The sequence below is a fragment of the Malus sylvestris genome, chromosome 10 (genome assembly GCF_916048215.2).
Source record: "Malus sylvestris chromosome 10, drMalSylv7.2, whole genome shotgun sequence".
NCBI classification, from domain to species: Eukaryota; Viridiplantae; Streptophyta; class Magnoliopsida; order Rosales; family Rosaceae; genus Malus; species Malus sylvestris.
Genome location: NC_062269.1, coordinates 12,722,129 through 12,780,588, shown reverse-complemented (window position 1 = coordinate 12,780,588; position 58,460 = coordinate 12,722,129). Strand labels below are relative to the sequence as shown.

The window sequence follows — 58,460 nt, the reverse complement described above, 5'->3', positions numbered from 1 at the left end:
CCGCCAATGATTCAACTTGGTGGGTACGAGCAAATAGGCGTTGGGCCGTATTAGACACAGAACCTGCACACTAAACACTGAGAGCCAGAAAATCCTTAACAGCCAACTCATCAGACCGTTTGGAAAGTAGGCTGTTATCTTTGGGAGTGAGAAGGTTCCTGGCCACCACCGCAGCGGTCATATCATTCTTCATCACAGAGTCCCCAACGGTAAGAGGACTAGTAGGGGATAAGAAGGATGTGCGCCATATGTTGTCTTGAGAACGCATGACTGCCTTTTCACCAAAGTTCAAGTCAAAACGACGGTCGGATGGGCCAAACATTCTCAGAAATGATGAAGGAGAAATGAGGTGCAATAAATCTCTGAAGTAAGGGGAAAATTCCTACAAGCAATAACTTTCTGAATGTACTTCTTGCACACAATTGGTGCCCTTATAAAAGAAAGGGCAACAGAGCTGTTGGTTCAAAAATCGAAGAGGCACCACTTTCCGGATTTCGAAGAGGCACCACTTTCCACACGCAACATCAGGTCCTCAGGTACCACAGATAACTTTGCCAAAGATCTCTGACAAAGTTTAGACACATAAATTTTGAAGGTCCAGCTATCCTACTATTACCCACAAGGGTAAAGGAACAGCACCACTGCGTGATAATTAGAAAGTCCCAATGTGTGTTAACATCCATGCTCCGTGGCAAGGCATACTGGCAAAAATGCCCAACCTTTACTCACATTAGAGAAAACACTCCCAACAAGATTGCTTGCTAAAAAATCGATGAGGCACCACTTTCTGAATCTCGAGAGCCAAACTCCCAACAGGATTACTTTCTCAAAAATCGAAGAAGCACTGCTCTCCGAATCTCAAAAGCCAGACTTCCAACAGGATTTCTTTCTCAAAAATCGAAGAGGCACCGTTCTCCGAATCTCGAGAGCCAGATCCCCGATAAGATTGCTTGTTCGAAAACCGAAGAGGCATCGCTTTTCGAACTTCGAGATCCAGATTTTCTTAGATAAAGCTTGTTTGCAATCTTCACATGCAACATCAGCTTTCCAGATACCACATACCACTTTTTCAAAGTGCTCTGACAAAGTTAAAACACGTGAAGCTTGCAACTCCCACTACATTGCTACGACCAAGAAGGGTAAAGCAATAGCATTACTACTTGTTGTTAGGGAGACTCCTATATATCTCGACCTCCATCCTCCACGGACAGGCATACCTGCAAAATTGCTTAACCCTTCCTCATATCTGAGAGGGCACTCCCAACGAAGCCTGTTGAAATACTCAGCTTTCTTCCCCCCTAATAATACCTATGCAAACTAGCCACACCACAGCAAGAGTATCTCATATCATCAGGGTCAAAAGCAAGAGTATCCTATATCCTGCTTTTTCCCTGTCTTTTCCTTTGCCCTTGTTCTTACCAACAAGACAAGGAGAAAAAGAGCAATCAGTCAGCACTTGAAATCGAGCTTCCAGTTAGGAACTGACTGCCTGGAACCCCTTGCCTGATTACTTACCTGGCATTGCCCTCGAGTACTCATCTTCAACATCTTAAGCTTCCAGAAGAGATACCACATATGCCTGAGGAACAGATAGGGTAAGTGAGAAGGATACAAGGAAGCATATGAAGACAAGCGCAACAGAACACGTGCCGATTCATCTATTACTTCGTTAACAGCAAAAGTATCCCATATCATCAAGGTCAAACACACTCTTGATTTGATGGACTTGTTTTGACCTTCAAATTGTTGAGTCGGCCTTATACTTTGGAGGAAACCAGAAAACCCTCCAGCCCAGTTCAAGAATAAGCCTGTGGAAAGTTACTTCTTCAAAAGCAAAAGTATCTCATATCATCTATTCTCCATTATCCTTGTCGCTGTTTACGACACAAGGAGAAGGAGAACAATCAACCGGAAGCCGAAGTCGAACCTCCGATCTAGGTTGCTTGCTTGGAAGTTTGAAAACTTACCTTGTCTATTACCTCTTCCGGGAAATCTCCTAGCTCGGCGACTTGGGGGACTCCTACTATAGGGTTTTGTATCGCACTTAACCAAGCCCGAAACTACAAGTAAGCTTCAAGTGAAATTGATACATTACCTTGTGCATCTTCATCGGTTAAGGATACCACCCCTGGATGGAGGAAAAGTACTTCCAGAGAAGATGCCACATCTATGTATGAGACAGATAAGGCAAGTGAAAATGATACCACACTTCGGTACTTAGAAGTTTCATGATTACTCAATGGCTTGGATCTTGCAAGTCCCCAACCGAAGAGCTTCCCTCACTCGGAACTTAGTGGAGCACTGTTTGTACTATACTTGACCAATCCCAAAACTACTGAGCACCGGTCAACGTTATACCGTCAAGGACCCAGAAGAGTTTCCCTCCAACCAGGAGGTCAATCACAGCGCGTGTGTCGACATCAGAAGCCAATCATAGCACAACACATGTCAACATTAGAAGCCAATCACAACACGACACGTGTCAATGTCAGAATGAAACTAGAAACTCTCTTCTATAAATAGAGATCATTTTCTCACAATATTTCCTAATGTCATTTGTACTAAATCATTCACTAGTACTCATTAAAGGAGATCTTGAACCTATGTACTTGTGTAAACCCTTCACAATTAATAAGAACTCCTCTACTCCATGGACATAGCCAATCTGGGTGAACCACGTACATCTTATGTTTGCTTCCCTGTCCCTATCCGTTTATTTACTTATCCACACTAGTGACCAGAGCAATCTAGCGAAGGTCACAAACTTAACACTTTCTGTTGTACCAAAGTCCTCACTAATTTTGTGCATCAACAAATTTTAATACACATAAATGGTGAATTCGATACATAATCATTGTATATTAATAAAAATTACACTTTGTACCTCTCTAATTCGGTTTGTATCTTTTAAAACTAGGCAAAAACAATCATAAACCTGCAAGTTGTTTCACCATTAGGTTATCGGTCAGCCTTACCATCATCGAATATCGATAACAAATCTTTGATTAATAGATACCAGATAAATGGTACACCTTATGTGTGTTTAAATATAGGGAGTTTTAACAAAACACTCCGGTACTATTCACTTTTAACGAAAAATCATATTTTTACCTTTAACTGTCACTATTCACTATACCTTATTAAAAGGGAAGTATTTTTGAACTTTTCGTTAGTTTCCCTTTAAATATATGGTAGTTTCTACTTCAAAAAGTATATGGCAATTTTAAAAAGAAATTGGCCTTAAAATGAGTTTGAATTGAATGAAAAATAAAATAAAAGGGAAAAGTAGGGAGTGGGAGAGAGAAAGTGGAAGGGTAAAACTATGGTTACATGTGGGTGAGAGGATGAAAAAAAACAACAAATCTTTTGTGTGAAATTACTTTAATGCTCATAAAATTACTTTTGATTTTTTTTCAATCATGCGCGGAAGGGTAAAATAGTATTTTCCTTTATTTTTTTAAGCAGGAAAATATATTAAAGGAAAAACCCCCGAGAACAACCATTCCTTACCGAATCAAACTGAAAAGCATGAAGAGCAAATGAAGGAATACAATGATCCCAAATATGACAATTAGTAATAAGAAGGCTTTGGCGAGCGAAGGCATTCGCCACAAAGTTAGCATCTCTAAAAATATGTTTCCCATCAATGCAAGCAAATTTGGTCGTCGTCCACTTGATATCTTCAATAATAGGAACCATATTTCACTCTCCAAAATTGCTTGACAAATTCACCAATGCTCCTTATTCGCACAAGCCTAAACTGCACGAACCAATGCTCCTTGTTCGCACGAGCCTAAACTGCACGAACCAATGCTCCTTGTTCGCATGAGCCTAAACTGCATGAACCAAAGCTCCTTGTCCACACGAGCCTAAACTGTAGGACACGAGGCTCCTCGCCTGCACGAGCCTAAATTGCATGGCACAACGCTCCTGGTCTGCACGAGCATAAAAGGCGACACCAACGCTCCTGATCCGCACGAGCATAAAAGGCGACACCAAAGCTCCTGGCCCGCAAGAGCATAAACTGTGTACGGTAAAATCATCATCAAAATCACTATTAAATTCATCACTCATTTAAACTACGTTACAACTTGATCTCTTCTTTGGAGGGATACGTAGGCAGCTTGAATATTCAAAATTTCGAGTTTAGTCACATCAAAATATAAATAAATGTTTCAAAAAAAATGCAGTGGCTGTGTGCAATAACGGCGGTGCAAGGCAACAAGAATGCAGTGGTGGTGCAATGGTTGTGTAGTGGCAATGGAAAACAACAACGACGAAGAACTTCAATAACCGCCGTCAAATGACTAGTCGGTCATGAAGCCTTGACTGTAGCTCTCCGTCCATGGCAAACAACAATGGCGAAGAACTTCAATAACTGCCGTCAAACGACTAGCCGGTCATGAAGCTCAACGCATTACATTTTGCCTCAAGCTCCAAACAGCAAGGGCAAGCAACAAGGTTGTCAGCATCAGCTTCGTCACTTTAGCCACCATGCTTCAAACGATGAAGAAACTTCAATGACCGCCGTCAAACGACTAGCCGGTCATGCAACTCGACGCTTTACATTTTACCTTAAGCTTCAAGCAGCAACGGCAAGCAGCAAGGCTGTCAGCATCAGCTTCATCACTCTGGCCACCATGCTTCAAACGATGAAGAAAACTTCAATTACCGCCGTCAAACGACTAGCCGGTCATGCAACTCAACGCTTTACATTTTGCCTCAAGCTCTAAGCGGCAAGGGCAAGCAACAAGGCTGTCAGCACCAGCTTCGTCACTCTGGCCACCATGCTCCAATCGACGAAGAGACTTCAATGACCGCCGTCAAACGACTAGCCAGTCATGAAGCTTGCCACCTTACATTCTGCCTCAAGCGCCACATAGCAAATCCCCGTTGCAGTCTCTTGCATAAGCACTACCCCATCTCTGGAAGCTTCGTGAGGTCCTGGCATCATGCTCTGTCTTTTCAAAATTAAAGATTCCTTTCATCACATCAAAAAATATATATGTATATAATAAGGGTTTTATTAAAGGCTTTCAATTTTATTACAAAGGAAGATATTACTTTGTACAAAAAAAATAAAAAAAATAAAAATATATATATATTATTACAGCATCCTTATTGTACAAAAAAAATCAGGCTCGTTTCTATTTCTCCTCGGCCCACAACGCGGCCCAGCAGCTCATGCTCTCTGTCTTCCTGACCCGAGCTTATTATGCGCGAATTCAAGGCCAAATATGAGCCCTTCATCTCCCTCGCCCACCATGCCTTAATCTCGTAGCAGCACCATCAAAGCAACCCACAACCACCATGGAAACGTGCACCGCTTGCGTTCTCTTCGCCATGGTTCCTGGGAGGTCAACAACCTTCATAGCTACTCCTTCTGCCCCTGCTACCTCATCGGCATCCCTCACATCGCCACCAGTGATCTCGTCCGTGACAAGCTGGTTGCCTCAACCATCAACACGCCCTCTCCCGCCGCTCTGACACAATCGCTTGCTCTGCCGCCGATCGCGCCAAAAAAAAAATCGACAGAAAACTCGAGATTGGGACGCGCAGGCGCGCCTTCAGCCTGAGCTTCAGCAGAAATTGGCCTTGGTACATGAAGCAGCTTTTTGAATTCATGGAAACCCAGAACGTGAAGATATCGACGAAGTCCAACCCTCTGCAACTCTCTGAAATCCTCTCTGGAATTTCTTCTTCCATGTCGTTCTCTTCAATGTCAGCAAACAGAGTGCTCGCATCCTTCTACCCCGCATTTTCATTCGAAAAGTTCTTCTGGACTGTGAAATTGTTCAAGCAGATGCTTTAACAGTTGATGCTTCCTTGGCGAAGTATCTGGAGACGGCTGTGGCGCCTCATGCTTCAATCTTGAAAATGGAAGTAGAGTGGCTGACCTCCATCAAATCTGATTTAATGGTCCCTGATTTTGTTCCAGTTGCACCACAAGAAAATCTACAACCTCATCTTCTGCGCTCTCACTGGGCAGAAAGGAATGAGGAGTCTCTGTGCATTAAATCCAGCACATCTTTGACCTGGAAGCACAGACTCTCAAACACTGCTCGGCAAATGTGAGCCTTGTTTGTATACCTTGTAATACCAATACAAACCCCACCAGTGGACTCAACCTGTAAAGCCAAATCTTCAATCTCACTCGCGCTCTTAATAATCCCAAGACTGTCTCTAAGCCATTGAATTGCAGCTCCAGCAATAGCAATTGATCCCTCTAGGGCATAATTTGTTGAAGCTTTAGGGCCAAGTTTGAATGCTATAGTGCTTAGAAGCCCATGCGTTGATTGGATTATCTTTTCACCAGTGTTGAGAAGTATGAAAGCGCCCGTCACCACTTGGCTCTCCCTCTCCTTCTGCCCAGCAAGGATGCTCCGCTTCTCAGCCCAAGTCACCATACCTCACCATGGCCCCAACCACCAAATCCGAATCAGAACCCAAATCAGACCCCGAACTTCGCCGATTCGATTTGTTTTTAGGTGACGGTTTTATTCATTGAGGGCTGAGAAATTTCTGAATTTCAGATATGGAGATGGAAAATCCAGCGAATTTCAGTTACATGGGGAGGAACTTCAGTGATCTGAGCAACGGCGATAACTCCTCTGCTTTCAGCGAGTATAACAGCAATAGATCCGAAGAGTTCCCGACGACATCGTCCCAGAGCCGACGGCTTCTGATTGCCTACGCTTCCGACAACTCCGACTATATAATTCAACAGCTCGTCGCCGTGCTCGAGGCCGGTTCGACTGAGGCGCAGAAGCAGGCAGCGATGGAAATCATGCTCCTCGCCAAGAACAAGTCTGAAAATCGGCTCAAAATCGCCTAAAACGGTGCGATTAAGCCATTGATTTCGCTCCTATCGTCGTCTGATCTCCAGCTCTAGGAATACGGCGTCACCGCGATTCTCAACCTCTCGCTGTGTGACAAGAATAAGGAGCTCATCGCTTCGTCGGAAGTAATCAAGCCGCTGGTTCAGTCGCTCAAGACGGAGACCGCCACAGCAAAAGAGAACGCCGCCTGCGCTCTACTCCGCTCCCTGCAAATCCCTCAGCCAAGCATCCTAATTTATACAGAAAGAAATACAATAAAAAAAAAAGGAATGGTGGAGTCTTTGGTGCTCTGGCACCATGAAAAAAAAAATGGAATCTTGATTCATCATGGCACCATGTGTAAGTACCACCGAAAGCAAAGAAGAAAATATAAAAAAAAAAATTTTGTGGTGTGTGTGAGTACCACCGAAGGAAAAATAAAAATAAAAAAATAATAAAAAATAATAAAAATAATAAAAATAAAAATTTTGGTGCTTCACGCACCATGTTAAAGAAAATATAAAATATATGTATATATTATTAAAAAATAAATAAATAAATAAATAAAAGAAAAAAAATTAGGTGCTTCCAGCACCATGCAAAGAAAACAATTAAAAAAAAAAAAGGTGGCCTGCCATCATTTAAAAAATTGTAAGGGCTTTAGGTGCTTCACGCACCAAGTTTTCGAATTCTGGAGGTGGCTAGCACCATGCAAAAAAAGGGGAAAGGTTTTTTTTTTTGGAATGGTGAATCAGCCCACGTGAAAAAAAAAAAATATATATATATATATATGTACACATAATATTTGTATGTATACAGCAAAAAAAAAAAACAAACAAAACAAATGCATTGAGAGAAATAAAGTCCATTTTATTTATTTTTCTGGAAATTTTACATAAATTTGCATTATACATACCTAAAAAAATAATAATAATAAAAAAATGGGTCAAATCAAATTTACAGGAGGGGATTTTTCAAGGACGATCAAGTGAAGCCTCACCACTCGGCGAAGCTCTAGGAAGAAGAGGCGCCGAAGGTTGGCTGTTTAGCACCTCATCACTCGACGGAACCCCAGGAGGAGGAGGCACCAAAGGTTGATCATTTGGAGCTTCATTACGCGGTACAGCCCCAGAAGACGAAGGCAAATGCTGCTGGAACAAACCCACAAACCTCTGATGATCAAGTAAAATCTGACCATCAGATTCCTGCATCTGGTCAATTTTCCTCTTCATGTTTGTCGTATAGCTATGTGCGAGCTTATGCAACTGTTTATTCTCCTGCTTGAGCCCTCTAATCTCATGTTTGAGACTCATCACTTCAGCCGTCAATGATTCAACTTGACGAATTCGAGCAAATAGACATTGGGCCATATTAGACACAGAACCTGCACACTGCACACTGAGGGCCAGAGAATCCTTAACAGCCAACTCATCAGACCGTTTGGAAAGCAGTCTGTTATCTTTGGGAGTGACAAGGTTCCGGGCTACCACCGCAGCGGTCATATCATTCTTCATTACCGAATCCCCAACGGTAAGAGGACCAGTAAGGGATATGAAGGATGGGCGCCATATGTTGTCTGGAGAAGGCGGGACTGCCTCTTCACCAAGGTTCAAATCAAAACGACGGTCGGAGGGTCCAGACATTTTCAAAGGTGTTGAAGAAAGAAGAGATCGGACAAATCAAGATCTTAGAAGTGCAAGAAGGGAGTTTCTACAAGCGAAAATTCAAGTATGCTTTGAAACAAACTGCGTGCTTCTATAAAAAATCAGCACTTGACGGGATTTCAAAGATCGAAGAGGCGAGCTCAGAATTCGAAGAGGCTAATTCAAAAATCGAAGAGGCAAGCTCAGAAATCGGAGAGGCATCTTGCTTTTCCAGATGCGTCAGCACCCGTCACACGCAAACTCAGCTTTGCGGAAATCACAGGCAATTTGTCGAAGAGCCAATCCCAGATATCGAAGATGCGCCAGTCTTTTTCAGCCTCGTCAACACCTGTCACATGCACACTCAGCTTGGCAGAAATTACGGACAATTTGTCGAAGATTTCTGTTGAAGAAGAAAACACGTGAAGCCATACTAATCAATCACTCAATGGTTGCCGACACGAGTGAAAGAATAATACCTCTACAGGTATTAAAAAAACTTCCTATAACTGTCCACCTTCACCCTCCATAGCAAGGCAGACATACAGAGCCTTTCTTCATCTCTAAAAATGCTTTCCCAACAAAGCCTCTCAAGTCATTCAGTGTTCCTTATTCGTTGGGGTACCTCTGCAAGTCAATGACTCCAAAGCAAAAGTATCTCATATCACCAGGGTAGAAAGCAAGAGTATCTCATATCATGCGTTCTCCCTGTCCTTTCCTTTATCCTTGTTCTTACCTACAAAGACAAAGATAAAGAAAACAATATGCCGGAACCTCCACTCAAACTCGGGTAAGGAACCGACTGCTTGGAACCCTTCCCTGATTGCCTACCTAGCACTGTTCTCGAGTACTCGTCTCCCACTGCTGCTGTACTTCCAAAGAAGCTGCCACATCTGCCTGAAGAACAGATAAGGCAAGTGAAAATGATACCTTGCAGCACGTGGAGACAACGTGCAGAAGAAACAAGCAGAGAAGAATGCAGCCTGCACAGTCAACTCAGCAGAATGAGTCTGAGATAAGGAACTCGAGAAGATGCCACATCTGCTTGAGGAACAAATAAAGGAAATGAAAATGATACCTTGAAGCATGTGGAGACAAGTGCAATCAAGCACGTGCTGATTCATCCGCTACTTCTTCAAAATCAAAAGTATCTCATATCATCAGGGTTGCAATCACTCTGGATGGTGAGTTCGTTTTGACCCTCAAATTCTTGGGTCGACTTACTAGGCGTTGTGGGCTGCACGTGCCGATTCACCACCCTTGAATCAAATCCTTAAAGATCAAGTCACCAACTGGAAGAAGAGCCCATCAATCTTGAAGATCATACCGTTGACCAAACTGCTCAGATGTGAATTAGAAAGATTGAACAAAGCAACAAGTCGTCATCTTCACCTCGTGCCTGCTTGCCATGTGTTCGAGTCAACCTTCAAGAATCAAGCCTTAACGGCCCTTGAAGAAGCTTCCAGCCAAATTCAAGATCAAGCCTTGACGGCCTTTGAGGAAATCACAAGTCCGATTCAAGATCAAGTGTCCACCATATTTGAATCAAATCCAGTTCAAGAATAAGCTGTGGAAAATCAACAATTGGAGAAATCCAGAAAATCCTCCAACCCAATTTAAGATCAAAGCTGTGGAAAGTCAACAAGCGCAACAAAATACATGTTGATTCATCCACTACCAAAGCCAAAGATCATCTACCACATGAAGCTCTTTGTGGTCCAATTTCAACCTTCAAGATCAAGCCTCGACGGCCCTTGAAGAAATCTCCAACCCAATTCAAGATCAAGCCTCAACGGCCCTTGAAGAAATCTCCAACCCAATTCAAGATCAAGCCTCGACGGCCCTTGGATCGACATCATGTATACGACGCGCATTAAAGTGGGGGCATTTGTAGACATCGAAATTTCGGTAAATAAATGTTGACCGATAAATCAAAGTTTTGACGCTCATGTATTACATAAATTCTACACGTACCGTATGTCTAAACAAAAAAATCGAAATAAGTTGGAAAAGTCATCATATAGGACACGTGTCAACACCTGGCAGAAATGACTTATTTCATCTGGAATATTATATTCAAAATTAGGCCTTGGAAAATTCTATAAATAGAAGCCAAAATCATTCATGAAAAACCAAAATCATTAGGAAAAATTCTTGAAGTTCTGAAGCTCTGAAACTCCGAAGCTCTCAAGCATCCAGGTTCCCAAAGAATCAAGAAAGCTCTCTTCGTTCTTTGTTCTTCGTTCATCGTTCATCCTAAGATCAAGCCCCAACGGCCATTTGGATCAATAATCATCCACTGATCAGTCATATATTTCATGCATTTATACCATTCATTTCTAAAGTCTTTGGATGTTTTTGTGTTAAAATTGTGGCATTTTACTTTACCTTGTGTTAATGTACAGTTAATTTTGTTGTAGGATTAATTTCAAACAAAATGGGCTGAAAAGAAAATAAAAGACAAGGGAGCAGAAATAATGGATTGATGCATGAATAATCAAAGGAAAAGAAGAAGGGAGTGCGGCACAACAAAGAAAAAAAATAAAGAAATAAATGGGACGGGAGTGGGAGAGCATCTACTGCTAAGAAAAAGAAAAAAATATAAAAGAAATTCATGGCATGGCAGACATGGAATGATGGAGAAGAATAAACAAAAAGGAAAGGCAAAGAAAGACAGCAGAAAAGAAAAGAAGAATAATAAAAGAAAGAAAAGAAAATAAACTGATAGAAAGAGAGAGATAGACAGAGTCAGGATGCGGAGAGATATGTGAGAGAACAGGAAAGCACATAGAAAAGCTGCGGGGAGAAGGCGCAGGAAGAAGAAAAGAATAAAAAGAAAAAAAAGGAATAAAAGTTGCGGGGGTAGCGAGAAAGAAGGCGCCAGGGAGGACAGACCGACAGAAACAAGGGGAGAAGCAGCACGGAGCAGGAGGTGAAGACGGAAGGCAGAGACACGGGGAGCACAGAGAGACAGAGAAGGAGCTTCACTCCATTTTTCTTGGTTAAATCTTTCCAAACTTATATTTTATTTCTGTTTTAATAATGTGTAACTAAATTTATTTTGGCTAGAGGTTAATTCAAAGCCATGAATATATTTGTAATATGAATTGATTACCTTCAGTTGTGATTTCTGAGTTGTGATTTAATTTGCTTAACTGTTTGATTGATAGCTTATTTTTGTATGTCGATTAAGAATGCATACTTAATTTACATGCATGAATTTGACGCTAGAATATAAAGGAGTTTCACCTAATCGTTATGAACTTATATTCACAAGTAGTGAAGGTTGCTAATCACAATCACGTTAAGTAAATTCTTGGCATAAGTTTCATGCTTTTCATAGTTACGAATGCCTCGTCAATGCTTATAGTTTTCACAAAGTTTAATGATCTTTGATTGTATCTCTATTGTGCTTTTCACGTAGGGGATTTTTGAAGAATGTTTTGAATTGTTGTATGCGTTTTTCCATCCAATTCAATAACTTAAGGAAAACTTGAAGATTAAAAAAAAGTGATAGTTCACGGTTAATCTGAAGTATTGAGATTTACAATTTATTGAAAGAACAACTGAAAATCAATTTAGGTTGCATATGTGTCATGTGTGGAGAAGAACCCTCTAGCTAGTTCATCACCTATCATTCCACCTTAATTTCATGTTTTTGTCAATTCTATAATTTATTTAAGTTTAATTTACTTCTCGTCAAAACCAAACCCCCCCCCCCATTATTAAATTATATTATTTAGTTAGTTTTCATTGTTGTTAGTCTTTTAATTCAATTTCCGTCCATTTCAGTTCCTAGTGTCTAATTTGATTGTTTTCATTATTTTGAGTCATTCTAAGTGTGTTTCGAGTTATTAGAGTTTTTAGCCTAGTTTTGTGTCCTTGAGTCTTGTTTAATATTTTTAAATTAATTTAGAATAGATTAGCAATCCCTCCTAATCCCCGGCCTAGAACGATACCCTACTTACATCTATACTACAATTGTCAAAAAGAGGGTTAAATTTGTGTGTTTAGTTATTTTACGCATCAAATTTTGGCGCCGTTGCCGGGGATTAGCAACTTTGCTAATCCCTTTATTTTTGTTTTTGTTTATGTTTATATTGGTGTTTGTGTATTTTACTTTTGATATTTGATTTATTTTTCTTTCTTTGATTTTAGGTACAAATGGAGCAAGACATGGCACTTGCGACCATTCAAGCTCAATTGGCACAGCTCACTGCTCAATTGACTCATAATGCCGAACGGACCACAATGCCAAGTGTCCCTACACTTGATGTGCCCTATGGGCAAGGATATCAATGTCCTCAATTTTCTGCAAATGAAGATGTTTGAGGATATCAAGGCCATAACCAATCAAGGGGCAACATGTTTTCCAACGCTTGCAATTCAGATTGGAGAGGTAATTCAGATTATTTGTGGGATGAACCTCAACAATTTCAACAAGGTGGATATTGGCAGCAAGACGAGTTTTATTCAAGACCTATGCAGCCACCACAGCATCCCCCACAACAATTCCAATCAAATCAAAGTATGCCCGTGAATTATAATGAAATTCTTGAAGGACTAATTTCTTTGACGCATGGTTCACAAAAAGAAGAACAATTGCCGCCATCGGAAGAGTTCTATCAGTGGCCATATGAACCGTCACATCCACCACAACAATCAACCCAATTCAATTCAGGTACGTCCTTGGATAATGATACACTTAATAAGTTACTCACCTCTTTGAATCAGGGAGTAGAAAATCAAAACCAGGAGATGCAAGACCGAGTCAAAAGAGTGGACGAATTGGATATGCAAGTTGGGCAAATTGTGGAATTCATGGCACAGATTCGAGATCAAAGTGAACTTTCCAACTCAAACATTGCAAATTCAAAGGCAGAAAGTGAAATCGATGAAGCCATCACTTTGGAAAGTGACATGAAGGATGAAGCTGTCCCAGAACCATCCAAACACAGCCCGAACATGGATGAATTGCTGCTGCAAGCAGAAGAGGAGGAGGACGACCTGGGCAGTTTAGAAGAATTCTTGCTGCAAGCTCCTCAAATCCCTATGTCATCCAACTCAGGTGAGGAAGTTCTAAATTCACTTCATTCTAACATTATTCCACCGAATGTCCTTTGTCCTTGCAGGTTTTTGATTCCAAATATCAAAAAGAGTGAAAAAGACATTGTGGAAGCTCTTCCAAAGGTGCAAAGTGATATCCCAATTCTTGGTGCACCAAAACAAGTTCCCGATGGTATTGAAACGTTCAAAGAACCTTGCACACCAAGAAAAGGGATTCAAGAAAATGAAGTGGTTGAAGCATATCAAGAATACATCCAAGAGGCTGTGCATGAGACAATCAAGCCCAAAGCAGTTGAGTTTGATGACACGGGACAAGCCACAACCATCATAGTAAACCTGGCCAAGTTCAAAGTCCCGGAAATGTTCAAAGATGTGGTGTTTGTCATTGAGTTTGTGTCGGAAAAAGAAAGTAAGCCATCTTCTCCAATTTTAATTTTAATTTATACTAACATGTTTCTGATTTTGATGATTCAGGCACCCACTCTTGAATTTAAACCATTGCCGAATCATTTCAAGTATCACCTCCCATTAAAAGATAAATTCCATGCTTTGGAGCCGAGGGGAGTTTAAGGGAAAGATTCGTCCGACTGCAGACGTTAAAGCAAGCGCTTCTTGGGAGGCAACCCAAGCATTCAACTTACACCCTTATCTTTACTGCTTTCATTTTGTTTTGTTTAGTTAGTTGTGTTATTTGGTTGATTTTTGTGAGTTTGTGTTATTTAGTTTAAGTGTGGGGGAAGGTTAAACAAAGTCTTTTTACATTAATTTACATATTTTTTAAAAATAAAAAAATAAAAAAACCAAAAACATAAAAGTAAAAATATTTTACAATGATGTGTAAACTAATAGCATTCATTGGTCAGGTGGTACTTCAGTAGTCGGCGGAGCTTCAGCAGTCGGCGGGGCCACGGAAGGAGGAGGTATCGGAGGTTGATCAGTTGGAGCTTCACTACGCGGTGCCGCCCCAGAAGACGAAGGCAGATGCGGTTGGAACAAACCCACAAACCTCCGGTGATCAAGTAAAATCTGACCATCAGTTTCCTGCAGCTGGTCAATTTTCCTCTTCATGTTTGTGGCATAATTGTGTGCAAGCTTGTGCAATTGTTTATTTTCATGCTTGAGTCCTCTAATCTCCTCTTTGAGACTCTGTATTTCAGCCACCAACGATTCAACGTGACGGGTTCGAGCAAATAGGCGTTGGGCCATGTTGGACACAGAACCCGCACACTGCACGCTAAGAGCCAGAGACTCCTTAACCGCCAATTCATCAGACCGTCTAGCGAGTAGTCTGTTATCTCTGGGGGTGACAAGGTTCCGGGCCACCACCGTAGCGGTCATGTCATTTTTCATCACCGAATCCCCAACGGTAAGATGACCAGTAGGGGATATGAAAGATGGGCGCCATATGTTGTCTGGTGAAGGCGGAGCTGCCTCTTCACCAATGTTCAAGTCAAAACGACGATCGGAAGGGCCAGACATTTTTCAGAATGGTAAAGAAAAAAAGAGATCGGACAAATTAAGATTTTGGAAGTGCAAGAAGGGAGTGTTTACAGGAGGGAGCTCAAGTGTGTTGTGGAACAAAATTAACGCCTCTATAAAAAGAAGAAATCAAAGAGGCGCTCCTCAGAAATTGTTGAAGCGTCCTCTCGCAAATCGAAGAGTCGGGGCTCCTTTCTCAAAAGTTGGATTCTTTTCTCAAAAGAGGCGTTTCATTTCTTAAAAGTTGGGCTTACTCAGAAACCATGAGCCGAACCCCGGATTTCAAAAGATCAATTTGTCCAGACGTGTCGTCACTCGTCACATGCAACTGGCAGCTTTGCGGAAATTACGGGCAGCTTTGTCAGAAAGCGCGTAATTTGTACTATTCATCCATCCACCGGCTGCCAACAATGAGTGAGGGAATAGTTCCGGTTGTGAAGAAAAGTCCTATAAGTATCTACCTTCGCCTTCCACAGCAAAGGCACACCCTCTCAGCACTTCTTCATCTCTGAAATGGCTTTCCAACAAACCCTCTCAAGTCACTCTGTATTTTTCATCCCCTGGGATACCCCTGCAAACAACCCATCCAGAGCACAAGTATTTCATATCATAAAGGTTGAGAGCACGAGTATCTCATATCATGCTTTCTCCCTGTCCTTTCTCCAGCCAGCACCTGCTCTCGAGTACTCATCATCTTATGCTTCCGCTTCGTCTCTCACATATAAGGGAAGTGAAGATGATACCTCGAAGCATGTGGAGACAACGTGCTGATTCATCCTCAACTAGGGACAAGGATAAAGAAAGCAAGAGGTGGGCACTTGGAAAGATTGAAGAAAGAAACAGACCAACACCTCTCCCTCGTGCCTGCCCGTCGTGCAGAAGAAACAAGCAGAGAAGAATGCAGCTTGCACAATCATCCCAGCGGAAGGAGTCTGAGATGAAGAACTAGAGAAGCTGCCACATCTGCTTGGAGAACAAATAAGGAATTGCAACATTGCTAAAGAGCAAAGCCTCGCCGTACAATATCATCAAATCATCACTTGCAAGTAAAAAGCTAAGTGTCACCCCGTTCAAGAGGAAAGCTGTGGAAAGTCAACAAGCACGACCAATGATCACTTATTAGTTCTATTCATTGTCTTTTATCGTGATTTTCAATTTTACATTTTCTTGCGTTACTTAACTGAATTATTTCTTTTCTTTGCAGGAATTTTTGGTTCTTTCCACCCTTGAAGTTGATTGCAGAATTTTAGCTTGGGGGGTCATCGCTTGGTTTTACTGCAAACTAGGGAAGTTTTCAGTCCAATTGCTTTATTTTGTTTCTTATTATTTATTTATTTTATTTTTATTTGCATTATAATGTTTTCTGACATTGGGGACAATGTCCAGTTTAAGTTTGGAGGTAAAGAGTATAAAAATGACCAAATTGAAATTTTTTTGTACCTTCAACTACGAACGAGTTTCATTTGTTTCCATGTTGTTGCTTTTTGTTTTCTTAATTAGTTTTGTTTTCTTTTAAAAAAAAAATTTTAAAAAATCGGAAAATTTAAAAATCCAAAAATATTGTCTTGTTTCCCTTATTGTTATGAATTAGATTTTTGTTAGTTTCCCGACCCAATGATATAATTGGATCAAATTTGAACCATGATCATCAAGAACTTAGTTAACATGTGTTTTGTGAAATTCCTAATTCTCTTGTTAGTTTTGTACATGTTTGACCATCTTTGAAAAACCAAATGCACATAGCCTTGTTAATGTGAAACTAAAGTATGACTTAAAGCTTCATATGTGAATTTAGTGACCATATACATCCTATGTGAGTTTTTGAGCCGATTGAAAGTGTGTGCATTTTTCATACTCCTATTCTTTCATGTGTGATGAACTTATGTGAGATACATCTCTAGAACTTGCGTAACGATCTTTCGAAATGTTTGTCATTGATTGCATGAACTTGGAAATGATAGAGGCATTAGGTTTACCACTATGGCCCAAATAACCATGTTTCCCAAATAAAAATGATATCATTAGATTGTCAATTTGAGCCGTGTATGTTGAGTCTTTTATTTCTTATCACCAGATATGTCTACCCTTATACCTGAAACATTTTTCCTTACCCTTTCCAAGCAAGCTAGTGAGCAATGTGAGATTGTCTTATGAGAAATGTTTGTGAAGTACTTTGAAGGTGTTTGGCAAAAGAATAAGTGTGGGGGTATTTCATGTTTGTATTTTGTTATGTGTTTATTAGAAAAAAAAAAAAAAAAAAAAAAGAGAAAAGAAAAAGAAAAAGAAACATTGTATACAAAGAAAATAAAAAGTTTTTAAAGTTTCAGTTTAAGGGTGTGGTTGGAGGTGCTAGAAGAATTGCTGGAGAGCTTGAGTTCTTATAAATCTAAAGAAAAGAATTGCTTGCAATGTAGCTTGGAACTTGTGTTTTCCTATTCTTTCGTTTCAATAACCCTATCCCTAAACCTCATTACATCCAATAAAAGTCCTCTTGATTTAAGTTTTGCAATTATGACTGTGGAGAAGTGATCTTTATGCAAGCTTATGGTAGAAATTTCACATTTGATTTTTTTGAGCGAAACACATTAAAACTAAACACATGTGTGATTGAGTGTATATCCCGTGAGAAGGTTGCTAGTTTGCATATGGTGATTTTAAAAATAAAATAAAATAAAATTTTTTTTGAAATTGCATTAGCATGGCTATCTCACACACTACACTTCAAGGATGATTCAAAGATTACTGCTAATATTTGAATAAGGAAGATGAACTTGGATTAGTTCCTTGATGCTAGCTATGGTTCTTGATGATTTGTTTTCTTGAATGAAATTCTATGAGGGTCACATAGAGGGAAGCTAATATTTTTCATGTTATTACTTTTTCATGTTTTCTTTGTTTTGCTAGAGGACTAGCAAAAATGTAAGTTTGGGGGTATTTGATCAGTCATATATTTCATGCATTTATACCATTCATTTCTAAAGTCTTTGGATGTTTTTGTGTTAAAATTGTGGCATTTTACTTTACCTTGTGTTAATGTACAGTTAATTTTGTTGTAGGATTAATTTCAAACAAAATGGGCTGAAAAGAAAATAAAAGACAAGGGAGCAGAAATAATGGATTGATGCATGAATAATCAAAGGAAAAGAAGAAGGGAGTGCGGCACAGCAAAGAAAAAAAATAAAGAAATAAATGGGACGGGAGTGGGAGAGCATCTACTGCTAAGAAAAAGAAAAAAATATAAAAGAAATTCATGGCATGGCAGACATGGAATGATGGAGAAGAATAAACAAAAAGGAAAGGCAAAGAAAGACAGCAGAAAAGAAAAGAAGAATAATAAAAGAAAGAAAAGAAAATAAACTGATAGAAAGAGAGAGATAGACAGAGGCAGGATGCGGAGAGATATGTGAGAGAACAGGAAAGCACATAGAAAAGCTGCGGGGAGAAGGCGCAGGAAGAAGAAAAGAATAAAAAGAAAAAAAAAGGAATAAAAGCTGCGGGGGTAGCGAGAAAGAAGGCGCCAGGGAGGATAGACCGACAGAAACAAGGGGAGAAGCAGCACGGAGCAGGAGGTGCAGACGGAAGGCAGAGACACGGGGAGCACAGAGAGACAGAGAAGGAGCTTCACTCCATTTTTCTTGGTTAAATCTTTCCAAACTTATATTTTATTTCTGTTTTAATAATGTGTAACTAAATTTATTTTGGCTAGAGGTTAATTCAAAGCCATGAATATATTTGTAATATGAATTGATTACCTTCAGTTGTGATTTCTGAGTTGTGATTTAATTTGCTTAACTGTTTGATTGATAGCTTATTTGTGTATGTCGATTAAGAATGCATACTTAATTTACATGCATGAATTTGACGCTAGAATTTAAAGGAGTTTCACCTAATCGTTATGAACTTATATTCACAAGTAGTGAAGGTTGCTAATCACAATCACGTTAAGTAAATTCTTGGCATAAGTTTCATGCTTTTCATAGTTACGAATGCCTCGTCAATGCTTATAGTTTTCACAAAGTTTAATGATCTTTGATTGTATCTCTATTGTGCTTTTCACGTAGGGGATTTTTGAAGAATGTTTTGAATTGTTGTATGCGTTTTTCCGTCCAATTCAATAACTTAAGGAAAACTTGAAGATTAAAAAAGTGCTGTTCACGGTTAATCTGAAGTATTGAGATTTACAATTTATTGAAAGAACAACTGAAAATCAATTTAGGTTGCATATGTGTCATGTGTGGAGAAGAACCCTCTAGCTAGTTCATCACCTATCCTTCCACCTTAATTTCATGCTTTTGTCAATTCTGTAATTTATTTAAGTTTAATTTACTTCTCGTCAAAACCAAACCCCCCCCATTATTAAATTATATTCTTTAGTTAGTTTTCATTGTTGTTAGTCTTTTAATTCAATTTCCGTCCATTTCAGTTCCTAGTGTCTAATTTGATTGTTTTCATTATTTTGAGTCATTCTAAGTGTGTTTCGAGTTATTAGAGTTTTTAGCCTAGTTTTGTGTCCTTGAGTCTTGTTTAATATTTTTAAATTAATTTAGAATAGATTAGCAATCCCGCCTAATCCCCGGCCTAGAACGATACCCTACTTACATCTATACTACAATTGTCAAAAAGAGGGTTAAATTTGTGTGTTTAGTTATTTTACGCATCATCCACCAATTCAAGATCAAGCCCCGACGGCCCTTGAAGAAAGTGTTCTTCATTCTTCGTTCATCGTTCTTCCAAGATCAAGCCCCAACGGCCCTTTGGATTAACAATCATCCACCAATTCAAGATCAAGCCCTGACGGCCCTTGAAGAAAGTGTTCTTCGTTCTTCGTTCATCGTTCTTCCAAGATCAAGCCCCGACAGCCCTTGGATCAACATCATCAACAAATCCACACATCCAATCGTTCTTCAAGATCAAGCCCAAAAGCCCTTGAAGATCCGTTCATCACCGTTATTCAAGATCAAGCCTTAACGGCCCTTGAAGAAACACTCATTCTCAAGATCAAGCCCCAACGGCTCCTTGAAGATGCGCTCAAATCCACCTTCAAGATCAAGCCCACGGCCCCTTGAAGAAACTTCCAACAGTTCATCCAATACGGAGATCGAATCAGATGATCAAAATAGAGAGAGATTGTAACCCAAAATCATCAAATACAAATATTTGTTTGTGCACGTTGTTCTTGTAGCTTTCGTTTCAGGAATTTTCCGTGTTTACAATAACAAAGTGGTATATTAATAAAGAAGAATGGGTACATTATAAATAAATTAGGGTAGAGATAAAAAATTAAAAATTATGAGTACAAATGAATTTTTAAAAAATATAAGCGCTAAAAGAAATTAATACATGGGTACAAAATAAAACTAAAAAGAAAATACTACAAATTTAAAAAAAATGTTGCAAATTAAAAGTGGGTACAAACTCAAAATATAAATATAGGATACAAGTTTAGGCATAAAATATAAGTATACCATATGTAATTTTTCTATCATTGATTAAATATACAATGTCACGTGACAGTATACACATGGGTACAAACACAAATAAAACTTTAAAAAATATGGGAACAAAAAGAAACTAATATATGGGTACAAATTAAAAATGAAAAGAAAATTGGTACAAATTAAAAAATATTTGCAAATTAAAAATAGGTACAAACTAAAAACTAAAAATATATGATAAAAAAATTTAGCCATAAATATAAATATACTAATTGTAACATTTTTAACACTAAAGGAATATATTTAAAAATAAAAAATATTTTATTATTCAAATAATTAATGATGTTCTTAATATCCAAGAACCTTGATCAAAAATTAAAAATGAATAAGATTTTAATCAATGAAGTAATAAAAAGAATGATGTAAACCTAATTTTCCTTTTAAAAAATGTCTTGTGCTTGAATAAAGCAATTCAGCAGTACTAGATGGCTAAGGTTCTCCCGTTTTGGTAGACCAGGGTATTTTGGTAGTGCCAAACGGATGTCGTATTCTCAAAACCACCAAAAACGACGTCGTGTGACGTCGTGTACCTGCTGGATTCCCTTCGAAAGTTCGAAAGCATGCCGATGAAGCAGATGGCGAGGTAAGGTTTCATTTCGATCAATCTTTCAAACTTCCATTCTCCCGAAGGCGCGTGGATTCAATCGGCAATGGAGGAAGAAGACAAACAGCCGCTCAAGGAGGACAAGGGTCCTCAACAGGAAGAGAAAGAAGAACCAAAAGGAGGAGCAGCTGAAGCACGAGTGTCGCCGGCGAAAAGTGGCGGAGGATGGGGAGGTTGGGGGTTTTCGTCCGTCTTCTCAGATCTCCAGAAAGCCGCCGAAGAGATCTCCCGCAATGTAAGTGTCTCCAGCGTTTCATAAATGTATTTACATCGGCATTTGTATTGTAAGTTTACCTGATTTGGTGTGTTTTGGAAAATTAGGGTTTATAAGTTTGGGAAATGTTGATTAGTGGATATACTTTCTGGCGGGTATAGATGATATCGGAGTTAATTAACTGTTTCGACTGCGAATCTGAAAGTAGGTTTAAGCTATTAAGAGTTTAGTGACGTTATCCAATTGAAAGTTATAAAATATGCAGAGATTTATGTATGTAGTTAAAATGGAAGAATTTAGGGTTGCTGCATTTTGTGGTTCGGTTTGTGAAGTGGCGGTTTTTGGATGCAGGCGGCTGCGGCTGCTCAGACGGCAGCGAAGAGCCTTGCCGACATGCAAGCTGCTGAGGACTCAGAAGAATCTTCCAAGGAGGAAGAAGGGGATACTGAAAAGGAAACCCAAGATGACACTGAGAGCCAAGATGAGCATGAAAAGCAAAGAAAGGCTGCTCTTGATAAATTGGAGAAAGCTAGTGAGGATTCACTTTTCGGTCAGGCAAGTTGTAAATTTATGGAGTTGAAATCTCTTTTTTATATATCTGCAAGTCTTTTGTGTTAATGCATTCACGCCAATCATATATTCATGAAGTTTGTTATGCTGAGTTTGTTTATGTTTTTATTCCGTTTGTTTCTTATGTTGTACTTATTGAATCATACATCTAGCTATCGCTAGGGTAATGCAAATTTTACAAGAACCACATCTACTTCTATACATGTCTCAAATTGATTTAGGATAATTTAACACCAACTTCTGTTTCACTAGATTGGAGGTGTTTGTATCTTAAATTTTGCTTCAATCCTCTAAAGCTGATGCCTTCCATTTGTTCTCCACTTAACATGCTAATTTTCATTACTTTCAGGGTTTGAAAGTGCTTGATAGTTCCGTGGAGAATTTTGCTACAGGAGCGTGGCAAGCATTAGGAAGTGCATTGAAAGGGGGTACCAACCTAGTGCACAAGTATGTTACACTGGAGTTGAATGTACTAGTATTTTTGCGGATTTTCTCTGGACCAAAATTTAGTAATTAGCAGATGGCTACAGTCCACATGATTTCTCTTGTTTCTCAGGAAACTAACGAATTAGTAATCTGATAGTGGAATATTGGGCTCAAGATTCTAAGTTCCAATTTCTAACATAGATTATGCAGTTGATATATTTGTGCAAAGTGTGAAATCCAAATTAGAAACACAAACTTGACCTGACTTTCAACTTCTTGTTCTTTAGGATTGAGAATTCTGCTGTGAACCTTGCGGGATCTATCCAGCAAGGTGGAGGTGCTGGTTCTACCGCGCCATCCTTATTAGAGGTTTGCGTTCCCTTGCTACTTTTTTGGTTAACTAATGGTACATCATTGCTTATCTTGGTTTCGTTTACAGACTGGAAAAGCTTTTACATCAAAGGGAATGCAAGTGCTTGAGCTTGTAGGAAAGGAAACTTTGGATCTACTGATCACAGAGACTGGTATAGAAGTTGATAAGGATTCTACACTTTCTGAAAAGGAAACTGAAGAGGATCAGTTATATGAGGAAGTGGGATTTGATCGGTGTTTCTACATATATGGAGGTCCAGAACAGTTGGAGGTCAGTTATTTAATTTTGAGGTTAAATATTGTTATCGTAGGGAATAAAATGTATTAAAGTTGTTCCTTTGTAACACTGTCAGGAACTGGAGGCTTTGTCCAGCCATTATGCGCTATTATTTAATCGGAGAAAAGGAAAGTTGTCATCAGAACAGAAGTCTATTTATGATGGAAAGCTTAAACAGGTGCAACAGATTTTCAGTCTGAGTACTGAGTTGGATGGAAGTGGTGCAGAGTTGGACAAAGGCAAAAAGAAAAAGACCGGAGATGATGGAAATAGCAATGAGATGAAGAGTTTGCATGATTCAAGCGTCAGCAAGGCTGCTGATATGGCGGCTGGGTACTATATTTTGTTCAATTTCTATTTTTATTGTCTTGTCTTTTTCTTTTTATAGATTATTTGCTTCCATGAATGGCTGTTTAGTTCTATTGATTTATTGACTTTCATCTGATTTTCGTAAATACTATATACTGATCTTCAAGCTTGTATAAATCTACTGGCCAATCAATATTCTTTTATTGCCATACCTTTGTTGCTCCATTACCCTCTGTTTATCCACTCAATTTACAAACAAACAACTACGTGTACACTAAAGCCAACATCATCTGATTTCAGCAATTGTAAAACTTGCCGCATCCGTCTTGAGTTACATTGAGACAACATTTTGCCAAGCCACTGTTGATGATGTGTCCTTTCCCCGCCCACTGTCCTTGTCAATCTGAATTGATTGGAGATCTGAGGCTTCGCGCTAAATGATTTCAAAATTAATTTCTTTATAATCGTGTGCTTATAGAGATGTGTGCATGTGCATATAGATCATATCGCTCCCAACATTGCATCAGACTTGACATGCATGATGCTCTCAGAAAATAAATATCTTTTAAAGGTGAGACTGGTAGCAGGGGAGTCCTATGAAAAGTTATTGCTGGGTGCTGATATGTCCAATTTCAAAACTGGATTGCATTTTAATCAGCCTTCTCACTGTACATATTTTTTTTAGCAATTTCAACAGCGTCCAATTAAAAGAAATGGAGTTGTTTGTTCCTCGTGATTTTGTGATCTTGTCTGACATATTGCTGTAAAAACATGCGTGGTCTTCTATGCTTCCTTAGTTTTGTTTATTTTTACACCATGCATTGTTACTATGACTTTTAAACTTTTCTTCTTATGTTCTTTTTAGGTTCACAAGTGCCTTAGCAGGACAAGCTGTTAACGATATAATTCAAAGAACAACTGGTAGATTGGAGAGTCTTCACTCAGAGGGGGTTCATGTACGTTTCTGTTACTGTATTATTCCATCGGCATTCTTATTGACATGGGTTCAATAGTTCTGAAGTAATCATATTTTTGCAGAGGCTGTCAGAATTGTGCTGTTCAGCAGTATCTCAACTGTTGATGCTTGGTAAATCCATCATATCTAGTGCAAACAAAACTCAGGCAGAAGATGTGGATGCCGATCTGGAGAATATCGATTGGCCTGAAGATTCTGTTGAGAAAGCAAAGATAATCAGATCAAAAACACAAACAATGACAGGATATGTGGAGGCAGTGTCTAGCAGTTTCGTCACAGGTTAATTTCCTTGAACTTTGTTTAGTGCTGCTTATGCTCATAATTGACTACCCTTTCCTAGTTGAAAATATGCCATTACAATTAATGTACTCTCAGATCTAGTCACTTATTGTTACTTAATTGCTCAATGGTAGAATGGTTAGGATTTTTTTTTTTTTTTTCTTTTTTCTTCTTCGTGTCAAGAAGAGTGGTTAGCTATTAGGTGACTAGTTTGTTGTACAATTGGGAAGATAATCCACATAGATACAGCAACATTTGAACCCGAATATATTATTGTTTGGGGGCCTAATTCCTAAGTTCCCCAACTCCTAAAGCTTCATGTCTTTTCTCTGTGCTTTTACACTGACTTCTTAATTATTCCGTTTCATAGTGTATTAATTAAACTTATCAATAACCTGCACTCCTGAGGCCTTCAATGTCTTTTTATGTAGCAAATATATTTTTGTTGACAGTTTTGAGTTTTGATGAACTTTTCAGGTATATCTGATGTTGCAGAAGCTTATCTAGCAGCCATAAAGGGCGCTTCTGAGGACTCCCACGAAGTGCTCCCACGTACATCGATCCAAGAAAAAGCAAGTTCTTTCTCTAAACACCTTCGTGATGACCAGACCACAGCTTTGAGCAAAATCCAGGATGGGCTACACTACTTGTCGTACGTTGTCATTTCAACCTCTATGCCTGCAGCGTGAGAGACCTCAAATCTTTAAGCTCTCTGTTTAGTTTTGTAAATAGTCGGCATTTAGAGTGAGTTTAAGTTTTTACATCGTTTCAAGTGTTATACGAAATTGAAGTTCTTAGAACTGTAAAACAATCAGCAACTTGTGACAATAAGGTAGAAATTTTACGTTTGCAGTAATTAAAGTTTTGTTGCTTTAATTTCTAGTAAGAATCTATCAATCATGAAAGAGATTTTGTTAACTCGCCGGATACAAGAAAGCCCAAATTAGTTTGGTTTGCTTGTGATGGCAAGAGTTTGTAGTAATGGAAAGCTTGATGAAGATGATTGCAAAAACCGTGCTTATATCACCACATGATGTTCCATGCCATTGATACAAAGACATGGAAAAAAAATTTATACGCTTTTATTTCATTGACACGGTATGTCAGAGTAGTGGTGCATCCGTGCCATGTAAGTCATTATGCTCTCTCATTGAATTTGTAATCGATATTTGGCCAAATAAACTTGAATGCCTAAAATGATCTTTTCACTAATGTAAACGACAAAGCATTTGGTACAATTTTGATTTTTCTACCCGACATTATTGAATTTGGCATATGACCCCACTACAAGGATGCTTAGTGCAATTTGACATGACGTTAGATGAAATAATAAGACCAGTTGCACAAGCGCTTAGGTAATTTTTAGATTTTGATAAGTATGTAGGTTCACAATGCGTCGATATTCGCACGTGTCCACTAGTATCCTCCACACTCTTCCTCTTCTTACTTTTACTCAGATTAATCTGTCAATTATTAGTACATCCTCATCATTCATATAAGTTGAACATAGAATCTTACTTACAAAGTAAAGAGGAAGATCAGCATACGTGGTACTGGTTCCTATTACCTTGCAAACTATGCACTCCTATTTAGCTACGGAAAGGGCCGGATCCCTTCCTCCTAATCCACCAAATCAGGGAATCTGTGCCATTAAAATTTGATCCAACGACTGAGTTTATTATAACTTTTAAAGTGGCCTCCTGTTTGTAGTCATTTGATCAAATTTTAATAGTACGAATTCTCTAATTTGATGGATTAAGAAGAATGGATCCAGAGATGATCTTTTTCCATTTAGCTACCAATATTGTCCAATAAGGCAATAATTATGATTTAGACATTATATAAAAAGAGCCCAATCGGATCCTCTCCGAATTCTTTATGTGAGGATTCTAGAAATTCATAAATTGTGTTCGTTTATCATACATCATGTGATCAATTTTTATCATGTATTATTTGCATCTAATTTTACAAATATATATATATATATATATATATATATATATTTAAAATGATTTCTGATAATGTATGATGAACGAATATGATTTACGATCCCTGAGATCCTCACAAGATGATCCAACCAGAATCCGGATTCAAAAAGTACCACATGTTACCAGGAATACCTGTCAATTCAGCAGCACCTACCCACTATACTGTCTCCATTATTTCCCTGTCAAGAAACGTCTAGGTTCATTGTACAACAACAAAATCATGCCAAGAACACCACCACCACTTTCTCCCACCCAAAATTTCACTAAACTCCACCATCATCTCTCCTTGAACCTCAGGTTTACCCATGGGAGAGGTTGATCCGGCCTTCATCCAAGCCATCGACAGGAGGCCGAATCCCAAGCCCAAAAACTCATCACTTGTTGATGAAATCCCCACAATTGACCTCTCAGCTCTACGCACCGGTCCCGAGGATGACATACACGAAACAGGTTCATCGCCAAGTGACGTCTCGGGCCATGCTAAACTGGTTTCAGAAATAGGCCATGCATGCAAAAACTGGGGGTTTTTCCAAGTTGTGAATCATGGGGTTCCACTGGAACTGGGCAGGAAGATTGAGGATGTGGCCAAGAAATTCTTTGAGCTACCAGGTGAGGAGAAGAGGAAGGTGAAGAGGGACATGGTGAATGCTTTGGGGTACCATGATGGTGAGCACACTAAGAATGTTAGAGATTGGAAGGAAGTGTTTGATTTCTTGGTGGAAGATCAGACGGCTGTCGCAGCTTCACATGAGCCAGGTGATGAGGAGCTGAGGGTGTTGACGAATCAGTGGCCTCAGTACCCTCCTGAGTTCTGGTAATTTATTTGTTTTCGTTTATTTTAGTGCCCGTTTGATAATCATTTCCGTTTTTTTTCAGTATTTAGTATCACCTTCTATAGAATGATTTGCGTAAAGTTGGCTGATTATGGATTTGCTTTGGTTCGAAGATTTAGAAATATAGCCACTCGAAGAGTGCTTGAACACCACTCCATAATGCTCGAGTCCCCTCGAGCGGTTCAAGTTCTACAAGTCTGAACTTGATTCACAAGTGTTACAAGTTCGGATTCATGAAGATTAAACTATTTGCGATTAGAAATTGGCATGTGATGCCTGTCTAGTACCAACTCCACCAAATTTTAGCATATCTTGTTGTGGTTTATGTACAGTTTACTCCATTATGCTAATTGTTTTTCTTCACCTTGCCATGTGGTTTATGTACTCGAATTGGCTGCCTTGAGCAGAGAGGTCTGCCAAGAGTATACTCGAGCGGTCGAAAAACTAGCATACAAGTTGCTAGGACTAATCGCTCTGAGCCTAGGCCAGCCCAAAAACAGGTTCGATGACTACTTCAAAGACCACCAAACGAGCTTGGTCAGACTCAATCACTATCCTCCATGCCCTTCCCCTCACCTAGCTCTAGGTGTTGGCCCGCACAAGGATGCTGGCGCCTTAACCGTCCTTGCCCAAGATGACGTTGGAGGACTAGAAGTTAGGCGGAAATCAGATGGAGAGTGGAGTCCAGTCACGCCCACCCCAAATGCCTACATCATCAATGTTGGTGACATTGTTCAGGTACCACTCATGAACTATGTAGTTTCGGTGAAATGACAACTTTAAATATGTATCTATGGAGCTGTAATTACGAATGAGATTGTTCTTGAAAATCACCATTTTGAACTACAAAGTTAAAGTTCTCGATGTGTGAAACAACTGTTTCAATGAAATGAAATCATCCCGTTATGTCTTAATCATGAATGATGTTCTTGCAAAATACCCTTTTGCACAACAAAAGAAATGAAGAAAAAGTTTTGAACTTTTAAGCGTATGAAATACTCCTAAAGTCTCCCATTCCTTTCTTAGTTGGACCAACCAGATTTTCGACAAGCATTTCTGTTGGCACAAGAAGAAGAACTGTAAGTGAATTTTAATCATTACAATTATTCGAGATGTAATATGTATGTTCACTCTGTGAATTGCAGGTTTGGAGCAACGACAAATATGAGAGCGTGGAGCACCGTGTGGTGGTGAATTCTGAGAAAGAGAGATTTTCAATTCCATTCTTCTTCTTCCCAGCCCATCATGTGATGGTGAAGCCCTTGGAGGAGCTACTGAGTGATGGAAATCCTGCCAAATACAGGGAATACAACTGGGGAAAGTTTTACGCTACCAGAAACCGCAGTGATTTCAAGAAACAGGAGGTGGAGAACATCCAAATTCATCATTTCAAGTTACCGGAGTAGATACTAGATGGTATAGCATGAACATTTAATCACCGGTAGCAACTGGCAACGCAAAGTTCTTTTCGCTTCTTGTGATTACCGTGCTATGTAACCGGATTGGAGGCTTTGGAATCTGCTTCAGTAACTGCTAATAAGTGAGTTGCATGTAAAATCGCCTACTTTTACTTAAAGCTTCTATATCTCTCTGCAAGTCTGGGGCAGATATCAAAGTGCAATCTTCAAGGAAAATCAAACCTTGAAGTAAATATACTATAGCAATCACCAATTTTCTTTTAATACAAGCGATACTAAGGAGTATGAACCGAATACATGACCTGAGGTGTAGAGGTAAACTTGCTTAACAATTTGAACTACAAGCCTTTCGCATTGTAATGATCACTGTTAAGTTCATGCTAAACGTGATTAAAAACTCTCCGTTTCCGACCCCAAAGCCATCGAAAGGCTTATCGCACAAATAGGCAATGCATGTAAGGACTGGGGTTTCTTCCAAGTGATCAACCACAGGGTTCTGTTGGAGAAGCGCCAAAGGATCGAGGCTGCTGCTCGGAAGTTCTTTGCGCTGCCCTTGGAGGAGAAGAGGAAGATTAGAAGGGATGAAAAGAGTACGTTCGAGAGGTCGAAAAGCTAGGTCTATAGTCGATTGGATAGATTGCATTGAGCCTAGGTTTGCCAGAAGTGAGGTTCCACAGCTACTTCAAAAACCAAACCAGTTTTATCGGACTCAAACCACTATTCGCCTTGTCCTTCCCTGAGTGGGCTATTGGCGTTGGTCGCCACAAGGATGATGGTGCTTTAACCGTGCTAGCTCGAGATGAAGTTGGAGGATTGGAGTGAAGAGAAAAACAGACGGGGAGTGGATACGAATAAAACCTACCCCAAATGCCTGTATCATCAATGTTGGTGGCGTTATTCAGATACCAATCTTCAAACTTCATACTAAGTCCTCTCGTTGAGCTTCCTTCATTCATAAAACAAATCGATATGCTTATGCAGATTTGGAGCAACGAGAGATACGGGAGTGTGGAGCACAGAGTGATGGTTAACTCGAAGAAGAAAAGGTTTTCCATTGCCTACTTCCTCAACCCAGCTCACTACACTCAAATCAAGCCATTGGAAGAACTGCTTACAGCTTGGGAAAGTCTATTACTCAAAGAAAGCTCACTAACTTCAAGATACTCAACACCGAAAACATCCAGATTTACCATTTCCGAGCACCGGATTAAGTTGATTCGAACGAGTTTTCCGTCATTTTCGCTTCACGTACGAAAAATGCTGTATGCATAACTTTGCAGAAAATAACACCAGCTTCATATATCATCATCTACCTCCCTTATGTTTCTCTGTCGAAAAAGAATAAACTTAAACAAGACCTTTTGATTAAGTCCAAAATTCTGCAATATTGTACGATGGAAGTTAGCATCCTGCCACAAATACCATCTAATCTTTCTCAATCGAATCGTTTATTTAAAAAATTTATCTCAATCATGTCATTCTATGTCTGCATCGGGATCATGTGAAGTAGAGACAACGGGAACAATAGTAACACTACATGATGGTGTTATGGTCACAAAAATTTCTGAGGCCGGCTTGAACTGTCCCAACCTTCCAAAATAACAATTGACAAAAACCTATCCAGATTCAAGATAAAACTTCAACGAGCCATTCTTCTAGTAGCATTCTTGCAAGAAAGAAAAAGAATTGAGTTGCTTTCCTTCCAAATCAAAATCGCCATCCATGGGAGAGATTAATCCAGCTTTCATCCAAGATCCCGAGCACCGACCAAAACTGTCAATCATCGAAGCTGATGGCATACCATTGATTGACCTGTCTCCCGTAAACTCCCCAGACAACTCTTCTGACCCAAAAGCCATTGAAAAACTTGTTAGAGAGATCGGCAAGCATGCAAAGACAGGGGGTTCTTCCAAGTGATAACCATGGAGTACAACTGGGTACGCTCGGAAAGACTGAGGCTGCTGCTCGGAAGTTTTTTTGATCTGCCTTCGGAGGAGAAAAGGCGAATTTGGAGGGATGAAAAAACTGTGTTGGGTTACTACGATACTGAGCATACCAAGAACGTACGAGACTGGAAGGAGGTGTTCGATTTCACAGTGGAGAAACCTATGTTAATGCCTGTTTCAGCCGATCCTGAGGACAACGAACCAATGGCCTGAGCAACTTCCAGAACCACGGTAACTCAATGATTAGTTGATTACTAAGAGGAGAGTGAACATAATTACTTTAGACACAAATTTGGAATTGGATTCGTAAGATCTAATACCAGGGTGCTGTGTGATGAATACGCTCGAGAAGTAGAAAAACTAGCTCTCAAGTTGTTGGGACTTATTGCCTTGAGCCTAGGCTTGCCAGAAAACAGGTTCAACAGCTACTTCGAAGACCGGACAAGCTTTATCAGGCTCAATCACTATCCACCTTGCCCTTCCCCTCAGTTAGCTATTGGTGTTGGTCGCCACAAGGACAGCGGTGCTCTAACCGTGCTGTCTCAGGATGATGTCGGAGGACTGGAGGTGATGAGAAAAGCAGACGGAGAGTGGATAACCCCAAATGCCTATATCATCAATGTTGGTGACATTCTTCAGGATCCTCATCCAAGCAACACAAACCAAAACCTAAAAGCTACTTTCTAGGTTTTGATGTTTTCCAAATGGATGCTTTTCTAATAGATGGCTACCATGGTAGAACTCACTCAAACATGTTGAATTAGCTAAAGCTGTAGAACCCTAAACCCTAAACCCTCCTCAACTAGAAACGGCACTACAGAACGCCTTCAATATTTTTGGTCCTTTGCAATCCAGATCCTTTTGAAAAAGGGAACTTTAATGAAAAGCTCCCGGTACTGTTTATTTTAACGAAAAACCATATGTTTACACTAAAAATTCAATTATGATACTAATCATTTTACCTTTTATTTTGTCTTTATCGTTAAAATTCAAAATTCAAAATTTTCAAGCCCTTTCCATTTATTTTCCTTTTGAGAATGATCTGCAAGGTATAAGCTTCTTTGCTCTCATGGACCCTAAACTCTAACCCCTACTAGGCCCTTAACTAGAAACAGCACAACAGAACGTCTTCAATCTTTTTAGTGCTTTGCACTCAGGAATCCTTCTTTTTCTCGTCTAAAATCCACAACTCTATTTCCTTTTTTTTTTTCCCCTTCAACTACAGAGGACGGTAAGTATACAACTTACTGTTTTGCTAGTACGTAACTTAATTGCAGTTCACAAAAGTCTCAAATATAAATAATATAACATAGATCATCAATTTTATTGTAAAACTGGAAAAGCTTTGGAGTAATATTACCTGCAAGGCTATTCATGGTAAATGAAAACGATAGCACAAGTTATATTATACGCAATCAAACAAACGTGACACAGAACATGTGCATCTATTGAGCATGAACCTTAAACGCTAATTAGAATCCACAAAAACATCTGCCCATTTATAAATTGACAGCCCAGTTTCCTCATTCCTCCCCACAATCTAATTTAGTAAATTGAACATGTGATTATATTCTAGAAGTCTGATACAAAAAAGTTGGAACACTGAAGAGAATGGATTGCAAAAATTCTACCATGCATCTTCAAACTGCATTATGATACTCATCAATTGTTTCTTTCATTCGATCCAATTGTGACATGACATACTCGAGCTTCTTGCAACAGATCTCATTAGCTATTCTTGAACTGTAATCACACTTCTCAAATGGACGGTAATCGCATGCACTTTTAATTTCATCCCGTAGTGCCACTTGAATATCCTGATGCACAAAAGAAAAATAATCCAAAATCCTCATCCTCGATTCACAAAACAGTTGAGCCAAAATAAGAAAGTGCAAGTACATAATCCACTCTTGCAACCAACCTACTCAACCAGACCTAAAATTTCTCACTTTTTGCACCAAAAAACTATTCCCATACCAAAATAAAATTAGGCATTTTTGTTGATTCTTCCACGAAGTTTCTGAATTCTTTAGATGCTACTCTTATTGACTAGATTCCGATTATTCATCCAAAATTCAAAAAGCATTTCAAGCACAACTCAATCAAAGAGTACCTAATTCAATTCATAGTATAAAAACCAGAACCTTCTAGACCCCAAAAACTCTAGTCCCAAAATTTCCCCCTCCTAACATTTGTCAGTTCCAAATTTGCAATCTACTTCGTGGCAGGATTTAATTCATGGGTCCAATTAAAGTTCCCAAATCCCAAATTCCATGAAAACTCCATGCTTACACAAATTTTAAGTTATATATAAACATATATGTATATACACACACAGAAGCAGACGATACCCCTAGCTGCTGCTACTCTGAGCTTGTAAAAAACAGACCTTGATCAATTGCATGAACTCGCGGCAATGGTTGTTGATGTACTCCTTTCTGGGACCGCTAGGGTTTGCAAGCTCATCCATGACGCCTCCTGCTAGCTCCAAAACCTTAACGATTCTCTGTGCAACCAACCAAAAATTAAATAAAAATTCAAATTCTCGTCGGTATCAAACTCCTATGTGGAATTGGAATTGAGTAGTTGACTGCTTACATTCTCCACGTTTTGGAGTCTCTGCAACGAGGTGTTCTGGGTCTGCGAATCCATGGAGTTCGTTTGAATTTTTGCTTTAGAGAGTGTTTTTTTCAGATGAGAAAAGGAGAGAAAGGAGATAGTGTGATAGGTTTTAGTGGGCTTTGGGCTCTATAATTTTACACTCAAGAGGCCTGCTTCATATGCCACTTTGTCGCTCCACTGATCTTGAGAATTGGTATCTAGATTTCACCTGGAGAATGAGAACCTACTCAAAAATGAATTTCAAATATTTTTAATTTTCTCCATCTTAACACAACTCTTGGAACAAAGTCGAATAGTTAGAGATGATATATTACACTTTCTTCCTATTCTTCGTTGTTTCGTAATGTGTTATACATCAAAATGTCACACAATCTTTTTAGCTAAAAAAAGTCACATAATTGTTGCTTACCTCCATACAATTCACATGTCTCACATAATTGTTGCTTACCTCCATACATGTCTCAACTCTCAGACTCATAATGTTATAGCATACATAGTATTCTTCTTCTTCTTCTTTGTCATAAAATGCCAAAAGCACTTGCATTAATCAAATCAATACTTATATGAAAAACAACATGCCAACAAAAATTAAGTTTGAAAAAACCCTGCTGTCATATGTTTTATTATTTTGCGGATGTGTTGTGCTCAAAATAAATGGTTAGATTGGCCCAAGTGTTAGGTTTTTCATGTATATTGATAATGTTTGTGGCGGTGTCATCATCTCTTCGTGTATATACCAGATAAGCAAACAAATCAACAAAAACCCAGAAAAGCAACTCACAAATGTAATTATATGAATGCAAGAGGACTCGGCATCATACTTGATAAATATCAGACTTGTGTCTATGATCACGATGATCTCTTTAGGATACAAAAAATCTCTTTTTTCTTTATATACAACTCAGGCCAGGAAACACTAAAACACAACCCCTAAATCCAACTGAATAAGATGTAAAACAAATTCGAATATAGTTTTCTAAATTCAGATTAAAAAGAATTTACTTGTTTGGAGTAGATGAAATTGCAATCCCCAGGAGCACGTCTTAGCAAATGCAAAATTTCATCAAAACGATGCTATCCAGATTGCTCAACATTGCTCAAATAAAATGCCATCAAAAGAAGAATTTTTCAAAACCCAGAAATTTAAACGTGTAATTCGACAAAACCATGAAAATTTTACTAAAACCCAATTATATTAAATCACAAATTTGAAGAAGATTTTGACATGAATAGGTCTAGAAAGTACTTGAGATGATGAGGAATTGTTTGAGACCAACCTCGATGCAGGGCGCCGCCGTAGTCGTCAGATTCAGGTTGGAAACTTTTTTTTGAGATTTTGAGATTCAGGTTGGAACGATGTCAAGTGTGATCAGGAAGGATGAAGTGAGGGAGGAACTAGAACAATTTGAGTAAGAAGTGAAGTCCTCCTGAAATTTGGAGCAAGAGATTTTGATTCCAGTCGAAGCCAACCGGGAAGGAAGAAGTGAGGAGGAGTGTGATCCCACGTGTCAAAGGAAGGCGGCAGAATTGTAATAATACAGATTTGGCAGTGTCAAAAACGGAAGAACATTGTTCAAACAGTGTTTTAGGCTATTTTGAGCTTTAGTCATATATAACAAGCAACTTAGCCCATGCAATGCTGCAGGTTTAAAATCTGTGTTAAATGTATGAAATATAATCAAGTATATTTACATCTATATCAAAATCTATTTACATCTTTATGGTCAATAAGAAACAAAGATTTGTGTTTGTACAATATATTACAATACTCTGAGGCTCATGCCTTTAGTTCTCGTGCATTCATAGATTCTCAGCATATCAACCATTTGTTCGTTATCAATGTTCAAGGCATGTTATGGAGAAGGAAAATAGAGGATAAAAATTAACTGGGTCAGCAACATGTAACTTAAATGTAGTTAAGTATATTTAATTTAAAATAGAGAAATTAGAAGATATCTAAATGATGTTGAAAGTAAAAATAATAATAATACTTTAAACGAACCACATGAACTGAACTGGAAAACTTAAGTTTACAGAAAATTTCAACTCAATGGTTTTAACATAATAAACCGGCCTACAGAACATCAGCTTTTGTATTTCTGTGGACTTGTATGAAGAAGAACCAACATATGCCATTGCTATATACTTATTTGAAAGATGAAATTGAAACATTCGAGCTCACTAACTCTACTTAGTCTCATGATGCAATTGCTATATACTTACATGAAGAAGAACCAAAGTGAGTAAAAACAAATTTTTAGTTGTTGGAGGTTTGAAATGATTTGTTAACACTATTTATTGAACTATCTACCAAGTTAAGCAAAACCCTTTTTGGGTGCATCATATAATGCTTCTTCTGGGAACCACACAAACCAAACAACACATACTATCCTAGCTCTCTCAAGCAATAGATCAGCTTCAGTTTGAATGAACAAAGAAAGTTACTCACATTCAATTGGGACTCGCCCAATTGAATAACAATATTGCTAGTAGTCTGCATTAACCTCGCAACTAAACTTACTTCGATATTCCTGACAGTGAATTTCCACTTCCTGAGTAATTAAAGATTACACTTAATCAAAAGTAGTTCAATGTCATATTTAACTAAGCTTTGCAATTCTTGTGATCTCATTTAAATTTGTGTATTGTTTACATCTGAAGACCAATCTGTCCGGTTGAATGAGAATCCACATAATTTCATTAGTTTACACTTTCTGATGTCATTTATCAAATCACTTCCTAGGCTACACGTCAAAGTTGTCAAGCACATGACTTTGTACATGTATGGTCTTTCCCCTATAACTGCAACAACCTACTGATTCACTGGTTATTGATAAATGTACTTCATCCATTCCAAATTGGGGTTGTCAATATTAACAGACATTGTTCCACGAAAAAATGTATGCTGAACATACCACTTCAAGTATAAATGACACTTAATGACTCACCAAATATGAACCATAAGATTCAGAGACTACTTACTACTTCAAGCATAGTTAGCATGCAATGTGATCAAACCACATATAAAACCAATTTCAACTCCCCATCTTGTCTCAGACCTAAGACTCCAAGTTTAACCAAGCACCATCCTGTCTCAAATATTTCAAACTCTGATGGGCAGTGTTATACTAAAAAGCACGGGCGCACCCCAAAATTGCAATTACATTCGATTCTTTTTACAAAATTCCTACATGCAGAGCTTTCCACACCATCAAATGACCAAACGCATCATTTTTAACACAATTCTGGCATAATGTCATATGAAATAAACCCAACTGGAATGCAGAAATGACCACAACTACGCAGATAGCCAAATATCGCCTAAAATGTAATCATTTCAATTCCACATTCTAAACAAAACCCTTAAAATGCATTATTTTCCACAACACCAAAAGATCAAGCACAAAAACTATGCACACGAATCCTATTGAGCAGTTATGTAGTAAACACTACGAGAAAACTGCAACTTTTCACTTTCAACAACTTTTCACTTTTCCCAGGATTTCAGTAGAGAAGTTGATGGAAAACAACTGATAAAATCAAAAACCAATTACCAAATTCAATCAACTGCACACAAAACAAAAACCCACTACCAAATTCAGAAATTTAATCGACAAACCGTATAAAACCTACCAAAGTTACTAAATTCCAGAGAAAATCACACAAAAAAAACCCAGAATTTTAACGAATAATTCTCCGAAACCTAGAAACTTAAACAAAAAAATCTACAAAATGATGAAAATTTTACTAAAACCCAATTATATTTAATCACAAATTTGAATCAGATATTTATACGCAATAGGTCAAGAAGGTACCTGAGGTTCTGAGCAATCATTTGAGACCAACCTCGACGCCGGCCTTCTCTAGAATCCAAGCAAAAACGTCGGAAAAATTTAAGTAGTTATAGAGATACAACAAATCAAACGGTACATGCAAGGCATAAATCTTGACCTAGAGAGTGAGACTGGGCTTGGACTTCAGTTTGTGAGGTCGAAAGGATGAGATGGTGGTGGCTTTGGGTGTTTCCGGGTTCTTGGGTGTGTGGGGCGTCTGAATCGTGATGTCGAGAGAAAGAGAGGAAGAACGACGCTAAGCAACGAGAGTAGAGAAGAAGATAAAAATGGAAAGAGAGCGTTTTCAGGTTTTAGAGAGAGCGGCGGCAGGAGGAGAACCGAAGAGGCAATGCATAGGCGTAATAACATAATCTAAGAACGTACAAATTGAAATTAGGATGACATCTTGATAAAAAATTTGATGGGGATTTTAACTCGGTCGAAGGGAAAAAGAGTGTCCTGCTCAAGCAAGAAAACTATCATCCAAAAATACAATTACAAGTTTGACAAAAAAACATACATTTACAAGAGCACTAGGCCTCGATAAAAACCTTATCAGACATTTCACATGAACTTGTCTCCGAATTTAAATACGTTACGGTAATCCAAAACTAAAAATAAAACTTTGTGACCAGTTGTCAGCTAAAAAAAATTAAGAAATGTCATTGGTTTTGAAAAAGGAAATAATACTTATACACCCATGTTTAATCATGTCAAATTTTTTTTTTTAATGTATTCATCTAATGTTTACAAATAAAAAGGAATGCATGTGAGGTTAAAAATAGTATGAAAATCAACTCTTTTTTATAATATCAAAATAGTGATTTTGTGCTAATTTATTCTGCAAACCTAGATGATAGAACCCAAGGATGAAACATAATAAACTAAGACATTTGATTTTCATTCATACCTTTCCCAAATGGTGAAAGGAAGCTTATATACAACCCTAGAGGGGGAAATGCTCACGATTGGAACACATCTCTACTTACCCAACCGTTGGATGAAACCAACTCTTACAAGGAAAAAACAAAATACCATAAAGGAGGGACCACCAGCTGTCCAATATTCTAATATCCTAACAATATTGCCCCCTAAGAAAGAGCTTGTCCTCAAGCGTTGAAGTCAAGAAATCATTCGAGAATGGTGTCGACATCCTCCTAAGTGGCATCATGTTTCGGTAAGGCCATCCATTTGATCAGCCACCGCATGACAGCATGGTTCCCCCGCTTGAATATCCCTCGTTGCAATATTGTTTCCGGGATCTAGGTCACAAGTCCCTTGTCGGACATAGGTGGAAGCGTAGAGGAAGCAACCACATTAGAGTCGAGCTTTGGCTTGAGGAGTGAAACATGGAATGTGGGATGAAGAGAAAGTCGGAAGGCAAGTCCAAGGTGTAGCCAGCCTTCCCAACACGAGCAAGAATCTTGTAAGGACCGTAGAACCAGGGTGCCAATTTGGGGCAGTTATTATGATTGACTGAAGATTGGTGATAAGGTTGTAGGCGGTAGAAGATCTAAAAGGGGACCATTTTAGTGGCCGAATGAAAGGTGGTATTATACCACCATTCTACCCATGGTAGCCAATCAACCCAAGAACTCGGTTTGTCACCCACGAAGCTACGCAAGTAGTGTTCAAAACCTCTGTTTAGCGATCCGACTAGGGGTGGTAAGCCGAGCTACAGCAAAACTGAGAGCCGTGGAGTTTGAAGAATGATTCCCAGAAGTGGCTGATGAAAATAGGGTCACAATCACTGACGATTGTTGCGAGCATGCCATGAAGGCGGAACACCTCACGAAGGAAAATATCAACCACTTTAGCTATCGAATATGGGTGTTTGATGGCGAGAAAGTGTGCATACTTGGAGAGGCAATCAATGACCACCAAGATGGCATTGTGGATGGCAGAAGCCTCCGAATCATGGGTGTATTCAGCTTAGATCTTTGAGATGCTATCGAAGATAGGTTGGGAAAGACCCATAAGGGCCAAGCATTCATGTTGCTGAGACAAGGCATCAGCAGCTGTGTACGTGGAACCTGAGCGATATTCAAGTGTATATTTATAGCCAACAAGTTGAGGAGCCATTTCTATTGAAAGGGTGTGGTGATCCGCTGGTTGAGAAAGTATTTCAAGGTTTGGTGGTCTGTCATAATTTTGAATGGATGCCCAAGCAAATAAGAGCGCCACTTTGTACTGCGAACACAATGGCCATCATCTCCTTATCATAGACAAACAAGGTTTTGTGTTTCTCCATCAAAGACTTACTAAGAAAAGTAATGAGGTGTTGGTTTTGGAAGAAGACAGCCCAAATGCCGGCGTCGAACGCGTCACATTTGATTGTGAAGGGCTTGGTGAAGTCAGGGAAAGCCAACACAGGGATGGAGAACAAGGCACGCTTGAGAGTGGAAAAAACATCAGTTGCTGCAGGGGACCACTTAAAATTATCTTTCTTCAATAACTTTGTAAGTGGGTGGGCGAGTAAACTGAAGTGACGTACACATTTGCGGTAGTAGCTCGCAAGGACTAAAAATCCCCTTTATCCTTTGAGGTTGCGAGGTTAAGGCTAATCCACAATACACTACACCTTTTAAGAATCGACCGCTACTCCTTCGGCCAAGATGATGTGTCCCATATAGGCTACTGTGGTTTGACCAGAATATCATTTCGAAGCCTTGAGTTTCAAGCTGTGAACATGCATGACCTCAAACACCGAAACCAAATGTGTAAGGTGGGTCTACAAGGTCAAACTGAAGACGAGAATATCATCAAAGAAAATCAGGACAAACTTCCGGAGAAAAGGCTTAAAGATAGAGTTCATTAAGGCCTAAAAAGTGAAAAGTGTGTTGCAAAGCCCAAATGGCATCACCAAAAATTCGAAGTGTTCATCGTGTGTTCGAAACACTATTTTGAGAAAGTCGGGCTCATACATTTGGATTTGGTGAAAACTTAAGTAGAGTTCCAAGTTGGAGAATACTATAATGCCCTGGAGTTCATCTAACAGTTTGTCAATTATCAGGACGGGAAATAGGAACTTGACAATAACCTAATTAAGTCTGCAGTAGTCCACATAAAATTGCCAAGATCCATCAGCCTTGTGGACCAAAAAAGCAAGTGAAGAAAAGGGAGTCGAGCTAGGGCAAATAACGCCTACAGCCTGCATGTCTTCGATCTGATGTTCAATCTTCGTTTTCTAAGCATAGGTATAGCGATACAGACGAATATTCACTGGATGGGTGTCAGGCAATAAGGTGATGCGATGGTCAATTGTCTGTGTGGGAGGGAGACTCGTAAGAGGGTCGAAAAGGTCCAAATAAGTACGTATAATCGACTTGATAGGTATTGGGGTAGTAGGGGTGCCTTCAAGAGGGGAAAAGTGTGCATCAGGGAGGCTACTAAGGGACTCAAGTCCACCCGTGAAGAAACTGAGGAGGGCGAGGTATCTGTGGTACGCAGGCCCACCAGTCGAAAGTTTGTGCCATTGATTTGGAGTTCCATGATCTTGTTCTTGAAATGCCAGCCAATATACCTTAAAGTTTCCAACTATTCAGCCCCCAGAACCAAGTCACACCCCACAACGGACAATAGTCGTATATCCGAAGAAAAAACATAGTTCTGCAACAGGACCGAGACATTGTGAGAGGTGTCGATGCGAAGGCCAAGGTGAAGCCTTACGAAGGGGTTGAGAAAGTTGAGATCGATCCCAGAGTTCACAAAAACCCGAACAGGCAAAGTCCGAATGTGACCCAATAGGCGTAGCCTGACCACGAGTGCGTTTATGAGAAGCCAACACGTTAAGGGTGATGTGGATGGGGTCCTCCGTCAGAACTTCATCAGGCATCGATAAAAGTTCTTCAGGAGGTGACTCGGCAGCGACCTCGGAGACTGTGGCAGTGTCTATAAGTAGCAGGTAGAGAGTGGCCTGGGTAATATTTATCTAGATAATAAAGGCATTGGCCGCAGGCACGGTGTTCACGAACTTCCACAGAGGAGATGCGTAGTAGTGGCCTGGCCGTAGAGGGCGGAGCTGGTTTGGGAGATAGGGTAGATGAGACGATGATGAAGCATGTGTGATAAAGGAGGACCTGGTGAGGAATGGGCAGAAATGACCCCTACGACGTTGTTGTTTGTTGTCATAAATACAGGCCAGGTCAATGGTACATGCCAAAGAGGAAAGAGCCTGGGCTAAGATATCATTCTGAAGTTCAATTTTTAGCCAACTAAGAAAAACCCCTAGTAGTTGGGAATCGGACCAACCTTGGGCCTTACACAACAAACAGATGAAATCATTTATGTAGGCCTCTAGTGGGCATTTATATGATACATGGGAAAATGACATGTTGAAGTCAAGATGGTTGCCAGGCCCAAATCGTTAGAGAAATGATTCGAAAAAGGTGGCCCAAAGCCTAGACCCAATATGTAACTTGTACCATTTGAACCAAACGGCAGCGTCACCAATGAAATGGAGGCTCATGATTATGACTCGGTTGGCGGCGTCAACCCCGTGGTAATCCATATACTCCTCTGTTAAGGTTAGCCAATTCTACAGGTCATCATCAGAGAATCGAGAAAGCTCAATCTTCATGTGTTTCGGGCCGTTGAAGGTAAGTGGTGGCCCTTGATAGAAGGGCAACTGTTGGGGAAGGTGAAACGAAGAGGATGGAATGTGGGGATGGAGGGTAGTGGTAGAGGTTGAATGGATAGGGGACGATTGTGGGTAACCGGTGCCCGGGGTATGAGAGAGAGAGAGGAAGCGAGAGTAATATGTGCCCCATGTTGGAGGATGAACAGTGAAAATGGGTTGGGATGGTGGGGGCATCGGAGTGGATGTCGAACCCAGAGGAATGTGAAGGGAACCGATCGGGATCTAGGAATGAGTGGTGGATGGGGGCGATTGTTGCTTGGAGGCACGGATCTCCTCCATTAAGTGGTTCTGGACTAGGCTAATGTTAGATAATAAAGCATGAATGTCTGTCAGATTTGACTGGAATGATTCTTGGCGAGTGGCTAACAAGGACACCTAGTTATGAAACCTATTAAGCTACTCCAAGATTTGGTGTTGTTGGTACTTCAGTTCGAGGTCGGCCTTCGTGCCGTCGGCCACCACCAGGAGGCTTTGCTTTTACTCATGGATGGTAGCAACTTATCGCTGATACCAAATGATAAAACCCAGGGATGAAACAATGCAGAGAGTATGAAGAAAAAAGGAAAATGAATCAACTAAGACATTTGATTTTCATTCATACATTTCCCAAATGGTGAAAGAAAGCTTATATACATCCCTAGATGGGGAAATGCTCATGATTGGAACACATCTCCATTTACCCTACCGTTAGATGAAACCAACTCCTACAAGGAAAAGACAAAATACCATAAATGAGGGACCAACAGCTGTCCAATATTCCAATATCTTAACACTAAGCTTAAAAATGGGTTCGGTTTTTTACGAATTGAGTTCCCTTGTGCTGGACTCTTTTCTCCCTAAAAAAAATGAAATTGTGGGTTGTTTGATCATGACGAAATTCTATTGCAAGATAGAGCATCACTAGTCCAAGCAATGGTATCCAATGAGGCAAAGGTCTTCCGCCAACAGTTTGGAAATTGCATATTAAGGTCTGGTTCCAGAATAGAAGCTAAACCAAAGTTGGATCTTGAAATGCAAGTTCATGGTTTTGATTATTAACATTTTGGGTAATGGTAGGGAGATCAAACTCTTAAATCAAATGGAGTGGATGTTAATGAATGTATTAGTACTTAAGTATTGATTACCATGCGTATTTTCCATTGGATGGTGACACATCATTTGGTTTGCAAATTTGGTTTTCTTAACATTATTCGTAGGTTCTTAATCAGTTGGAAATACATATTATAATGTTCTAGATTTTGATTGCATGGGGTTTGGTTTCCGTATTTGCGCTAAGTTAGTTGTTCAAAAATCTTAATGACATTGCATTTAATTTGTTTCCTGAGAAAGGAAATTAATGTTTGTGGCTTGGTTTTTACATGAGGTATGATATCCTATTTTTTACTTCTCACATATTTTCTAATTTTTGGTTATCGGATCGGATGAATTAAAGAATATCAAATAACAGAAATTAACAAGGGATGTGTGAGACCCTCTTTACATATGTATAGACAACTAGAGGAAAAAGGGTTAGGGAGAAATGCCTAAAATTGTTAATGGTTTATTTGAAGTTGAGTTTGAAAAATAAAATATCTAACATAAATAAATAAATAATATAATATATATATATATATATTTAATTTGATTCTATATAGTTTTCTAACCACTGAAACTGAACCAAAAGATCTCAGTTTTGTTTGATTTTTTTTTTAATTCAGTTTGATTTTTTTTTGGTTCGATTTTTTCATCTTCGGCTCAGTTTTCGATTTTCGGTTTTCAAACCTACTCCTACCTAGGCTTGGCCAAATTGGTTAAAGTAGTGTGCTCTCTTTTTGTATAAAAAGGTATCAAAGGGAGAATATGAAGAGAATCCTTAGGGAAAGCATTTTGTTTCCACCTAGCAAAAACAGTCTCTATAAGGAGGCCCGCACTACAGACTATTACATCAGTATCATCTATAAAGAATAATACTCTCATCCCTCTCTATGGGGGAATAAACATATCTCAACTTCTGACGAATAATGTATATTCAACATATAAATATCATATCGGAACAATGAATATGCCCGCACGAAGCTCCTTGTATAACCCAAACTCTCTTTACTTTTCAAACTCAATAGTATAAATATACAAACAATGAATACGCTTTCCAATCAAATTGGTGGTGATAAAACCAGAAACACAAACACATATGGATCAAAGAAATCAAAATTTGATCACATCAGTCTCTACTTTCCTTATCGTTCTTCTTCTCTGTGTAGCAAATGAAATCGAGTCTGCCTACCAACCTTAGCAAGAAGCACTTTATGTTGGTTCATGGCTCATGCTTTGGTGCTTGGTCTTGGTACAAGATTGTAACCCTAATTAGGTGATCTGGTCACAATGTCACTGTTCTAGACCCAACAGCTACTAAGGTCGATCCCCAACAGTTACTGGGATCTGCGATCAATTTCTAACTACTTTAAGCTCGTGAGGGATTTCATAGAAGCTATTGGTGGAAAGGTGATCCTTGTTAGTCATAGTCTTGGTGGGTTGGCCATTCTTAAGCCATGATAGATTTCTGAAGGCCTCGTTTGGTTTGTTAGGCTGTACTAACTATTTCAATCGTATACATTAATTTGTACCTCAGACATCATATAGTACTGTTTTTTGTCCAAAAATAAATAAAAGATATCAGCAGGGCCATGCTTGAGTATTTAGGGGCCCTGTGCAAAACTTAGATGGCGGCCCTTCATTTTTTTAATGTTATATTTCTTTATTATTTTTTGTTCTTCAATTTTATTATATATGACATTAAAATATTACAAGTTACAGCAACAAAAATAAGTTGTTTGATTGCCTAGGTTTTTTTCCTTACCTTCAAAGGTCTTGAGTTCGATACATATTGGTTGTGTTTTTTGTTATCTCCTTTTTAAGTTTATAAATAACAAAGCAATATCATAGAGATTCGAACCCAGCCCAGGGGCTGTAAGGTAGAAGAGCTAAACCTCTAACACTAGAACCACAAATAATATTGTCTTTCGCATCTGACCTATTTTATATGCATGTAATGAAAATTTGGGGCCCCTTCCAAATTCCACGCATCAAATCCCAACCTCCCATACGAATCCGCATTGATTCACCAACCAAAACAATACTACTAATTAAATTGAAGATACAAATTGAAGAAAAGAAGACACGACTGGGAGAGAAACATAAGTTTGGGGTTTAGTGATAGTCTTATCTACTTTTAAGTATGAGATCTTTTAATCAAATTTCATAAACAGTGACTTCAAACTAAATTATTAATGCAGAATCATTGTGTGACTAAACCCAAATCTCTAACCCGTTATTATAGGTAGGCCTTTTTTATTAGCATCCCAGATAATGTTGAATACACCCCACATTAAAATTTAATATTAAATGACTTATATAATCTAATTAATACATAATGACATTTTTGATCTTATAAAGTTTTAAAATAAAATTCTCAAATACGCCCCAAATCACTCACCCTTCAACTCTCAAAATCACTCACCCTTCATTGTAGACAAAACCCTAACCAATAAAACTATAAGCACGTAGATTGATAAAAATTATTTTTAACACATAAAACATAAAATCGACGTTTTGGAAGATTCACATAAAGTAAGACTTCCTATTTTTCGTTCTTTTAATTATTTCAACGACATCAACATCAGCAGTTCCTTTCAATTATTGGTTTTATTATACTCAATTATTTAATTGTAGTTCCTTTCAGTTGATCTAATTATTCAAAACCCAGCACCATCCTCTTTTGAGTAAAAATCATATTCCTCATCTACTAACGCCGAACACCCGTAGCACTCCACCCCTTTCCATGGAGCAAATAGGATCAAACAATTGAATGGATAGAGAAATATGAAGGGATAAACACATGCAAATAGGATCAAACAATTGCTGGCATCACATTGTAATGTAGGATGATAGTATTTAGGACAATATGAAAGGATAGAGAAATAGAAGAGATCCGGACTCACTCTGGTCTTGGCATCCATCAGACCGAAGGTGTATTGGAATCACACCAATAGAGAAATTAGAAAAATTTTGAAAATACACCGGCTTCAGCTGCACATCGGAAGTACCTAGAATGACATTATGTATTTGCACATAAGATGTGAAAAGCGTGGGTGTAGGTAGAAAATGTGAGATGTTGTTGAAAATGTAAAGTGTATGGTGAGAGTTGAGGTGTGGTATTATGAGAAAGTATATGAGATATATTAAAATATTTTTTTATTAAAAAAATCAAATGTAAGGTATATTTAATAAAATTTGAGATTTAATATAACAAGCCTTATACATCTATCGTTATATTTAATAAATAAAAAATGGATTGCCAACAAATGTTTACTTAGTTGGAGTTGGAGAAACAACGAATGGTTATTGACACACCCCGACCGAGATTGAAGCATGTTGGCCGTCACATGAGGGTGACGTAGCCATGTGCACAATGCGGAAGCAATAAAGATAAGAAATATACGAATAAATAAAAACCGAAAGCTATTAAGGTGCACTAATAAACAGGAAGTGTTAGGAGTGAGATACAAGTGTAATTACTCCTAATCAGAGCATAGAAAGTCTAGGTGCAGTCCAGTAGGACAAGTACTAATTACACAGTACCAAAAGACATCCTAAAACCTGGAGGAGCGCAAAAATAAAATGTGAATGGGCAAAAACAAATGTTTTTCAGAACCATTTCATCATTAAAATGCTCTAACCCCTCGCTGTAAAACATGTATAATTTTCCCATAATAGAATATAAACATATGCATAAATATATATATATATATGTATATTTCAATTCAAATCATGCTTCACATAATCATATTCATAAGTATGCCATGCCAAAACATAAAGTAGAATAAGTAACTCAGGTGAGAATAAATTCATGGAAAATAACATATTAGCCAGAACCCCTACATAAGTCTGTACGGCTGAATTCATAGCTCATTATTCAATCTAGCCGGAGTCACTACAATTTATCGCCCAGCTATCATAAGAGTGTAGTATTGAGCATAATTATATTACACCTAGTCTTGTCGTACAAACCCTTTTAGTGGTTCCGACTTATGTTCAGTGTAGTGCTGTATAGGTTATATCGCTAGTCACCTACGAGTCAGAACCACGTATGATGGTCTGTACGACAAGATTGTGCACCTAAATTGGATCTAATGTGAGCATATGGTGCGGGAGGTGACATTATAATAACAGGCATGTGTCATATCTCTGGCTAAATCACAATCACCCTAGGTGCAAGTTTATGAGCTCAATATTTCTCAATCACAACTTTAATCACAATCACAATTCATAACTCACCTGGGCTTACCTGAGCGTCCACAGCACCACAATTATATAATATGCATCATATACCAGTTCATATACGGAATATAAATATATATTCATGGCATTTCAAGGCATACTTTCATTTAAACGCATTTTCTGGGAAAATATCAAGTATATAAATATATATTGAAAACCAAAAGCCCACTTACTGGTATGTCAAAGGGTCGTAGCCTTCGAGTTGTCCTTGACTGCGCTCGTCCTTGGGATAAGCCTCCCCTATATGCGAAACAACTATAAAAAGGTTAATTTAAAGCACCTAACCAATACTAGCTAATAACTTCTCATACAATGCTCAAATGGGGTGTTTGAATATACCAACATGATCTATACAACCTCACGAACATCCCTATATTTTTAGAATAATTTTTAGACATCCCACGCGCCGTCACACGCTTACAAAGGCACGGCAACACGCGCGGCCACGCGCAAGGACCCTAACGGAATCTCCTAACCCCGTTAGGAATATTCCATTAAATAGTAACAGAATCTGTTAAACTAACCAATGCCGTTAGGAATATTCCGTCATCCCCCAGAACTCCGGCGACCGTCGTCGTTGCCAGAAAACTGAGAATTTTTCAAACCTTCATTTCTCGTCCATTTCTCAGTCAAATTTCATGAAACTTAAACCAATTTGAAGCTTGACATGAATATAATAAAACCATACCTTTCAAGAGCCTTAAAATCCACGGAACTCGACGGAAAATCCCTCGATAATCCGGCTAAACCTGCAACTCGTCAAAACTCAACTTTCTGACTTCCAAATCACTTTGTTTTTCTTCTCCGAGCTTCGTGAGGATGATTCAAAGCTTCCTACGCCCTTAAAAACTACTAAAAACCTCACAATAATTAGTGCATGAACAGTACCTAAAACTGGGATTTCGGTTTCTCGGGTTTTCGAATGTTTTAAGTCCAAATAAAGGTATAAATCAACTCCTAAACATGCAAAGAGTTTGAATGTTACCGTTAAAACCTCAATCCATGCCTGAAATGGAATGCTTGGAGTTCGTTCGTACAAAGTTGATGGAAACAGGAGAAAATCGAGAGGGATGAGAGAGAGAGTTGGGGGGTATGTGTGTATGGTCCAAAGTTTTTTACTTCTAACAACCACAAAAACATAACAACTTTTAGTCTTAATTAGTTCCAAATAATAGGGACTTAAGGAATTAGTTCACTCCCAACTTAAACCACACAAACACACAAAACATCCAAAGGCAAAATAGTCAGTTCACACCGTCGATACTAAATATTTCAGGACGGGCTGTGACAGTTATGAGAAGTGTACGTAATGGGTACGGGATAAACATGGTCATCCCATTTTTCTAAGTATCCCCTATTAAAACTGATGGTAACCAAAGCCGGCCCTGACGGTGTGCAAAAAGTATCACCGCACAGGGCCCCCGATTCGGAAGGGCCCCCAAATTTTCTTTACATGTAAACAGATATATATTATATATTAAAATGTGCAAAATAATGATATTTATTGTACCTGGTGGTGTAGGCCTTTAATCTTTTTGTACATGGATTGGCTTTGAGTCCTTGTATAACTATTTTGCAATTTTTAAGTTTTGCAAATTTATTAATTTAAAAAGTTGATAAGTTTTACACAAAAAACCATGCAACATATTTCGAACTAGACCTTTCAAGATAGGAAACACTCTTGTCCACTCAAATAATAAGTTATATGTTACAACCTATCCTAAATCAAGATATATATTTTATCACCAAGCATGTAAAATGACAATAATGCCCTCGTGATTTAGTGACGTGGATGTCCAATATAGTTTTAAATTATTCCCTCGCTCACGAAATTAAGTGGTGCTCGACGTCACGAGCATGTCGACATGAATTAATAACGAGTATGGGTGTAATTCTATTTTTCAGGTTGGTTATTTCTTCTTTGGACCCATTTTTAGGGCCTTAACTCAATGGCCCAATTAAGGGCCTTATTACTCCCTTAACCCATGCCTTTTTCCCCACATTCCAAAAAATTCCTTTTCTCCCTCACACTCTTCCGCACTTCTCCTCCTCTCGGTGATCTCGTCCCCGGCATCACACACACGCACATACATATTTGCACCTGCTGCAACTATCAAAATTTCTCCCTTTCTTCCTCACACCCCATACTCACCCTTTCTCACCCTTTGGAATTGTGTAGTTTTCGTATGGTAACTTCGTCGGAATCTTGAACCTTTTGAACAAGGTAAGTTTGGAATTTCCAACCTCAAATCCTTCTCACGTTGAACTCCTAGTGATGTTTTTAATATTAAATAGAAGGTTTGTGGGTGATTTAATACAGATTTCATCTCGGGGAAGAATTTTCCCAGATTTGTGAAAAGTGAACAGTGGTCATTTGACCATTTTCAGACCAGATTTCCAACCAACTCCGGTTCTCCGTTGGGTTTCTTAAGGGTATGATTCTCTTCTCTACATTTCTAACTTCAAAATGGCTTTTGAATCATCAAGTTTGGTTTAGTATCAAACTAGAAACTAGTAGGAAAGTTAGGAAAAAAATTCCAATTTTCTGGAATTCTTGGACCCGTGACCATTTGGCCACTTTTACACCACTTTTCCGGCGAACCCTTTCTATGTCAAGACCCCAAATGGGTATATATCTATTCCCTGCATTCCTAACTTTACTTAGGCTTTTGAATCATGGATTTTGGTTGAGAATCGAGCTCAAAATGAACTCTAGAAGTCTTGCGTTCCAAACTGCAAAAGTGCAGATTTTCGCAAGGAGGAAGAAGGAAAAAAAAAAACCTTTAAACCATTTCAAATTGGACCTAAGCCATTTAATTGGTTTAGGCCTTATGTTCAAAATGGATTAAGTCCATTTAGTTTTAAGTTGGGTTTTACACTTAAACTAGATTAAGTCCAAAAACTATTCTAAAAATATGAGGATGTTCGTGGGGTTGAGTAAACCACGATGGTATATTCAAACACCCTAATTGAGCGACGTATGAGAAATTGATCATAGGTTTTGTATATGTGCTATCGAATTAACGTTAAATTAGTTGTTTCACCTATAGGTGAGACGTTTCCAGAGGACGAGCATAGCCATGCAAGACTTGGGGACTACGACCTAGCTATATACCAGTGAATGGGCTTTTGGTTTTCAATATATATGCATACATATATATACTTGGTATTTTTCCCAGAAAACTTAATTAAATGGTTTTATATTTTGAAATGCCATGTCAAATGCTCTCTATGTTCGATTATGCATTAGTATGGTTATATATATTGTTGATTGACGTTGCGGACGCTCAGGCAAGCTTCTGGTGAGTATATTGATGGTAGTGATGGTAATGAGTATAATTATGTTGAGATGTATTTAGAGCTTATTATCCTGCACCCCGGTGTTAGTGCTCCGCTCAAAGACAAGGCCTAGCCTTCACGTGATCGTTCACCTCCCGCACCACACATTCACCTTGGATCCAAGGTAGGTGCCAACCTGTCGTACAGACCACATTAAGTGGTTCCGACTCGTAGGTGACTTGCGATACTTCGCATAGCCTTCACGTGATCGTAGCACTTAAGCGTATTTATTTACACCTAGTCTATCGTACAGACCACATTAGGTGGTTTCAACTCGTGTGCAGGATTTGATTGATGAGCTATGGTCCCAGTCGTACAGGTCACTTTAGGTGACTCCGGCTGTCATACTATTTCATATTGGTTTATTCCACCCGGCTTACGTATTTAGATTTGACATGGTATATTTGTGGAATTGTTATTTCGAATATGGTTTTGAGATATAACTATGCATGTTGTTTTTTGGGAAGTATATAGGTTTTATGGCGAGGGGTTATTTCTTTTGATAATTGAAATGGTTTTAGAAAAACTTTGTCTTTGCCCACTCACACTTTCTGTTTTGCGCCCTCCAAGTTTTAATTGCTAAAAGTTCGTATTGACGAGGATTCTTGGCAAATCTCAGGATAGGTAGCTACTTTTGAGGGTATAATCCTTATTCACTCTACTGTACTTACTTATGCTCTAATGTCACGTGTGAAGTGGGTTCATTCCTACTCACCAGCGCATTCTAGTATTTAGGCTCTCTTAGGTTTAAATTTATTCACATTTTTCCACACCATCACACTTTATGGCTTCGTCACCTTCCAAGTGTCGACTAGCACAACTCGATTTGGAGTCCTAGTGGACGTTCCGGGTTGGGGTGTCATTATAATTTGGTGCTCTAATGTGTAGTATTTAAATTTTATAGATACAGATTGAAAAAAAAAATAACAAAGAAAATACAATATTAAAAAAGATGAAAGGCCTCTATCTAAATCTTGCACATGATCCCTAAATTCTCAGGGCCGGATCTGATGGTAACATCCGCTTATTTATTTATTCCATGGTTTGTAGTAAACATACAATATGACATAAATAACAATTATACACATTTCTTTACAAAATATTTTTTTTTCTTCAAACAACGAATTTTGTTAGGTGAGCCACCAACAGAATTTGAACTCATACCATCATGTAAGAGCTCAACACATTTTCATTACTGTGGTAAATGGTGACTTGCTACAAAATATATTTCTTAAATGCATGATATGACATGATCCTTGCAAATTTATTCCTTTACACCTTCACTCATGTGGATGTGTAGAGAATAATGCACATATCACAAAATAAAAATAAATAAATAAATAAATAATAAAATATATATATATCTGTACTAATTAATAAAACACTCATTGTCAACCAAAATCCTATGATATTACCAGATTAACCCTCTAATTAAAACATAACATGAATAAGAAATATGGAACAGAAATGTAATTTTACACAACCAAATTTTGCTGTTTTTTTTTTAAAACCTCACCTACATGTCTCTAATTAAAAAAATAAAAAAACTTCCGGCTATCACATTCTCTATCGCTCTCTTCCTCTCTCCTTCTATTTCAAAACCAAAAATAAAAATAAAAATTCTCACACACTTTATGTGTGCGCATATGCTAGTATATATTTATCAATACTCAAAATCTTCTCCAATTGTTGACCAAACGAAAATATCTTCAGACTGATTGAAATATTTAAACAAAGTGGTCATTAAATATCTAGAAAAGTTCATTCGCATATTAATTTAAGAACAATGAGATATTTTTGTTTTTTAAAACTAAAAGGGAGTTCATTGTCCTTTTCTTTCCGATTATTTTTATTTTTTGTCTAATTTTCTTTGTTGTATTCTAATTGGAATTGGAATTAAAAAGTCGTTTGGAGACAAGATTCTTTATTAGACAGCCGATGCACATACGACCAAGCCCCAAACCCCAAAGAACCCTCCAACCACTCTCATATTTGGCTGGTTGTACTTGGCATCAAGAATTTACCAACTTCGCCCGACTGACTAAGTGAAATTTCAACCATCCGATCGCCACCAACCTACAAGATCCGACCGTTTATTCATGTAATGTACCATAATTTGCTGCATGATGTAACATTAGGCAGATGTTAATGAGACCATTACGTTCCTTCAGTGAAAAGGATTTGTCCAAGGAACTCAAGCTAAGCAATGAGAAATACGTGGATCAATCAGGTTTACGTAATGTCCCACGGAGATTTGGTCAGAAAGGACTTTCAACACAGGCGGAGGCAAGTACAAGGTTCTAGTGGGCTATAGCATGGGGAGGGTTTCAATTCTTTAAGCTTAAAAACACTAATTATTTGGGCTATTTTATGATTTTTAATTATCACTCTCGTAGCAAATGAAAAGACCGAATCTTAGGGATGTTTTCAGGGACAATATGAGTTAATAAAATATGCTCATCATTTTAACCAATATTACTAAACTAAAACTTTCATACCACACATAATTCCTTTTTTTAGTCATTTGAAAGTTTTGAAGGCTAAAAGCCGATAAAAATAGACTATATTTTTTTTCTTACTTCAAATTATTACTTTCAGATTTACTACTATATAACTTTATGCAAGTAACAAAAAAATTGAGCATCTGATTTCGTAGTAATAATTTGCACTAATTTGGATTATAATTGATAAAACCAGAACCAGAATCTTTGTGTGGGCTTTCTTTTCTTCAAAACACGTCTCGTATTGTAACAGAAAACATAACACGTTCATTGTCTGCAAGATATCCAACCAGACGGTAAAGCATTTGTCTTAAATCAATAATTGAGAAGCATCCAATGTTATTCATTTCCACAAATAAAGCCTTGGAGTTTAGTGGATGTGTGACCTTTTTAATTATATAACATTTGTGACAAATTGCACCATTCTTATAACACCATGTTGTTGATGCTTGTTAAATTTAGTTGTGTTCATTTTTTTTTGTGTCAAATCTGTTATTTTAATAGGTTCTAAACTTCAAACACAAATTTGACCCGTTAAAATTGACAAGTTACTCGACCCGCCCATTTTACCCGTTGAGGACAATATTTACTTCAATAAATAATCTAATGAAAAAAAACTGCATACTATATTACTAAACATTAACATATGAATTTATAAGTTCCTTTTGATTCAGCAATACAACTATAATCATTTCATTAAGCACTACATCTACATGCCACATAAATTGAGAGAGAAATGATAGAGAGTTAGGACTTTAGTTTAACGGGTTAAAATAAATTGAGAGAGAAACTGATAGAGCTAGGACTTTAATTTAACGGGTTAAAACGGGTTGAAATGGGTTACTCGTGGGTAGACCTGAAGCAACTTGTTATTTAACGAGTGCTTAACAGATTGACACAATAAAACACATGATCTGTTAAGTCTCAACCCGAAACTTTTTTTTTTCACGTCACTTCATGACAATTTAACGTGTTATGCATGAAATTGCCAAGTCTGCTTATAATGATTGACCAATTTTTTAATACTGTTATATTATTTCATAGTGTTACTAATTTATATATTACAATGTCAGCGAACGCCATAGTTAAATTTCATGGTTAATGTTAACATAGATAAATAAATTGATACCGCCATATTGTGATGTCAACATCAATTAAAAAGGTTACTCATTCTTGATAACACCAAGTTGTGTAATGGCACTTAACTTAGAAGTTATTCATTCTTTTCAACTTATCCATCTATTCTCTTTACTACTAACTATAAAGACCTTACAATTAAATTATCCCCTTTTCTATCAATGGAAAAAATAACAAATTCCAACTTGGGATACAATTCAGAGGTGGGTTGAGTCAGTTGGTTAAAGTAACGTGCTTCTTCACACAAGTTTGAATCCCTCGTGTCGATGAATTCAATGTAATTATCTTATTGTTTGTCCAAACAAAAACAAAAAAAATGAAGTGGACACAAATTTTGAATTAGAGTTGAGAGAAAATAGAATCACCTCTTGGGTAGAATGAGTTATGAACAACCAAATTAACTAGGAAGACTATATGAACATTGAAGCAAACAGTATGATCACGCTAAAGGTTCCCAGCAGGAGCTAGCTAGCAGCTGGGTTTATAAATCATATAACCAACAAAATTCCTGATTAAATTCGCATATATTGATATCTTGAATAAAAATCTTTATCGTTCTGTCTTAAAAGAAAAAAGAATCGCAAATATATAAATGGCCGGATGGATTACATCTCTCACAACTTAATTAGGCTAATTAATAACAAAGTGAGCCAAAATCTTAATAATATTACAAACCTCCACTGGAAAAAGGAAATGGAGCAATTAAATGAACCAAAAGAACAAATATATATATATATATATCGTGCCAACCTGAATCTTTTTACAGAAATAAGAGATGAAATCAAATGGTGAATATATTTAAGGAAGAAAACCAACGAAATTAACTGGAGCTGTGGAATAGTGAGATGAATAACTTGTTAGCTGTGGAGAGAAGTTGTGCTGAAGAGCTACCTCGACTGCCTGAGCGATAACGAGGACGAGCTCGAACGCCAGTTTCAGTAGATCCATGCACATTTCCAGTCTCTGAATCACCATTGCTATGTTGCTGTATTGCTAGGTAAAGACTTTCTCTTTCTTTATCTTCTTTTTTGCTCTTTCTGTTCTCCCCTTATCGCACTTTCCTATCCATATTCTTGACAGACCTACTTGTATTTATATCCTACAAATAAATTAATTAATTAGGAAGAATATAAAAATACCATTAATAGATAAACGTTCTATGATTAACTTTGTCTTTTCTTTTTGATTAATATATAGAAAAATGGAGTTTTTGAAAATACCCTTTTCCGTCATTAGAAAATGAGTAATGTTACACTAACCACGTATTTATATAATCATTTGTACTATATTTCTAATAGAAATAGGGCTCGCCAACGCATGTGGATATAAAGATAGTACAAATAAGTGGTACGAGTAGTATTTTTGTTAGAAAAGATATATATAATATATAATATACATCATTGAATTATGAGATCTTAATGTTTGTGCTATCTATTATATATATATATATATAGATCACTAAATTTGTAAGATAATATTTGTGTTCTCACCAAGGGGATGAAATCATTCCTCTCTTTAATATGCATAAATCATATCTTTAAACGTGTTTAATTTTTTAAAAGAAAAGGAATAAATAAAAGCCTTAATTTATATAAATTCCTCACGCTCAAACTCCTATCTAATTTGTTCGTCGAGAGGGCAATGAGCGGCACATTTTATTACAGGGCTTATCCAAAAAATTGGAGGTTCTTTTAGCTGGGATCGTATTGGTCGAGAATTCCTTTTTAATATTTTAGCTGAAGATATAAACATTTCAATTAGAATTAAAGTCTATATTTTTCTTTTTTTTGAACAAACGATATTATCTACATTAAGTGAGGAGGGGTGGGCTTAGCCTCACAATAGGTTAGCAATAATATGGTTCAAATTCTCCTTTGATGAGAATTGAACCTAAGAATTCTCACTTACAAGTGAAGAAGAATATCACTAAGTCGTAGTACTAAGTGGCATAAAAACTATCTTTTAGATAGGAAGTTTTTTTTTTTTTTTTTTTCATTTTGAAAGATTAAACAAGATATAATTGCTCCATGTCAAAGAGGAGGAACAAGCTGATCCCTCCAAGGGGTGAAAACAAGTATTATCCAAATTTATATCACAGAATCTATACTATTATTTGATATGAATAATCTACGAGTAATAGTATGTAGTCAGAACTTTATTATTTTAAGCAATTGAATTTTTGAGTATTTTGTCATGAAGTTTGCAATTTTTCTCCCTTTACTTTTGCTTCTTTCTTGCTCTTTATATTCTCCCCTTATACAACTTCCCTATCCATATTCATCACATTCCTATTCTAAATATGACTGCAACAATATTTAATTTATAATATTACATTATTACTTGACCCGTATGATTTGTGATTAGTTGTATGTATTGAGAGTTTATCAATTTAGGCAATTACATTTTGAGTATTTTCTTAGAAAAGTTAGTTAGGACTAAAAAAAAGGGTGTCAAATAGTAGGGAATGATGGTAATGGAGATGTGGCAGGCTATGGTGATTGGACTAGAACTAGGATGATTCGTGATGTCCCGGAGACCCCGAGGGTGATAAATGTTATTCAAGAAAGGAGGAGACATGCATGGGTTAGTAGAGATGGAGGGACTATGACTCAGAGTAGGAGGGGAAACAACAATATAGGAAAGGAAGGCATGGCGGCGGTTGGAAGTGGAAGAAGGGGGTTTTTATTGGAAGTGGGGGAGGGTCGTCAATTGAAGTGATGCCGGTTTCGGCAAATATCCCCTTTCATGCTTCAGGTGGAGGGTCAGGAGATCGCAACACTAAGGGATTACAGATGACGGGGATGAGTAATGAAGGTGAATGGGAGCAGATGGGTGGGAGAAAGGTAGGTAGCAGAAGAGGGGGGATTGGGACGAAGGTTGTGACGAGGGGCAGCAATGAGGGGGCTACATCACAAACCCTGTGGTGAGAATAGAAAATAAGAGGCAGCAAAATCAACAAGAGCAGGTGATGAGCCAGCATCTGGTTATGGTGCAGCAACCAAGCAACCTTTCATTGGGTCAAACGGAGGGTGATGGTCTCTTCCAAAGGATGGGCCTAAAGAGGAATGCAAGTAGCAATAGAGCCTAAAGGCCGACTAAAAGGACAAAAAAACCGACAGGGGCCCGTGTACATGCTAGGAGGGGGCACGTAGAGGAAATGCTGCTGTGACTAGTGGTTTGAATAATGAACTGGTGAAGGATGCAAGCGCTCTATTGGAGGACAATTTGTTAGAGGTCCCAGTTTAGGAAGAAAACATTTGGCCTTATCTTGAGGACATTTTGGACGGAGAGGCAAAAAAGAGAGGACAGAGGTTAGCAAATAAATGTTGTGGCAGTGGCGGTGGCGGCTGGCCTGGAACAGCCGCAAATCAGCCATGATACACATAGTGTGGAACTCAGTGGTCTTGGGTTGGACACGGTAGTTCGAGCCTTACATGGGCTCATTAGACGATATAGACCCTCTGTGGTTTTCTTATCTTAAACAAAAATGAAGAACCACATAATTATTAGAGTTCGCATACGGTTGGGGTTTGTAAATGGGTATGATGTGCCTTCGGTTGGAATAGCTGGAGGGCTGAGTCTGTGGTGGGACGATAGTATGGAGGTCAAAGTGGTGTCGTCTACTAAGCATTTGATTCATACGGAGATGCAGATCGCAGGTGATGAGTGGTTTCATGCCTCGTGGATTTACGGTACACCCTATAGAAATGAGAAAATTGAATTTTGGTAATGGATCTTGGAGGAGCTGAGTCTGACGGATGTTCCATGGATTTGCGTTGGCGACTTTAATGAAATACTAACAGATGATAAGAAATCTGGAGGGAGCCAAATACACTGGACAACGACTACATTTCTGCAATCTTTTATGAACAATATGGAAGTGGTGGATCTTGGGTTCTCGGGGCCTAAATTTACTTGGAGGGGAACTAGAAATGGAAGTTTGGTGAAAGAAAGGTTGGATCGTGGGTTGATTAATGGAGGATGGCAGATTCGATGGCCAAACTCAGTGATTATCCATGAAAGTGCTAGGGCGTCTGATCATTGCCCTTTGATTCTTAACATTGACCCTCTAGTTCCAAAATTAACCGTTATTTCGGTTCGAGGCCTTTTGGTGCAAGGAGGAGGGATGTAGAGAGACAATCGAAAGGTGCTGGAATATGGGTTGTGTCGAGAGGGGAGTGAGAAAATGGCAACTGAAGTTGAACTTCACTAGAAAAGGTCTGATGAAATGGAGCTATGCCAAATTCAAAAACAGAAAGTTTGAGCTTTAAAGGTTGAACTCGCAGCTTGGGCATCTCCAACGAAATTGGATGGAAAATAGTACTAAAATGGGAGTGCTCACGGAAACTATTAACCTTC

General features: G+C 38.4%; 3 protein-coding genes, 1 long non-coding RNA gene and 3 pseudogenes across 7 annotated transcripts in view; 5 read left to right on the top strand and 2 right to left on the bottom strand.

Moving 5' to 3' along the window:
• Nucleotides 1–20,985: 20,985 nt before the first annotated feature.
• On the top strand, nt 20,986–25,405 carry LOC126586867 (uncharacterized). The gene is made up of 9 exons (XM_050251835.1): nt 20,986–21,341; nt 21,672–21,875; nt 22,240–22,337; nt 22,604–22,685; nt 22,756–22,959; nt 23,042–23,298; nt 24,140–24,230; nt 24,313–24,529; nt 25,007–25,405. Exons 1-9 carry the CDS (start codon nt 21,153–21,155, stop codon nt 25,216–25,218), a joined length of 1,554 nt encoding a protein of 517 aa, XP_050107792.1. The 5' UTR covers nt 20,986–21,152; the 3' UTR covers nt 25,219–25,405.
• Nucleotides 25,406–26,699: 1,294 nt separating this feature from the next.
• LOC126585999 (protein DMR6-LIKE OXYGENASE 2-like) lies at nt 26,700–28,926 on the top strand (annotated as a pseudogene).
• Nucleotides 28,927–29,162: 236 nt separating this feature from the next.
• On the top strand, nt 29,163–30,207 carry LOC126584248 (feruloyl CoA ortho-hydroxylase F6H1-3-like; annotated as a pseudogene).
• Nucleotides 30,208–30,471: 264 nt separating this feature from the next.
• Nucleotides 30,472–31,477, top strand: LOC126584247 (gibberellin 20 oxidase 1-like; annotated as a pseudogene).
• Nucleotides 31,478–32,092: 615 nt separating this feature from the next.
• LOC126586000 (mediator of RNA polymerase II transcription subunit 11) lies at nt 32,093–37,569 on the bottom strand. Of its 3 annotated transcripts, XM_050250655.1 has the most exons (5): nt 37,288–37,569; nt 37,152–37,199; nt 33,313–33,559; nt 33,104–33,220; nt 32,093–32,531 (listed from the first exon to the last, which is right to left on the bottom strand). In XM_050250655.1, exons 3-5 carry the CDS (start codon nt 33,364–33,366, stop codon nt 32,355–32,357), a joined length of 348 nt encoding a protein of 115 aa, XP_050106612.1. In that variant the 5' UTR covers nt 33,367–33,559; nt 37,152–37,199; nt 37,288–37,569; the 3' UTR covers nt 32,093–32,354. The 3 variants fall into 3 exon arrangements, with proteins under 3 accessions (XP_050106612.1, XP_050106610.1, XP_050106611.1); XM_050250653.1 differs by having other exon boundaries at nt 37,152–37,569; XM_050250654.1 differs by having other exon boundaries at nt 33,313–33,544; nt 37,152–37,569.
• An 8,576-nt stretch (nt 37,570–46,145) lies between these two features.
• On the bottom strand, nt 46,146–48,202 carry LOC126587341 (uncharacterized). 2 transcript variants are annotated; one of them, XR_007611037.1, is made up of 3 exons: nt 48,110–48,202; nt 47,813–47,976; nt 46,146–47,379 (listed from the first exon to the last, which is right to left on the bottom strand). It is a non-coding gene; the product is annotated as an uncharacterized LOC126587341 (long non-coding RNA). The 2 variants fall into 2 exon arrangements; XR_007611036.1 differs by having other exon boundaries at nt 46,146–47,364.
• An 8,413-nt stretch (nt 48,203–56,615) lies between these two features.
• Nucleotides 56,616–58,460, top strand: part of LOC126584246 (uncharacterized) — a 4,620-nt gene continuing 2,775 nt past the window's right edge. The window contains exons 1-2 of the mRNA XM_050248690.1: nt 56,616–56,766; nt 56,856–56,944. Of these exons, the coding sequence (XP_050104647.1) occupies nt 56,616–56,766; nt 56,856–56,944 (240 nt within the window). The remainder of the gene's footprint in view (nt 56,767–56,855; nt 56,945–58,460) is intronic.

Coding starts and splice junctions, on each gene's coding strand:
- LOC126586867 (XM_050251835.1), top strand. CDS start 21,153: ATGGAGGAAGAAGACAAACAGCCGCTCAAGGAGGACAAGGGTCCTCAA. Junction 21,342..21,671: donor CCGAAGAGATCTCCCGCAAT/GTAAGTGTCTCC, acceptor TTTTGGATGCAG/GCGGCTGCGGCTGCTCAGAC. Junction 22,338..22,603: donor GGTACCAACCTAGTGCACAA/GTATGTTACACT, acceptor CTTGTTCTTTAG/GATTGAGAATTCTGCTGTGA.
- LOC126586000 (XM_050250653.1), bottom strand. CDS start 33,366: ATGGATTCGCAGACCCAGAACACCTCGTTGCAGAGACTCCAAAACGTG. Junction 33,221..33,312: donor GACTCCAAAACGTGGAGAAT/GTAAGCAGTCAA, acceptor TTGGTTGCACAG/AGAATCGTTAAGGTTTTGGA. Junction 32,532..33,103: donor AGTTCATGCAATTGATCAAG/GTCTGTTTTTTA, acceptor TTTGTGCATCAG/GATATTCAAGTGGCACTACG.